General features: G+C 47.4%; 5 protein-coding genes across 7 annotated transcripts; 4 read left to right on the forward strand and 1 right to left on the reverse strand.

The window, feature by feature from the left end:
• Positions 1 to 21,174: 21,174 nt before the first annotated feature.
• Positions 21,175 to 21,594, forward strand: LOC120647773. Its single transcript, XM_039924617.1, has one exon. It carries the CDS (start codon positions 21,175 to 21,177, stop codon positions 21,592 to 21,594), a length of 420 nt encoding a protein of 139 aa, XP_039780551.1.
• Positions 21,595 to 22,337: 743 nt separating this feature from the next.
• On the reverse strand, positions 22,338 to 22,811 carry LOC120647774 (putative polyol transporter 1). The gene has a single exon (XM_039924618.1). It carries the CDS (start codon positions 22,809 to 22,811, stop codon positions 22,338 to 22,340), a length of 474 nt encoding a protein of 157 aa, XP_039780552.1.
• Positions 22,812 to 26,768: 3,957 nt separating this feature from the next.
• On the forward strand, positions 26,769 to 31,260 carry LOC120650499 (probable potassium transporter 16). The gene is made up of 10 exons (XM_039927650.1): positions 26,769 to 27,023; positions 27,236 to 27,458; positions 27,566 to 27,817; positions 27,923 to 27,973; positions 28,291 to 28,551; positions 29,088 to 29,140; positions 29,449 to 29,566; positions 29,657 to 29,911; positions 30,025 to 30,815; positions 30,934 to 31,260. The coding sequence occupies exons 1-10, from the start codon at positions 26,859 to 26,861 to the stop codon at positions 31,186 to 31,188; spliced, it is 2,424 nt and encodes an 807-aa protein (XP_039783584.1). The 5' UTR covers positions 26,769 to 26,858; the 3' UTR covers positions 31,189 to 31,260.
• Positions 31,261 to 49,267: 18,007 nt separating this feature from the next.
• LOC120650501 (potassium transporter 27-like) lies at positions 49,268 to 54,348 on the forward strand. The gene is made up of 9 exons (XM_039927651.1): positions 49,268 to 49,780; positions 49,987 to 50,238; positions 50,351 to 50,401; positions 51,488 to 51,748; positions 51,889 to 51,941; positions 52,081 to 52,195; positions 52,276 to 52,530; positions 52,658 to 53,463; positions 53,575 to 54,348. Exons 1-9 carry the CDS (start codon positions 49,360 to 49,362, stop codon positions 53,827 to 53,829), a joined length of 2,469 nt encoding a protein of 822 aa, XP_039783585.1. The 5' UTR covers positions 49,268 to 49,359; the 3' UTR covers positions 53,830 to 54,348.
• A 502-nt stretch (positions 54,349 to 54,850) lies between these two features.
• On the forward strand, positions 54,851 to 56,389 carry LOC120650502. Of its 3 annotated transcripts, XM_039927653.1 has the most exons (3): positions 54,851 to 55,667; positions 55,740 to 55,840; positions 55,915 to 56,389. In XM_039927653.1, the coding sequence occupies exons 2-3, from the start codon at positions 55,770 to 55,772 to the stop codon at positions 56,183 to 56,185; spliced, it is 342 nt and encodes a 113-aa protein (XP_039783587.1). In that variant the 5' UTR covers positions 54,851 to 55,667; positions 55,740 to 55,769; the 3' UTR covers positions 56,186 to 56,389. The 3 variants fall into 3 exon arrangements, with proteins under 3 accessions (XP_039783587.1, XP_039783586.1, XP_039783589.1); XM_039927652.1 differs by having other exon boundaries at positions 54,851 to 55,840; XM_039927655.1 differs by lacking the exon at positions 55,740 to 55,840 and having other exon boundaries at positions 54,868 to 55,667.
• The last annotated feature ends 14,305 nt before the right edge of the window (positions 56,390 to 70,694 follow it).

A 70,694-nucleotide genomic window follows, 5' to 3' on the forward strand; every position in this document is an offset into this window, starting at 1 on the left:
TTTCCTGATTCGAATCACTCGAGGGGCCCAGAGATATCTCTCTCTTGTAGAGAGGGGCAAATTCCATCTTGACCGACTATGTCTCACAGCATGCTTCTTGACAGACCCGAAAGCCACCTTTATGACTACCCAGTTACGGTGCAGCGTTTGATGGCTCCTAAGTAAGTCGGTTCATATCTTGAGTACATACGATGATCTCAGGTCCTAGGACACAGCGTACATATTGTGTAATGAGAAGTCATCATCTCGTTTGGGTCAGTTCAGTCTCATGTCTCACATGAGCCCACATTATTAGTTTGGCATCCACATGTCCATGACTTGTGAAACGTAGTCAATCAACTAATACATGTGCTAGTCTAATATTCATGTGTGTCCTCACATGAACTCCGACTAGGAACATTTTAGAATATTCATACAAGTATAGAGTTTCACAAATACTTCACATAAGCATTAATCAATACAAGTTGTCATCCATGAATATTCAAGGAACACTTTATTAACCATGAATACAAGGAAATATGATTGCCTCTAGGGCATATTTCCAACAGTCTCCCACTTGCACTAGAGTCAATCCAGAATGTATCTAATACCCATTGCTCTTGTGTGCCTCTCATGCTTGGGCTGTGGAAGGGGTTTTGTCAACGGATCTGAAATGTTCAGGTCCGTGTGTATTTTCCATATCTTGATCTCACCCCGATCGATGAACTCTCGAATGAGATGAAATCGCCGCATAACGTGTTTACTCTTCTGGTGATTCCTTGGCTCCTTGGCTTGCGCAATGGCTCCACTGTTGTCACAGTAGAGATCCAGCGGGCTAGAGGCATTAGGGAACACACCAAGCTCAATAAGGAACTTCCTTATCCAAACACCTTCCTTCGCAGCTTCCTAAGCTGCGATGTACTCGGCCTCTGTCGTAGAATCGGCCACCGTCTCCTCGCTTGGAACTCTTCCAGCTAACAGCACCACTATTTATTGTGAACACGTAACTTGATTGGGACTTTGAATCATCTTTGTCAGTTTGGAAGCTAGCGTCGGTGTAACCCGTTACAACGAGCTCTTCCTCACCTCCATAGACCAAAAACACATTCTTAGTTCTTCTTAAGTACTTAAGAATGTTCTTCATAGCTGTCCAGGGACTCTCACCCGGATCAGACTTGTATCTGCTCGTAACACTTAGAGCATAAGAAACATCTGGGTGTGTACTTATCATTGCATACATGATAGATCCAATTGCTGAGGCATATGGAACTTTGCTCATGCACTCTCGCTCATCAGTCGTCGTAGGACACTGAGTCTTGCTAAGATGTACGCCATGTGACATAGGCAAGAACCCTTTCTTTGCCTCTTCCATGTTGAACCGCTTCAACACTTTGTCAATGTAAGTATCTTGGCTTAATCCTATAAGCCTCCTTGATCTATCTCTATAGATCTTGATGCCCAGTATGTATGCTGCTTCTCCTAAATCCTTCATTGAAAAACTATTTTTCAGTGAAGTCTTTATGAACTCAAGCATAGGAATATTATTTCCAATCAGCAGTATGTCATCTACATACAAGATTAGAAATGCAACAGAGCTCCCACTTTCCTTCTTGTAAACACAAGCTTCTTCTTCGTTTTTAATGAAGCCAAACCCTTGGACTACTTCATCAAAACGAATATTCCAACTCCGAGATGCTTGCTTTAATCCATAAATGGATTTTTGAAGCTTGCATATCTTTCCAGCATTGGTCGGATCGACAAAACCCTCGGGCTGCATCATATACACGTCCTCGGTCAGATTTCCATTGAGGAAAGCTGTTTTGACATCCATCTGCCATATTTCGTAATCGAAATATGTAGCAATAGCTAGAATAATCCGAACAGATTTAAGCATCGCTATGGGCGAGAAAGTCTCGTCGTAGTCAACTCCTTGAACTTGTCGAAAACCTTTTGCGACAAGTCGAGCTTTATAGATGTGAATATTTCCATCCATATCTTTCTTCTTCTTATAGATCCATTTGCACTCTATGGTTCTCACACCATCAGGCGGGTCTATCAAGTTCCAAACTTGATTTTCCTTCATGGATTCTATTTCGGATTTCATGGCATATTGCCATCTCTCGGAGTCAGGGTCTGCCATCGCCTCTGCATATGTCGCAGGCTCATCATTGTCTAACAATAATAATTCCCGTACTGCGCGGAGCCTTGCTGACCTTTGTGGTTGCGGAGGTGCTTCTGTTGCCATAGGCATCTCAACTTGTTCAGCTATATTAGCGTCACTTGTAGAGTCTTGTCCTATTGGCTCATCTCAAACTTCTTCGAGTTGCACCGTTCTTCTACTTTTCTCTCCTTTGAGAAACTCTTTCTCTAGGAAAACTCCGTTCCGAGCGACAAACACTTTGCCCTCAGATCGATTGTAGAAGTAATACCCTAAGGTCTCCTTTGGGTATCCCACGAATATGCACTTATCCGATTTGGGTGCAAGCTTGTCAAACTGGAGTCATTTGACATATGCTTCACAACCCCAAATCTTTAGAAAAGACAAACTGGGAGTCTTGCCAGCCCATATCTCATATGGTGTCTTATCTACGGATTTTGATGGCACCCTATTTAATGTGAAAGCTGTTGTTTCTAGAGCGTAACCCCAAAACGATAACGTTAGGTCCGACTGGCTCATCATTGATCGAACTATGTCCAACAGAGTTCGATTACGTCGCTCAGACACACCGTTTCTCTGAGGTGTTCCAGGCGGCGTAAGTTGTGGAACAATTCCGCAACTCTTTAGATGATTGCTAAACTCGTGGCTCAAATATTCGCCTCCACGATCAGATCGTAAAGCTTTAATTTTCTTGCAACACTGATTTTCAACTTCACTCTGAAATTCTTTGAACTTTTCAAAAGTTTCAGACTTATGCTTCATCAAGTAGACATAGCCATATCTACTCAAGTCATCAGTGAAAGTTATGAAGTATTGGAATCCACCTCTAGCAATCGAGCTCATTGGTCCACATACATCAGTATGTATGAGTTCCAGTAAGTCTGATGCTCTCTCTGGAAAAGTAACCAAGCTACGACATAACACCAGACCGCAACCCACATGGTGTCTAGCTCGGGCTCAGAGTACTGCGTCAGCGAAAACATCCCGAACAGGGCCGGTTCCACAGGCAAGGTTGGGTGTAGAACGATAACCCTACTCGGCGTCGTCTGGTACGAAGTCTGGGTCTTCCTCTGTAAAAAGTAAGAATGGGGTGAGTACAAACGTACACAGCAAGTTCAACCACACCCACGGAGGGGGTTATATCAGAATAATATGCACAGGTAAATCAAGGGTAAGGTTACGGTTTAGTTTGCAGAAAGCTAATTTTTATGCAGGGGTTTATTTAGCAGAAAATGTTTTAGAAACCAGTTTTTGTATTGAGTAACACGAAGTTCAAGTTTTAAACTGCTACCGGACTTCCCGTCCGTCGTAGCACACGGCACAACTGCCGGACACAATTCTAAAACAACTCACACCAGCCCATCCCAATAAAACACTAGTTATGTGACCACACCGTAACTCACCCAGTACTGTGGGCACGACTATTCGAATAGCTTTTAACTCTGCATAGGTGTGCAACTTTACCCACAAGTGGGTACCACAACACGAGCACCGAAGTGTCGGTGTAGATCCCGACATAGCCATTACCCACCTTCGCTAAACCTGACTAGCCATCACGGGATGCACCAAGGGGTCATCGACCGTTCACTTAGGTATAATCGGGCATAAGTCACTCGGGGCTTATCCCTTCTACTTAGTCACCCGTTGCTATCAGCTCTCCTGATGGCTATCAAATTAACTAGTGGGATTTATGCTAAGCCGTTGCCCATTCAACAGTCGAGTGGTTTGCACGATACTGGAGTTAGGTGAGATGACACACCAACTCGGTCCTTAGACACGACAAGATGGATATCTCCCTTCTTTGCCCTGCCACATTGGCACGAGCACACCAAATGGCAAATCCGTAGAAATGCCATCCATCCCGTCCAAACTTTCTTTACAAAAGCACCACATTTATCCCATCCCACATACGCACACATTTTCTTTATAAAATAAATCGTATTATGAGTAAAGTCCTAAGCGTTCTGATATCGATTAACATCCAAGCAAAATCAGACATTAATCTAGGTGGTCAAGGAATGGTCATCACAAATCAAGGGGTGGCTATCCAACCGTGTTTTCATGCAAGCAAAACTTATGCAATTTTATAAAACAGGCCATTGGGTTATGTTTATAAAAACTAGGACAGAAATATGCATCAAAGGATGGGATTGAACTTGCCGTCTTCGTAGCCTTCGGGGAGGTCCTGTCCTTCGGGCTCGGAGTCGTGGAACTGGTCCTCGTTCACCAGCTCGTAGTACTGCTCGTCAACGGGCTCCCCTTCGTTCACACCGTGGTCTATGACACGCATAAACAAACACACAATCAAGAAAAAGAAATAAAGGTTTTATCGTTGAGCTTGATTTGAAAACAATTAAGATATGGGGGTAGGAGGAATATTTTTGGGAGCATGGAATGATAAGTTAAAAAGGTGTTTAGGGGCTAAACAAGGATCTCGGGACCTTGTAAATATATTTTTGAGAGTGATAGGGCTTTGATTAGAATTTTTGGAAGTGTCAAGGCTGTCCTAGAAAATAGGTACAATGGATAGTATATGAGTTTTTAGGAATTTAGGAAAAAGAATAGATAGAATCGGAGTTGATACGGATGAGATATTGCAGTTATGGGATTGGGTAATTAATTAATCTCGAAAATGAAAATGTTTTATACGTGAGGAGCTTACGGCCTTGGGTCCCATGAGTTAAGCTAATGGACCAGAGGTGTTTTGGGCTTACGAGATGCGTACATGGGCTGCAGACTTGCATGAGCATTAACTCAATCAAGAAAATAGATCGTGAAGGCAGAGGAGAGCTCCGGGAGGGTTCTTAAAAGAAAAGGAAGGAAGGGAGGGGGTTTTGGGCAAAACTGCCCTCCTTCTTCTTCCTCACAATGGACAGAACAGAGGAGGCCATGGGAGGAGGCGGCGACCTTGGGCCCGTGGCCCTGGGGGCACGGCGGCGGTCGGGAAGTGGGGGAAAACGGAGAGGAGGCAGAGGGGGTCCGATTCCCCTACTCACCTCGGGCGGAGGTGGTCTGTGGAGGGCGGGCGACGGTGGCGTGTGGAGGTGGCTAGCTATGGCCGTGGCGGTGGCGCTGCAGACTTGGAGAAGGGGCGAGCGGTGGTGGAGAAGGTTGTGGTGGCCGAGAGCTGCGCGGAGGCCCTCTTTATAGGCCGGGAGATGCGGTGGAGAGGGGGGGCGCCAGTGACCGAGCTCGGCGGCCATTAATGGCGGTTTGGCCTCGTCGGGGTGTCGCGGAGCGGCGGCGCGATTCGCGGAGGCGTTAATGGTGTGGGGCGGCACTGCCGGAGTGGTCACGTCGCCGGGGAGGTGCAACGTTGACGCTGTGAGCGTGCCGAGGCGAGCACAGGCAACGCGACGCCTCGGGCAGGCGGTGCTGTGCGAGCGTCATTGGTGGTGGCGTGCTGGCGTGCGGATGGCGAGGCGATGCGACGCTTCGGGCTGGCGGCGACCTTCGCAGGCGGTGCTGTGCCGAGGTCGTCGGTGCTGTGCGTGTGCGGCTTGGCACGGCCGTGCGTGCGGCTCGGCGCGGTGTCGGGTGCAGCGTGCGGTCCTGTCGCGGGACCGGTGTGTCGCGCGTGCGGCGAGGCTGCAGCGGCGGGGTCCGCGGCGAGGCGTGGCATGCGAGTTGCAGGGGTGCGTTGCCTGGCGTGCTTTAGTTGTTTGCTTGCCTGCGTGCTGGGTGCGTGTGCGTGGGTCAAGCATGTGGGTGTTGCACGGTTGGGCTCAACAGGAAGAAGAAGGACTAGCAAGAAGGAAGCTAGTTGGCGTGATCATGGATTAGAGAAGAAAATTATTAGGTGATACTTAGGCCAAGGAAGGATTAGAGGCTCGATCGGAAAAGGGGTTTAGGAATGACTTGAGCTCAACAATAAGAAATTTTTTGAAAGAAATGTTTTGACGCGTGATTTAATTCGGTAAATTTTTGGGATGTTACAAACCTACCCCACTTAAAAATGAATCTCGTCCTCGAGATTCGGCTGGCTCCTAAACAGGTGGGGAAATTCTTTCTTCAGAGCGTCTTCACGTTCCCACGTCGCTTCTTCTATTCCATGTCTGCTCCACTGGACTCTGCAAATCCGTACTTGGGAGTTTCTTGTCCTCCTGGTGACAGTGTCCAGAATCTTGACCGGTATCTCCTGATATCGCAGGTCTGACTGTAGATCTATCGCTTCTATTGGCATGTGTTCTATCTCGGGAACCATCAAATACCTTCTCAACTGCGAGATGTGGAAGACCGGGTGTATATCCGACATTTCTTCTGGTAGCTCTAGGCGGTATGCCACTGCCCCAACTTCCTTCAGAACTCGGTATGGTCTAATGTACCGAGGGGCCAATTTTCCTTGCACCTGAAACCTTCGGGTTCCGCGAATGGGTGACACCTTGAGATACACGAAATCTCCTAGGTTGAAACTTATTTCCCATCTTTTCTTGTCGGCGTAACTCTTCTGTCGGGACTGGGCTGCCTTCAGTTTTTCTCTAATCTCGGCAACTCTTTCTTCTGCTTCCTTTATGAGTGCGGGGCCGACTAGGGCACGTTCTCCAACCTCTGACCACATCAGCGGTGTTCTGCACTTCCTTCCATAGAGGGCTTCGAACGGTGACATCCCTAAACTTGCTTGGTACCCATTGTTGTATGAAAACTCGGCATAGGGTAAACTTTGCTCCCAATCTTTGCCATAGGTGAGGACACACGCTCTTAGCATATCTTCCATAATCTGGTTTATCCTTTCGGTCTGACCATCTGTCTGCGGGTGATAAGCGGAGCTAAAATCTAACTTGGTGCCCATAGCTTTATGCAAGCTTTTCCAGAATCTAGAGGTGAACTGGGTCCCCCTATCTGAAACAATTCGGCTGGGCACACCAAGCAACTTTGCTATGTTTTCCACATAGAGCTTGGCCAACTTCTCTCCGCCATAGTTGGTCCGTACGGGTATGAAGTGAGCTGATTTAGTAAGTCAATCCACTATTACCCATATGGAGTCGTGTCCTTTCTGGGTTCTGGGCAAACCCACTACAAAATCCATCCCTATCTCATCCCATTTCCAAACCGGAATGGGTAAGGGTTGCAACAAACCTGCCGGCTTCTGGTGTTCGGCTTTGATCCTTTGGCAAGTATCACAACGGGCGACAAATCGTGCAATGTCCGCCTTCATTCCATCCCACCAATATTTTCGTCTTAGGTCCATATACATTTTGGTGGATCCTGGGTGGATGGAGTAGGCCGAGTTATGGGCTTCGTCCATGATTATCTGCCTGAAGTCCCCCTTCTGGGGCACACAAATCCTATCTTTATACCATAACGTCCCCTTATTATCCACTCTAAAGTCTGGTGCCTTATTTTCTCCGGTCTGCCTCCGTATTTCCATCAGCCTCTTGTCTAATCTTTGTGCCTTTCTGATTCTGTCCTCTAGTGTGGATTGGATATTCAGCACTTGGTTGGAGCCTCGAGGGACAATGTGCACATTTAATCGTGCCATCTCCTCGCACAGATGGTCATCCTTGGGTCCATAGGATTTTCGGCTTAGGGCATCGGCTACTACGTTTGCTTTTCCCGGGTGGTAATGGATGTCCAAATTATAGTCTTTGACTAATTCCAGCCATCTTCTCTGTCTCAAGTTCAAGTCTGGCTGAGGGAAGATATACTTCAGACTTTTATGGTGGGTATAGATTTCACATTTATTTCCAATCAAATAATGCCTCCAAATTTTAAGAGCGTGCACTACGGCTGCAAGTTCCAAATCGTGGGTCGGATAGTTCTGCTCATGAGACCTGAGCTGGCGGGAAGCATATGCAACGACTTTCCCGTCTTGCATCAGTACACAACCCAATCCCTGTCGGGACGCATCACAATAGATGACAAAATCCCGATGAATATCTGGTAGGGTCAGTACTGGAGCGGTAGTCAATCTTTGCTTCAGTTCCTGGAAACTCCTTTCACATGACTCTATCCAGGTGAATTTCTTCTCCTTCTTGAGCAGTTCTATCATGGGTCGGGCTATCTTAGAAAATCCTTCAATGAATCTCCGATTATATCCAGCTAATCCAAGGAAACTTTTGATCTCACTGACGTTGGTCGGTGGTTGCCAATTGGAGACTGCTTCGACCTTCTCGGGATCCACTGCTACTCCTTCTGCGGTCAGAATATGACCGAGGAAGGCTACTTTCTCTAGCCAAAACTCACACTTGCTGAACTTGGCGTATAGCCTATGCACTCTCAGCTTTTCCAAAACTACCCTCAGGTGCTGCTCGTGCTCCTGAATGCTCTTCGAGTAAATAAGTATGTCGTCGATGAAGACTACGACAAACTTATCTAACTCGTCCATGAACACCTTGTTCATGAGGTTCATGAAATAAGCAGGTGCATTTGTCAGTCCAAAAGACATCACTGTGAACTCAAACTGCCCGTATCGGGTGACAAAGGCTGTCTTCGGGATATCGCTCTCCCTAATCCTGAGCTGAAAATATCCGGACCTCAGATCAATCTTGGAGAAGTACTTGGCCCCTTTTAACTGATCAAAAGGTCATCGATCCTAGGAAGGGGGTACTTGTTCTTGATAGTGACTTCGTTAAGTGCTCGGTAATTAACACACAACCTCATACTTCTGTCCTTCTTCTTGACGAATAGAACCGGGGCTCCCCAAGGAGACGAGCTTGGCCTGATGAAGCCAATTCGTTGTAACTCCTCTAGTTGTTTCTTTAACTCTGCCAACTCGGATGCTGCCATCCTATAAGGTCTCTTGGCTATAGGGGCAGTTCCAGGGACAAGGTCAATAACAAACTCTACATCTCTATCTGGTGGCATACCGGGAAGTTCTTCGGGGAAAACATCTGGGTACTCATTCACTACGGGGACTTCTTCCAAGGTCTTGACTTCCATGCTAAATACCATGGGGTTCGATCCACTTTCCCGGGTATGACAGGTCACTCGTACTCCTTCTGAGTTTGTTAGGTGTGCCACCTTATCAGTACAGCCTATGAGGCCATTGTGTCGGCTTAACCAATCCATTCCAAGGATTACGTCTATCCCTTCTGACTTAAGTACTACTAGGTCCGCTAAAAACTCTACCCCACTTAAGTTGATCCTTACCCGTAGACAACCCAGTTGGCACCTGATGTCACCTCCGGGTGTCCGAGTTAATAGGGGTGTTTTTAGTAGTACTGTAGGTATTTTATGTTTCTCCACAAAACTTGAGGATATGAATGAGTGTGATGCTCCTGAATCAAACAGTACTGTTGCGAGGGTTGAGCTGACTAGGTACTCACCGAGTACTATGCCCTGAGCTCCTTGAGCTTCCTATGCGTCGATGTCGTTGACGCGGGCTCGTCCATACGACTGCTGAGGCTGCCTCGTCTGCTGGCTATTGTTGTTGGTGTTGTTGTTGCCGCGGATGGGTACTCGGTTGGCACCCGTCAGAACTGGCTTTGGTCCGTTCACCGTGTTGGAGAAGGCTGACGTAGCGGGCTTGTTCTTGGCATACGGACAGTCGGCGATGAAATGTCCCGTCTCACAGCAGTTGAAGCAGGCCCTCACATTGCTGTCGCTAGTGGTGACCTGGCTTGCATTACTCTGCGGGGCCCTCATGGTGTTCTGGCTTCTGAGCTGGGTGTTAGGGGCCCATGGTCCTGTCACTTGAGACTGAGTTCTGTACTGCATTGGGGCTTGGGACCTTGGTGCGTTGTAGCTGAAACTTCTGGGCTTCTGGAAACGATCCTGCTGGCGTGACTTGCTCTCCAGGAACTTGCGCTTGTTATCCTTTCTTTCATCAATCTTGGCCTTCTCTGTGAGGATTGCCTTGTTCATCAAGGTGTTGAAATCAGGATAGATCTGAGGGGTGAGCAGTGTTCTGAGTTCTGGGTTTAGTCCCTTCTTGAACATATCCTGCTTCTTTTCGTCGTCGTTCACTTCTTCTGGTGCATAGCAAGCCAGCTCCATAAACTGGTGGGTATACTCTTCCACCGACATACTCCCTTGCTGAAGTGCGCGGAATTCATCCGCCTTGTGCTTCATGGTGGCCGAGGGGATATGGTAGCGGCGGAATTCCCTCACGAATTCATTCCAAGTGATGGTGGAGGCATCTTTGGCAGCAGCGCAGTAATTCTCCCACCAGGCTAAGGCAGACCCGGTGAGTTGATGTGCTGCCAGCAGAACTTTATCCCGATCCTGGCACTCGAATGGCTCAAGCTTCCTCTGGATCACACGCAGCCAGTCATCTGCATCCAAAGGGTTGCTGGATCTAGCATAGGTGGGCGGCTTGGTCCTCAGGAATGCTGTCAGCTTGTCATTCATGGTTTGTCCTCGTGGCTGCCTATTGACAAGAGCATTGGCTAGTGTTTCAAGGATGAGGGTCTGATTGTGGATTATTTGTGCCAGGACCCCGAGGGGTGGTAGTGGTGGTGGCAGTGACATTTCTTGGTTTTCTCCTCGGTTCTGGCTCACTTCTTGTTCATCCTGAGGAGGACTCTGTCCATTCGGCTGCACTCCCACTTCAGCGACTGGAGGGATCCGGTTGCGGGAGGCTCTCGTGACGCTCCGGAAAACCATCTGAAGATCGAGTGGATTGAGACTAAGATTAGGTGATGTTTAAGTTGTTTAATACATATTTTGAAAAGGCAGTATCTACCTACTGCCGATAAGCACACAATCAACAAGCACACACACAAAGCATACAACAAGCACAAACAACTTTATTACTGCAAGGGAGGGTACAACACGGGCAAGGCCAAATGCGTACTACACGTCCGGGTACATAACATCAAAAGAAAGGGGGCACACATCTTCTTCGGACCACACGGCTTCATCCCTCGACGGTCGCTAGCACTTTAGGCAAACTCATCGGCTTGAGTGGGTTCTTCCCTTGGAAGGGAACTCACGGCTTCTAGGGGAATGAGCGGTCCTTGCTCGCCGTCCTCTAGATCTCCGTTTTCCCGGGGTTGCGTAGTGGCTTCTCTTGCGGCAGTGGCTGTAGACCTCCCAGGGTTCTCGGGTAGAGCTTGCGGGTTTCCAAAGAGTGGTCTCCATCCTATGACGGGCGTTCCGAGCAGAACATGGTCTTCTCCTATTGCCGGGACTGGGGTTCCACTTCGAGCCCATTCCTGCATACACCGGTCCCGAGCTTGCCTGAGGCTCTCCTGAGCAACTGCTTCACTGCTGACCGCAGCTGCGGCTCTTGCCTCGGCTTGGACTGCTCGGATCTGTTGCAGTCTTACCGCGAGTTCTGCTTGCTCGGCTCGATGGGTCTGCTCCCTCAGCAAGTTGGCTTGCTCGTCAAAGAGCTGATCCAAGGAGGCTAGGTAGGTAGCCACTTGGTACAGGAGGCCTTCTTCATGGCGGCGCCGTTCCAGGCTTCTCATTCGAGCTTCCCAAACTGGAGTTCTGATGGCCGGTGCAAAGAACCTCATTGGTGTAGGGGCGAGGTGTCTTTCGAAAATCCGGCACAGGTAACGGAGCGCTTTCCTGACGGCTAAGGGATAGGTGTCCTGGTGCCTAAACCCTGTAGCGGTCACTCTCCATGACTGGATGTCTGGGTAGCGGTCACTTCTGGCGATGACTAGGATCACCCTGCAGCGGAGAGTGTCATGATGCTCGTACTCTCTACTGTAGTACCTTGGGCGTTCCGTGACGCCAAGGCTTTCCAGGGCGTTGATCAAGAGGCTGGGGAAACCAGGTGCAGTTTGACAGTCGCCCTGGGTCCATCCTTCCTCAGACATCTGAAAACAAAGATAGGGTGAAATACTTGCACAACTATTTGATGTACACAAAGGAGGTAGATGATATTTATTATTGCAACATGGTGGGGTACAACTTCATGGGTACACGATTATTAGAGCAGAGGTTCTAGCTTAGGGGCTACTCCTATCATGGGGATTCTTCCTCGATCCTAAGGGAGCGCTTCTTCAGTGGGAGGTACCGATCCATCGCGTCATCTTCGGTCTGAGTACCTCTATCCCAGTGGGTTTCTTCGGGTTCTTCTTCTTCTGTCTGAGTACCTACATCCCAATGGGTTTCCATGGGTTCTTCCTCTTCTTCTTCCTCTATCCATCCACCTATTCCTCTGCGGGCCTCGTACTCTCGCATACGGGCTTGGAGGGCGGCTAGGGAATTCTCGGCGCGTGTGACTCTTGCCTGTTGTTCTTCCAGTTCCGCCTCTTTTTCTTGCATTTGGACTTGGAGAGCGGCTAGGGAATATTCGGCGTGTACGGTTCTTGTCCGTTGTTCGTCCAGTTCTTGGGTTGCCTTTTCTGCTCTGTGGACTTGTTGCTTCAGTTGCACCGCTTGTTCACGGTAGAGTTCATCCAGGCCGGTGAGGTAGATGGACAGGTGAGAGACCGTGTCTTCTAGGTCTTCTTCTTCTCTTCCAAGTCCTCTCATTCGGGCAATCCATGTGCGTCCTCTTCCTTCAGTCGGCAGGAAAAATCCCATAGGAGTCCACTGAAGGTGATGCCTGTAGATTGTGCGTAGACGTCGCAGGACTTTGCGGGCGGCCTTTCGATAAGTGTCCGGGAAGCAAAAACCAGTGGTGGAGATGAACCAGGAATCCACATCTGGGTAGCGGGTGCTCCTTGCCACGAAGATCATCAGGTCGCACCGAAGAGTGCCCTTGGAGTCTCACTCCCGATAGAGAAACTCTGGTGGGTCCACAACTCCGATGCGTTCCAGGCTGAGTATCAACAACTTAGGAAGGCCGGGCTCTGCGTGACAGATTCCGCCGATCCATCCATTGTCAGCCATCTGGAACAGGGCAAGAACCAGTGGTGTGTGTTTGTGTGAGAAAAGGTTAAGGAAGGAATAATCCTAGTGTGAAAGGGCTTAAAACAGGGTTTCGCTCCTAGGGTCACGTCCTACGGCCAACCTATGGCTCTGATACCACCTGAAGCGTCCCCTCATAAAAGAGAACTTAAATGTGATACAAACATTAGTCCCAGGAGGCTGATGCCACATTTATTACATCAGATGGTTCATTACCATACAAACCTCCGAGGAGAACACTCGATACAGATGATAATAAAAAGTAACCAAGCTACGACATAACACCAGACCACAACCCACATGGTGTCTAGCTCGGCCTCAGAGTACTGCGTCAGCGAAAACATCCCGAACAGGGCCGGTTCCACAGGCAAGGTTGGGTGTAGAACGATAACCCTACTCGGCGTCGTCTGGTACGAAGTCTGGGTCTTCCTCTGTAAAAAGTAAGAATGGGGTGAGTACAAACGTACTCAGCAAGTTCAACCACACCCACGGAGGGGGTTATATCAGAATAATATGCACAGGTAAATCAAGGGTAAGGTTACGGTTTAGTTTGCAGAAAGCTAATTTTTATGCAGGGGTTTATTTAGCAGAAAATGTTTCAGAAACCAGTTTTTGTATTGAGTAACACGAAGTTCAAGTTTTAAACTGCTACCGGACTTCCTGTCCATCGTAGCACACGGCACAACTGCCGGACACAATTCCAAAACAACTCACACCAGCCCATCCCAATAAAACACTAGTTATGTGACCACACCGTAACTCGCCCAGTACCGTGGGCACGGCTATTCGAATAGCTTTTAACTCTGCAGAGGTGTGCAACTTTACCCACAAGCGGGTACCACAACACGAGCACCGAAGTGTCGGTGTAGATCCCGACATAGCCATTACCCACCTTAGCTAAACCTGACTAGCCATCACGGGATGCACCAAGGGGTCATCGACCGTTCACTTAGGTATAACCGGGCATAAGTCACTCGGGGCTTATCCCTTCTCCTTAGTCATCCGTTGCTATCAGCTCTCCTGATGGCTATCAAATTAACTAGTGGGATTTATGCTAAGCCGTTGCCCATTCAACGGTCGAGTGATTTGCACGATAGTGGAGTTAGGTGAGATGACACACCAACTCGGTCCTTAGACACGACAAGATGGATATCTCCCTTCTTTGCCCTGCCACATTGGCACGAGCACACCAAATGGCAAATCCGTAGAAATGCCATCCATCCCGTCCAAACTTTCTTTACAAAAGCACCACATTTATCCCATCCCACATACGCACACATTTTCTTTATAAAATAAATCGTATTATGAGTAAAGTCCTAAGCGTTCTGATATCGATTAACGTCCAAGCAAAATCAGACATTAATCTAGGTGGTCAAGGAATGGTCATCACAAATCAAGGGGTGGCTATCCAACCGTGTTTTCATGCAAGCAAAACTTATGCAATTTTATAAAACAGGCCATTGGGTTATGTTTATAAAAACTAGGACAGAAATATGCATCAAAGGATGGGATTGAACTTGCCGTCTTCGTAGCCTTCGGGGAGGTCCTGTCCTTCGGGCTCGGAGTCGCGGAACTGGTCCTCGTTCACCGGCTCGCAGTACTGCTCGTCAACGGGCTCCCCTTCGTTTACACCGTGGTCTACGACACGCATAAACAAACACACAATCAAGAAAAAGAAATAAAGGTTTTATCGTTGAGCTTGATTTGAAAACAATTAAGATATGGGGGTAGGAGGAATATTTTTGGGAGCATGGAATGATAAGTTAAAAAGGTGTTTAGGGGCTAAACAAGGATCTCGGGACCTTGTAAATATATTTTTGAGAGTGATAGGGCTTTGATTAGAATTTCTAGAAGTGTCAAGGCTGCCCTAGAAAATAGGTACAATGGATAGTATATGAGTTTTTAGGAATTTAGGAAAAAGAATAGATAGAATCGGAGTTGATACGGATGAGATATTGCAGTTATGGGATTGGGTAATTAATTAATCTCGAAAATGAAAATGTTTTATACGTGAGGAGCTTACGGCCTTGGGTCCCATGAGTTAAGCTAATGGACCAGAGGTGTTTTGGGCTTACGAGATGCGTACATGGGCTGCAGACTTGCTTGAGCATTAACTCAATCAAGAAAATAGATCGTGAAGGCAGAGGAGAGCTCCGGGAGGGTTCTTAAAAGAAAAGGAAGGAAGGGAGGGGGTTTTGGGCAAAACTGCCCTCCTTCTTCTTCCTCACGATGGACAGAACAGAGGAGGCCATGGGAGAGGGCGGCGACCTTGGGCCCGTGGCCCTGGGGCCATGGCGGCGGTCGGGAAGTGGGGGAAAATGGAGAGGAGGCCGAGGGGGTCCGATTCCCCTACTCACCTCGGGCGGAGGTGGTCTGTGGAGGGCGGGCGACGGTGGCATGTGGAGGTGGCCGGCTATGGCCGTGGCGGTGGCGCTGCAGACGTGGAGAAGGGGCGAGCGGTGGTGGAGAAGGTTGTGGTGGCCGAGAGCTGCGCGGAGGCCCTCTTTATAGGCCGGGAGAGGCGGTGGAGAGGGGGGCGCCAGTGACCGAGCTCGGCGGCCATTAATGGCGGTTTGGCCTCGTCGGGGTGTCGCAGAGCGGCGGCACGATTCGCGGTGGCGTTAATGGTGTGGGGCGGCACTGCCGGAGTGGTCACGTCGCCGGGGAGGTGCAACGTTGACGCTGTGAGCGTGCCGAGGCGAGCACAGGCAACGCGACGCCTCGGGCAAGCGGTGCTGTGCGAGCGTCATTGGTGGTGGCGTGCTGGCGTGCGGATGGCGAGGCGATGCGACGCTTCGGGCTGGTGGCGACCTTCGCAGGCGGTGCTGTGCCGAGGTCGTCGGTGTTGTGCGTGTGCGGCTTGGCACGGCCGTGCGTGCGGCTCGGCGCGGTGCCGGGTGCAGCGTGCGGTCCTGTCACGGGACCGGTGTGTCGCGCGTGCGGCGAGGCTGCAGCGGCGGGGTCCGCGGAGAGCGTGGCGTGCGAGTTGCAGGGGTGCGTTGCCTGGCGTGTTTTAGTTGTTTGCTTGCCTGCGTGCTGGGTGCGTGTGCGTGGGTCAAGCATGTGGGTGTTGCACGGTTGGGCTCAACAGGAAGAAGAAGGACTAGCAAGAAGGAAGCTAGTTGGCGTGATCATGGATTAGAGAAGAAAATTATTAGGTGATACTTAGGCCAAGGAAGGATTAGAGGCTCGATCGGAAAAGGGGTTTAGGAATGACTTGAGCTCAACAATAAGAAAATTTTTGAAAGAAATATTTTGACGCGTGATTTAATTCGGTAAATTTTTGGGATGTTACAAACCTATTCCACTTAAAAATGAATCTCGTCCTCGAGATTCGGCTAGCTCCTAAACAGGTGGGGAAATTCTTTCTTCAGAGCATCTTCACGTTCCCACGTCGCTTCTTCTATTCCATGTCTGCTCCACTGGACTCTGCAAATCCGTACTTCGGAGTTTCTTGTCCTCCTGGTGACAGTGTCCAGAATCTTGATCGGTATCTCCTGATATCGCAGGTCTGGCTGCAGATCTATCGCTTCTATTGGCATGTGTTCTGTCTCGAGAACCTTCAAACACCTTCTCAACTGCGAGATGTGGAAGACCGGGTGTATATCCGACATTTCATCTGGTAGCTCTAGGCGGTATGCCACTGCCCCAACTTTCTTCAGAACTCGGTATGGTCCAATGTACCGAGGGGCCAATTTTCCTTGCACCTGAAACCTTTGGGTTCCTCGAATGGGTGACACCTTGAGATACACGAAATCTCCTGGGTTGAAACTTATTTCCCGTCTTTTCTTGTCGGCGTAACTCTTCTGTCGGGACTGGGCTGCCTTCAGTTTTTCTCTAATCTCGGCAACTCTTTCTTCTGCTTCCTTTATGAGTGCGGGGCCGACTAGGGCACGTTCTCCAACCTCTGACCACATCAGCGGTGTTCTGCACTTCCTTCCATAGAGGGCTTCGAACGGTGACATCCCTAAACTTGCTTGGTACCCATTGTTGTATGAAAACTCGGCATAGGGTAAACTTTGCTCCGAATCTTTGCCATAGGTGAGGACACACGCTCTTAGCATATCTTCCATAATCTGGTTTACCCTTTCGGTCTGACCATCTGTCTGCGGGTGATAAGCGGAGCTAAAATCTAACTTGGTGCCCATAGCTTTATGCAAGCATTTCCAGAATCTAGAGGTGAACTGGGACCCCCTATCTGAAACAATTCGGCTGGGCACACCATGCAACTTTACTATGTTTTCCACATAGAGCTAGGCCAACTTCTCTCCGCCATAGTTGGTCCGTACGGGTATGAAGTGAGCTGATTTAGTAAGTCGATCCACTATTACCCATACGGAGTCGTGTCCTTTCTGGGTTCTGGGCAAACCCACTACAAAATCCATCCCTATCTCATCCCATTTCCAAACCGGAATGGGTAAGGGTTGCAACAAACCTGCCGGCTTCTGGTGTTCGGCTTTGATCCTTTGGCAAGTATCACAACGGGCGACAAATCGTGCAATGTCCGCCTTCATTCCATCCCACCAATATTTTCATCTTAGGTCCATATACATTTTGGTGGATCCTGGGTGGATGGAGTAGGCCGAGTTATGGGCTTCGTCCATGATTATCTGCCTGAAGTCCCCCTTCTGGGGCACACAAATCCTATCTTTATACCATAACGTCCCCTTATTATCCACTCTAAAGTCTGGTGCCTTATTTTCTCCGGTCTGCCTCCGTATTTCCATCAGCCTCTTGTCTAATCTTTGTGCCTTTCTGATTCTGTCCTCTAGTGTGGATTGGATATTCAGCACTTGGTTGGAGCCTCGAGGGACAATGTGCACATTTAATCGTGCCATCTCCTCGCACAGATGGTCATCCTTGGGTCCATAGGATTTTTGGCTTAGGGCATCGGCTACTACGTTTGCTTTTCCCGGGTGGTAATGGATGTCCAAATTATAGTCTTTGACTAATTCCAGCCATCTTCTCTGTCTCAAGTTCAAGTCTGGCTGAGGGAAGATATACTTCAGACTTTTATGGTGGGTATAGATTTCACATTTATTTCCAATCAAATAATGCCTCCAAATTTTAAGAGCGTGCACTACGGCTGCAAGTTCCAAATCGTGGGTCGGATAGTTCTGCTCATGAGACCTGAGCTGGCGGGAAGCATATGCAACGACTTTCCCGTCTTGCATCAGTACACAACCCAATCCCTGTCGGGACGCATCACAATAGATGACAAAATCCCGATGAATATCTGGTAGGGTCAGTACTGGAGCGGTAGTCAATCTTTGCTTCAGTTCCTGGAAACTCCTTTCACATGACTCTATCCAGGTGAATTTCTTCTCCTTCTTGAGCAGTTCTATCATGGGTCGGGCTATCTTAGAAAATCCTTCAATGAATCTCCGATTATATCCAGCTAATCCAAGGAAACTTTTGATCTCACTGACGTTGGTCGGTGGTTGCCAATTGGAGACTGCTTCGACCTTCTCGGGATCCACTGCTACTCCTTCTGCGGTCAGAATATGACCGAGGAAGGCTACTTTCTCTAGCAAAAACTCACACTTGCTGAACTTGGCGTATAGCCTATGCACTCTCAGCTTTTCCAAAACTACCCTCAGGTGCTGCTCGTGCTCCTGAATGCTCTTCGAGTAAATAAGTATGTCGTCGATGAAGACTACGACAAACTTATCTAACTCGTCCATGAACACCTTGTTCATGAGGTTCATGAAATAAGCAGGTGCATTTGTCAGTCCAAAAGACATCACTGTGAACTCAAACTGCCCGTATCGGGTGACAAAGGCTGTCTTCGGGATATCGCTCTCCCTAATCCTGAGCTGAAAATATCCGGACCTCAGATCGATCTTGGAGAAGTATTTGGCCCCTTTTAACTGATCAAAAGGTCATCGATCCTAGGAAGGGGGTACTTGTTCTTGATAGTGACTTCGTTAAGTGCTCGGTAATTAACACACAACCTCATACTTCTGTCCTTCTTCTTGACGAATAGAACCGGGGCTCCCCAAGGAGACGAGCTTGGCCTGATGAAGCCAATTCGTTGTAACTCCTCTAGTTGTTTCTTTAACTCTGCCAACTCGGATGCTGCCATCCTATAAGGTCTCTTGGCTATAGGGGCAGTTCCAGGGACAAGGTCAATAACAAACTCTACATCTCTATCTGGTGGCATACCGGGAAGTTCTTCGGGGAAAACATCTGGGTACTTATTCACTACTGGGACTTCTTCCAAGGTCTTGGCTTCCATGCTAAATACCATGGGGTTCGATCCACTTTCCCGGGTATGACAGGTCACTCGTACTCCTTCTGAGTTTGTTAGGTGTACCACCTTATCAGTACAACCTATGAGGCCATTGTGTCGGCTTAACCAATCCATTCCAAGGATTACGTCTATCCCTTCTCACTTAAGTACTACTAGGTCCGCTAAAAACTCTACCCCACTTAAGTTGATCCTTACCCGTAGACAACCCAGTTGGCACCTGATGTCACCTCCGGGTGTCCGGGTTAATAGGGGTGTTTTTAGTAGTACTGTAGGTATTTTATGTTTCTCCACAAAACTTGAGGATATGAATGAGTGTGATGCTCCTGAATCAAGCAGTACTGTTGCGAGGGTTGAGCTGACTAGGTACTCACCGAGTACTATGCCCTGAGCTCCTTGAGCTTCCTATGCGTCGATGTCGTTGACGCGGGCTCGTCCATACGACTGCTGAGGCTGCCTCGTCTGCTGGCTATTGTTGTTGGTGTTGTTGTTGCCGCGGATGGGTACTCGGTTGGCACCCGTCAGAACTGGCTTTGGTCCGTTCACCGTGTTGGAGAAGGCTGACGTAGCGGGCTTGTTCTTGGCATACGGACAGTCGGCGATGAAATGTCCCGTCTCACAGCAGTTGAAGCAGGCCCTCACATTGCTGTTGCTAGTGGTGACCTGGCTTGCATTACTCTGCGGGGCCCTCATGGTGTTCTGGCTTCTGAGCTGGGTGTTAGGGGCCCATGGTCCTGTCACTTGAGACTGAGTTCTGTACTGCATTGGGGCTTGGGACCTTGGTGCGTTGTAGCTGAAACTTCTGGGCTTCTGGAAACGATCCTGCTGGCGTGACTTGCTCTCCAGGAACTTGCGCTTGTTATCCTTTCTTTCATCAATCTTGGCCTTCTCTGTGAGGATTGCCTTGTTCATCAAGGTGTTGAAATCAGGATAGATCTGAGGGGTGAGCAGTGTTCTGAGTTCTGGGTTTAGTCCCTTCTTGAACATATCCTGCTTCTTTTCGTCGTCGTTCACTTCTTCTGGTGCATAGCGAGCCAGCTCCATAAACTGGTGGGTATACTCTTCCACCGACATACTCCCTTGCTGAAGTGCGCGGAATTCATCCGCCTTGCGCTTCATGGTGGCCGAGGGGATATGGTAGCGGCGGAATTCCCTCACGAATTCATTCCAAGTGATGGTGGAGGCATCTTTGGCAGCAGCGCAGTAATTCTCCCACCAGGCTAAGGCAGACCCGGTGAGTTGATGTGCTGCCAGCAGAACTTTATCCCGATCCTGGCACTCGAATGGCTCAAGCTTCCTCTGGATCACACGCAGCCAGTCATCTGCATCCAAAGGGTTGCTGGATCTAGCATAGGTGGGCGGCTTGGTCCTCAGGAATGCTGTCAGCTTGTCATTCATGGTTTGTCCTCGTGGCTGCCTATTGACAAGAGCATTGGCTAGTGTTTCAAGGATGAGGGTCTGATTGTGGATTATTTGTGCCAGGACCCCGAGGGGTGGTAGTGGTGGTGGCAGTGACATTTCTTGGTTTTCTCCTCGGTTCTGGCTCACTTCTTGTTCATCCTGAGGAGGGCTCTGTCCATTCGGCTGCACTCCCACTTCAGCGACTGGAGGGATCCGGTTGCGGGAGGCCCTCGTGACGCTTCAGAAAACCATCTGCAGAGCGGGTGGGTTTGCCATAACGATTTTGGCCTTTCTTGTTGCATTGCGTGATCAGGTCACCGCAGTTGTACCACATGGTATCCGCGAGCCTAGCTAGGGAACACGAACCTGTAGAATACCCTGTCCCGGAACCGCCTGACCACATGTACCCAAGCACATCTGAGGACTAAGCTCCCGCGTCGCTCTCCCAGGCGTCACGGGGGCCTCCACGCGCCGCCGCCCAACCCACGCCATAGGCCGCCTCCGGTGGCCGCCGCCGTCACCGGCGACCATCCGGGCGGCGGCGGCGGCCCACGGCCGAGCTGAAGCCGGCTCGGTTCGTCCCTCCCTCTCCTTTCCTCTCCCTTCCTTCGCTTCTCCTCCCGCCGGCCTTCTTGACATGCCGCCCCACCGCCGGATCCGGCCTCTCCCTCGCCGCATCCGGCGGTCCCTGGGCCGGATCTGCGCGCTGGGCCAGCGCGCCGGGGGTTTGGGGCCCATGGCCACGCCACCGTCTTGGGTTCGGGGCCCCCTGGCCAAGCCGCCGCCGCCGCCGGGGGGTTGCCGCCGCGCTGCGCTCCGGTGGTTGGGGGACCCCTGGCCGCCGTCGCGGGGGTTCGGGCCCCTGGCCGCGCCGCCGCGGGGGCTGTCGCCGCGCCGCGCTCCAGTGGTTGGGGGCCCCTGGCCGCGCCGCCGCTCGCTCGGGGCGGTCCTCCTCTCGCGCCGCCACCTGGTGGTGGCTGGGGGCCGCGGCTGCGCCGCCGCTCGCCTTGGAGGCCGGCCGTCGGCACCCATCCCCATGCGCGGGCTATACGCCTAGTTAATGAAAAAGATCCGAACATAGAGAGAGAGAGCGTGCAGAAATGCGAAACCATATGTACATGTGACCGCATCAGGTTCGAAAGTGAGTTCAATCATTATGCAACATTATCGATGAACCTTTGCTTTGAAACTCTGGAGGCCTTGCTTGCTAGACCAATCTCAATGTGTGTCATATAAGTGTTATTAGTATTAAATTTGCTAACATAACAGAGTTATTGTAAAGACAGAAGAAAAAGTTTCATGAAATGTGAGAGGAGTATCATCACCATGACCCTCTTTCGGCTCGTTATCTAGGTTACAACTATACGATGACACTCCCTATTGAGATTGGGTTTGTTGATAGGGCTTTTGGCAGCCAAAATTGCATATTGGGGAAAAACTAGGGAGAGGAGAGTACACCAAGATGCAACAAAGGAGTAGGAGAACTCACAAACAAATCCGATCAAAGATAAAACCATAACACAAAATGAAAGACTGCCATCGATGGTTGATTAGTGCCACTACCAAAACAGCATATACTTGCCAGTTACATTGCAGCCATTGCACACAGCACCACCCCTCGTAGCTATGCCGACCCGCCGCAGCATGGCATCTGAGAGACCGCCCAACAGAAAGGGGACTAAAGTCGGTCGCGATGGAGACGACGCGAGGGGTCTAACTCGCCTGTTCATTATTCAACGTATAATTCTGTGGCATGAGCCTATAGCTTGTGCCTGCCGGCATTTTCACGTTTGCCTTCTACTAGGCCTTGGTGTCTTGTGTACTATCTGGCGGCAGTGGCGTGTCCACACCATCCGCTCCGGTGCCCGTGTTGGCCATGGTGCCAAACAGCGTGCCCATCTCCTCCAGCGTCCGGCCTCGAGTTTCCGGGAGGTAGGCGAACAAAAACACCCAACCGAGCATTGTGATGCCAGCGTAGAGGAAGAAGCTGCCGCCGGTGGTGATGGCCGTCGACAAGGACAGAAAGGTCATGGTGACCACGCCGCTCGCCAAGCGGTTGCAGGCCACGCCGAGCTCGCAGCCGAGGGCTCGCAGCCGTTGCGGGAAGATCTCGGAGCTGTAAACCCACGCGATGGGGCCGAGGCCCATGGAGAAGAAGCCGACGTACGCCATGTTGGACGCGACACACAGGGCGATGGCCCACGGGATCCTCGTGCCCGGGTGGCGTCCGACGACGGCGAGCCCCGTCGGGAGGCCGAGGAGCGAGAGCACCATGCCTGCCGTGCTGCCGAGCAGCAGCGGCCGCCTACCGACGCGGTCGAGCAAGAACGTGGTGTTGGCGCTTTTTACGGGCCAACACATGATCGCGCTAGGTCGCGCGACGCGAGAAAGAGCTCGTTGCAACACCTCCTGCGTGGAGCGGTCAGACCAGTCAGAGGGACCGGTCAGACCGGTCGTCGTGCACAACGGCGACGATCCGACGAACGCTCGCCCAGAAGGGACCCCGTCGGGGCAAGCGCACGTAGGGTTGCCCTAGGCTCGGCAGGCCAGCTAGGGCGTCCTCAAACGCCATGGAGACGAGAGAAGAATAGCATGTCGAGGTTGGAAAAGTAGGATAACGAGAAAGAAAGGTAAAAACGATAAGGATAAATGTATTTGATTGGTTCGATTGAGTTCTTCTTTCAATCGGCCGTGACCCTTTATATTTATAGGGTGGGGAAGACTTACCCCGCAAGAAATCCTGTTTACAGATCTAAATCTATTAAGAACTCTAATTGTACCCGAACTCCTCCTAGACCGGTCAGACCGGTCGGACCTACCAGTCAGACCGGTTGGTCATGCCAGACCGTCTACAAACGGAGCTGCACGACGGTCGGACGTCCGGCAGCCTATATTCTCGCTGGATGTTTTACTTGCTTCTTGACGAGTAGATTGATTTTGACGGTGATGCCTTCAAATTCTCCCAATGATCGCGACGATGGGCCCCACGGTGGGCACCAACTGTCGGTATTTTTATCGCTCATCTACCTTGAAATGACCTAAGGTAGGAGATTGTTGGGAGCAGATCGCCGAATCTGGAACTTGAAGGTAAACGCAAGGACACAAGACACAAATTTAGACAGGTTCGGGCCGCCGGAATAGCGTAATACCCTATGTCATGTGTGGTGGTTTGATATATTGCGCCCTGCGCTGGTTCATACCGATCTAGGTACCCCGCCCTCCTTTATATAGTCCAGGAGGTAAAATTTTAGTCGGTTTACAAGGTATGAATCCTTGGAGGATTACAAAGTAGACTCCTAGGAGGATTACAGAGGAGTTCTAGTTGGAGTCCGGTTTCTTCCTTTCTTATGGATATCCGGAATCTTCCTCATATCTATGCGGTGTGCACAGTCCCGTGGGCCCGGGTCTGACAGCAGCCGATCGGGTAAAACCTAAGTCACCGTTTCATTTTATAATAACGGTAGCAACATGGTAAGAACACCCAATAGGCCAACAGTCCATTGCAAATCGCGGAAAAAATGGGATTTAAAAGAGACATTCCCTTTCTGAGATTACATTCTGGAAAAGAAAACACTCACATCCCTAGTCGACTACTTGACACTCTTTTCCTTAATTTGGATTACATTCCAAAACAAAGATAAGTACTCGACACAGTACAACTACTCGACATTACAACTCGAGTACTTTTTCCTAACTAAACTTTACAATGACTCGGACCTGCATGCCCATCACCTGGATCTCTTGGAGCTTCTAGTCGACTCCTACTGCAGACTAGATCGGTCTGAGGCCTTGACAAAGTACAAACTTGTTATTTCCACTAAGGAAATAATGATACTCGTACTCTGGGAGGAAAGTTTCAAGAGTTTGGAGGCAGATTACAGTAATCACCTAGCAAGTCCTCAAGTAACATCTGGTGAAGAAATTTCTCGTTCTCCCAGAATACGTTGTGACAAGATTAAGTCTCCCACCAGAGATGCAGTTCTTGGGCACCTAGAAACATGACACCCCCAAAATAGGACACAATGTGATGTCACTCATCCTCTGAAACCCTGTCTCATTGGAATATGCAAGGATGAGAGCACTAGGGATGCAGGATGAGGTAGAAGGGACTTCTCTTGTCATTCGCAAGTTCTCTTCTAGCATCTCTTGCTGGAAAGGACTACACAAAATTCAGGAGGGCGAGAACAAGAACACCAAGGAAAAGTCATGGTTGCTACACTTTGTTGCTTCTGGCAAAAGCCTCTCACCTGCCTTTTATAGCTACAAGGAGACTTGCTAAAGGAGAACCCGTAAATCAACAGTGCACGTTTCACGGACACATTCATGGCAGCATTCACGGACGCAGTCAAAGCTGCAATAATGCAGATTCTCCATGTGAGCACTGAATAAAGAGCCGTGCATCCCGGGTTTTATTCCTGAAATTATTTCGGGTGCAATCAGTGTGGCGGATCCAATTGTATCATTTTTCTGGGATTTTACCCGAAAAAGAGGTCTTTTCGGATTCCGGATCTAATGAATCCTGCAAATAATTTGAAGGATAAAATCTGATGCCACGACTTAAATCCTTAATTCCAAATCTACGCTCGAGGGCTACTCGCAGCAAAAGTGATTTTGATTTAAGGCTCGGGGGCTGCTGGATATAGGCATCAGAGATTTATTTTTCAATTTTTTTGGAAAATGATCTGAAGTGACCCTCAGTCTGATTCTGCGATTCAACCTAAGGCTCGGGGGGCTACTCTATATGGAGCACGAGTACTTCGCGCACCATATATGATCAAGATTTCGGGGCTTGAGCACCTCACAGCCTCGAAGCAAATGGAAGTACTTGAAGGACTACTCGACGTATTTGAAGGAAGGACCAGAAGCAACCAGAAGGATGTTCTGACTACTTGAAGTACTCGAAGATGCCCAGCCAAGTACTCGACGCCTGCAGGACTCGGCTACAAAGAGCTCGGGGGCTTGTCAGACCCGGGACAGCGGGACTGGTTATAGATATAGAATGTTCTAGAGTAAGTGATAGTTCATGGATGTACCTTACCTCTTTTGTAACTACCCGAATAGGCATAGAACTAGCTACAGTACAAAGGAAACTACCCAATTATATTGTAGTAGGACTCCAACTGTACTCGGCTAGGACTTTCCATGTAACCCTGTCCCCCCGGATATATAAGGGCGGGCAGAGACCCCCTCCAAACAATCATCTACACCTAAGGCAATACAAACCACACAGAACGTAGGGTATTACACAAACTCGCGGTCCGAACCTGTCTAAATCTTTGTGTTCCTTGTACCATCGAGTTTTAGAGTAGTCGATCCCTACCTACAAACCCTACTGCTAAGGTTATCTCTGAGCAGGCTTGGCGGTAAACACCGACATATTATTCTCTAAAATTTTGATATAAAATTTGACTTTATCCGAGGTCATATAAAAATTTATGATTTTTTTGCATAGAACTGTTTATAGGGGCGGGTCATGCCATCACCCGTCCCTAAAAATGTAATACATTTTTAGGGACGGGTGAGGCATCATCTGCCCCTAAAAATACATTTTCAGTTGTGGGTCAAAAACAACAGTAAACCTGCTCCATTTGTATCAACGGTTACATTTTTACCGACCCTGAAAAATTGGGATGTTGCTACAAATTATTTTTATAGTAGTATATGGTTAGACTACATTCGCGAGTCCATTGATATTACAATATATAGTTACATTGCACAAGTGACTTTTTGGAGTAGTACATTGAAAATCTTACAGTAGCAACAGGTCATGTGCATACTATGACGTTCGCTGCACAAGTGGAAACACCGGCACATCTGAGCGTCCCCACAGGGAAGGGTCTTCCCAGTCCCCAGCCGCCGCGTTGAGACTATGCAGCCAGCGGAAGAAGTTTCTGAGACGGCTAGAGCGAAGAAGGCTCCGTGGACCGGAGAATATTTTTGCATGTAGTAATTTCATAGCTATATATATTCAGCACTATTTTCATATAAATAGGTCATAGTTCTGAACATTAATTAGACTCCCTTCGAGCAAATTATCTAGTAAAAATGAAACAAAATTTCTTCATAATAAATTGGCGACTTTTCCCAAGTTGCGACCAAGCCGCAAAGATGGGAAAAAAGAAAGCACGAGTTTTGCCCAGGCGCCGTACACGTAGGTTGGCTATAAAAAGGAGCCCTGGTGCCATCCAGGCACAGCGCATCCACTGCACACGCAGCTGCTTCCTGCTTGTAGCAAAGGACGGCGTGACCGTTGTACAAAGGCGGTTCCATACCTGTACGGCACTTGCAAACGAGCAAGACACGCCGGCGGCAACGGCAAAGATGGCACACGCCGGCGCCGGAGGTGGTGGTGGCGGCCTCGAGATTGTGCCGCACAGCGGCGACCTGGAGCTGGACCTGCCGCCGGCCGGGAACTCGCTGCGGCAGGACTCGCTCTACCGCGACGCCACGAGGCCGGCGCATCATCACGCCGGCCACCATGGACAGGTACGCACATACAGACGCCTGGATTACTAGCTTGATCAGTTTGATTATTTGTTGATGATGCATGGATCCATGAGCCTGGCAGATGAGCAGCTATAGCTTAATGTTACCCTAATGAGCTCCGTTGCTGGAATTAATTAATAGCGACTGGATCGGATTTCCTATGATGGATCTTGCTAGCTAGTGATCGATGGTATGTGCGTGGCTGTGTACAGGAGAGCTGGGTTCGGACGCTGCGGCTGGCGTTCCAGTGCGTTGGCATCATGTACGCCGACCTCGGCACCTCGCCGCTGTACGTGTACGCCAACACCTTCAAGAAGGGCGTCGGCCACCCGGACGACGTCCTCGGCGTCCTCTCCATCATCATCTACAGCTTCGTCCTCTTCACCATGGTCAAGATCGTCTTCATCGCGCTCTACGCCAACGACGAGGGTGACGGTGCGTGCGTTCGCCGTCGATCCGTCATCCTCTTCGATCTAGTAGCAGCCAGGAGATCGAGTTGCAAAAGTTTGACACGGACCTGCATGTTTTGGTCTGATCTTCAGGTGGAACGTTTGCTCTCTACTCGTTGATCTCGCGGTACGCCAAGATCTGCCTGATCCCAAACCAACAGGCCGAGGACGAGCTCGTGCTGAGGTACAAGCACCACCCGAAGCCGCCGGCGACGCTGAGGAGAGCTCAGTGGATGAAGAACCTGCTGGAGACGAGCAAGGCGGCAAAGATCTCGCTCTTCTTCCTCACCATCCTCGCGACCGCGCTCGCCATCAGCGACTGCATGCTCAACCCTCCAATCTCCGGTAACAGATTGCTGCATAAAGAGTTGAAGACACGCTTACAAACAAAAGTTTGTTGCATCTTTGGTGACTCACATGCATGATTATTTCAATATGTGTTTGTCTCAGTTCTGGCGGCTGTCAACGGTCTGAAGTTGAGAGCACCTCATCTCACAAAAGGTAATGCTAGCAAGTCAAGTGACCTATTTAGGTTGCTTGCTGCAAAATTGTCATCCTTGTGCGTCCTTGAATTGGTCAAGTAAACTAGTCCACAAGATTGCACTTTATCAAAAAAAAAATTGTTCTTTAAATTGAAGATGGACCCAGTATCGATTTATAGTTCAGAAGACAATCAAAATCAATTGGAGGAAAAAGGGAAAATATATAAATATCCGTTCACCAGCATGCATGAGCTTGCTTGATGATCTAGGGTTGTTGGCAACTACCCTACCACGCTAGAGTACACAATTTCTGATATTATTGTCACTTCTCAACAGATGCCGAGGTGTGGATCACAGTGGGGATTCTGGTGGTTTTCTTCTCGGTTCAGCGCTTTGGAACTGACAAAATCGGTTACACATTTGCACCGGTGGTTACCGTGTGGCTTCTTCTCATCAGCGGTATTGGGATCTACAACGTGATCAAGTATGACATTGGCACCTTGAGAGCTTTCAACCCAAAATACATCGTCGACTATTTCCGAAGGACCAAAAAGAAAGGATGGGTCTCACTAGGCGAGATCCTACTTTGTGTCACAGGTACAAACCTCTGCCGCATGGCGAAAAGAAGCCATAAACTTTGCTTATTAGTTTGCCATTTCACTACAAGGCAGTACAAAACTCGGGGCAAGCCCAAATTGCTCGTCTCATGAATACTTTGCTGCTGAAACATGCGCATGTCCATTTTTGTCACTAGCATATATAACCAGATCAGTCAAAACCTCCTTCTGTAATAAGTTTCAAACTGCACGTCTAATATTCCACATACCAATAATCCACCAGCACGTCTGATGAAACCAACCGCAACCGGCGCTGCATGAGCAAGCAACTTGTGACAGATAAATGTTTGTACATGAACTGCGTGGCCCGCACGCAATTAGCAAATTACCTTTGTTGATTTGTGAAGTGTATCACTTGTCCAACAATGAAATCAAAATATGTTAACATATCATGAAACGATGCGGAAAGAACATAATAAAATGATTGGAACATTAATATTCATGATAAATACAATATTTTTCATTTTTGAAACACGTGCTATTCATTGAGTTGGTAGGATTTTTCTTGTGTGACAGGCACAGAAGCTCTTTTTGCTGATCTAGGATACTTCAGCATCAGATCTATCCAGGTACAGAAAATTTTTATCATTTTTGTGTAAAATAAGATACAATTAGAAGTGTTTGTTATGATGCCAAACAAAAAAAATATTAGTTGTATGAAAACATATTTTCATTTAGTTATTTTCATCTACTTTGACTTGGTAGTTCATTGAGAGGAAAAGAGAGAAACATGGTAAAAATGGTAACATGTTGGGTTACTATCCATCAATGTACAATAGTTTTACATGATAACCAGTTGACCCAATGGATTTATATGCTTATAGTACAAATATCATAATAATAGAAATAGTAATGAATTTATTGTCTTATCTTTCAGCTGAGCTCCACCTTCTGTTTATTACCATCGGTATTGCTCACATATATTGGGCAAGCAGCATACCTAAGGAAACACATGAGCATGGATATCTCCAATGCCTTCTTCAATTCAGTTCCAAGTATGTAAGCCACAAAAGTATCCAACTATATATTTCAATTCTTAAGTTTCATAAAAAAACTAATTAACCTAATATAATGTGCTCTTGTAGGCTCTTTATTTTGGCCAACATTCATTCTTGCACTCATTACAGCAGTAATTGGGAGTCAAGCTATGATCTCGTGTGCCTTTGCAACGATGTCACATTTACAAGCACTTAATTGTTTCCCACGGGTCAAAATACTGCGTACATCAAGGTATTATTCAGGCCAGATGTACATCCCTGAAGTAAACATCTTCCTTTGCATATCTGCTTGTGTTGTGACACTAAGCTTTAGGACGACTGGTTTCATTGCTAGAGCGCATGGTGAGCATTCTAAAATAGTATATCCTAATCCTTCTTTTTCATTACTCCTTAAAGAAATGTATTTTTATAAACATTTGATAGATGTAACTTACAATGTGTCCACTATGATGCAGAAATTTGCGTGGTCCTTGTGATGATAATCACAACATTGTTGATGACAATAGTGATGCTCCTTGTATGGAAGGTAAACATTTGGTGGATAGTCATCTTCTTCATCATCTTCATGTCCACAGAGTCCATCTACACAGCTGCAGTTCTATATAAGTTCATCCATGGACCATACTTATCGTTAGCAATCTCAGCCGTTCTTATGACGATCATGATTGTTTGGCATTATGTGCATGTCAAGCGTTACAAGTATGAGCTTGAGCATACTGTATCACGTGATAAGGTGAAGGATATCCTTGAGCGGCAGGACCTAAAGAGGGTTCCAGGTTTTGGTCTCATCTACACTGAGTTGGTGCAAGGGATACCACCCATATTCCCTCACCTCATTGAGAAAATCCCTACTATTCACTCAGTTATTGTCTTCATCACTGTGAAACATTTGGCAATTCCACATGTTGATGTCTCAGAACGCTTCCTATTCCGACAAGTGGAGCCTAAAGAGCTAATGGTGTTCCGTTGTGTGGCCCGATACGGGTACCGTGACACGCTTGAAATGGCCAATGGATTTGTTAAGATATTAGTAGAGTACCTCCAATATTATATCAGGGACATTAACCTTTATGGGTTAGGTGAACCATTAAGGATTAGTGATTATAGTGCTCATATTGATAGCTTTTCCAAGGAGAAGCCTTCCGGACATGCCATCTATGAGGAAGAAATGCTTACACCAATACAGTCCTTCTCAGAGCTCACGATGCATCCAGTGGGCATGAGTAATATCCTGCTACATTTACAGGTGATTTATTCATACATGAATGGCTTAGTTAATTAAAAGTTACTCTTATTATCAATTATATATTCTAATATATACAGTGGTATGTGGTGTGATGATTTAATACCTATTTTTATAACAGACAGGAAAAATGAATGTAGAGGAGATGTTAAGGATTGAAGAAGACCAAAAGATTATTCAGAGTGAGGTGAACAATGGTGTCATTTATATACTTGGGGAGACCGAAGTGGTCGCCAAGCCTCACTCGAACCTATTAAAGAAGATCGTTGTGAACTATGTGTATAACTTCCTAAGGAAAAACTCAAGGAATGGAGAGAAGATGCTATCAATTCCACGAGGCCAACTACTTAAGGTTGGAATTACCTATGAGATCTAAGTGTTAGTTGAGCTACCACAGTTGGTACAAACTATTATATGATCGAAATCAGTGATTCAGGAGAGGGGTGGTTGTTTTGACCTTCATGCCTCATGTAAAAGAAATAATACTCACATTCTTGTGTATGACTCAAATCTTCATGAAACTGAACCATATATAGCCTCTCTGTGACATGATGAGTCTTTGTCCCAAAGATCTTTTCAAGAAGATCAAAACTTTTTTTATTTTTGTGAAGCTGAGAAAACTCTATGAAAAGTTCAAATTTGAGCTATTTGTATGGAAAATGGATCAAAAGATGATTATGGTATTCTCACACATGTCCTAGGACTCAAATCCAACAAGAGAAATGCCTTCCAAATAAGAGCCAAAATCAGTAGATAAAAATCCACGAAAAAATTTCCAAACATCAACAAATCCAAAAAATGAGGGAGGACTCGAGGAGGACATGCATAATGATTTTGTCAAATCCTGGAGGTACTACATTAAACAAGGAAGATTCATGGTACATGGCTTGGAAACTGCCCCTTCATCTTCCCACTCCTAATGATATTTAGTCTAGAGCTCTAACCTCTAACATATATATCTATTGGATCACTAACCAAGCCTCAGCATTGGGAAAGTGGAAATAATGAGTTGGTGAGCAGCAGCCCAACCTCTTACTTATAAGTGTTTGAACATATCTTATACTACCTACAACTTAATTAACATCACTAAATATCCCCCTAAAGGAAATAACTTGCAGTCATCAGTAAGATTCATTTTTCACCCATGAATCTGATGCCTTCATGACTTAGTTTTAATTTGACGCAAGCCTCGTGATTGTTCCATGCGTCCATCGAATCACAATCCCCAAGTTCTATGTTGAAATCCAGAAACTGTTTTGCATGCTTTCTTGCATTATGACTCCTTGTTGCTCGCTTAGCCTTTAAAAAGGCTCATGCTATTATAGACAAAAGCATCCCAAAATTAAACAACTTATAATTATAGATTACTTATTTTAGTCAATGTTAATATAGAAAATTGTAGCTTAAGATATACACGCATGATGTGTGTCACAATGTAAACCATGTTTGCAGGAGCAATGAGAATATCACTACAAGAAAAATGATTTTTCATCCCTGCACATTAGTACCGGTTATAATATGGTCCGGTTCTAAAGTTGGTGTGGAGCCATTTTAGTACATGGTCCAAATTTGAAAGCCCCCAGAGCCATTTTACTATGGGCCAAAACACCAACCGATACTAAAAGTCACCTTTTAGTACTGGGTGGTGTTATGGCCTGATACTAAAATGGCACGGCCATTTAGTACCGGTCAATAACACCGACCGGTACTAAAGGAAAACATTTAGCACTGGTCGGCGTCTTGTCCCGGTACTAAATAGGTCTTCAGGGGTTACTTCAAAAGGAAAGTATCTTGCACCTAGTCACAGATGGCAAAAGAAGCTACACGCACGAGACCTGAGATTGTGGGTTTTAATCCCCATGACTGTGTGCATTTTTTTTCTTCTCTGGGTGGCGCATATAGTACCGGTTGCTACGGCCGGTGCTAAATGGTCCTCCATTTCATTTAGTACTGGCCAGCTGGTACTTGTTGAAGCAACCGGTACAAATAAGCCGACTGATACTAACCGCCCGTTGTCTTGTTGTGTATTAATTTTCATGTTAAGCACATCATTTAAACTAACGATTCAATTCAACACATATCAAACGCATTCGGAGGTGCTGCGTGAAATAAAAACTAGGTATGTGAATAAAAAGTGTATTGAGAAACATATAGCTGACTAGAGTCTAATACAACTTGTTAAAGAAAAATAAGTATTGTGTATGTGTTAGAATATTTAACAGGAGAGAGAGAGAGAGAGCATGCACGGATGTGCTCTAATTTTTATTATAAGTTTACAATATTTAATTTACGCCTCCCAAAATTACTAACTCGTGCTTGAGAATGAGTTGATGATGAACTTGTACACTTGATTAGTATAAGTAGATACATCAAGTAAATCTGGGACGGTCCACCCATGCTTTTACTTTGACAACTGCGCAAATGTTAAACAAGAAGAGGTATGTACTGATTCTTGCTGCTGAATTATTACTTTTTCCCAAACCTGACCATTCCCACTGCAAGGATGCTCTGACGTACGTGTACTGATTCTTGCTGCTGAATTATTACTTTTTCCCAAACCTAACCATCCTCTACGTACGTGTACAACGAACTCTAGCTCTGACGGCGTGTACATGTCTGCTCAGAATGCTCGTTGTGTTGACTGGTTTACTCATGCATCGACGTCATGTTTCACCGCACCAGTTGCGCATTGCCGCGCTCATTTTGGACCGCTTGGGTTTGAAAATTAAGGCTACAATATAATTCAGCGCTAGATCTGCCTGCCCTTGGCTACGAACTAGGTGACGTTGAAGTATCAGTTTATGATCTCTAGAAGAGACGAGTACATGTGTATTACTGGTAACTAAGACAGCACAAGGACTAGGGCACTATATATTTATATGATACTTTTACTAACTGAACAGATGCTATTTCCTAGTTCGCCTACTCATTACGAAGTCATAATAAGCTTCTGCAGCAAGAAAAGAGACGCAGACATGCATTGCACGAAGTAGGAACTACGTACCTTGAATTGGGCAACCAGTAATGCGGAAATAAAACTCGATCACCCAGTTCGGATAAGTACTAATGGGTGAAAGTGCTGAACTTTAGTACTAGCTCCTCCAAATCTTACTATTACTAATTGGAGGCTCCTTTTGAAGCCTCCAGGTGAAACCACCTAAGATCCTAGGTGGACAGTCTAAAAAAATAGAGAAATTCTACAAATTCTTACAAAAATCAGAAACATCCGGCCATCAATTCGGCAACTATAATCATAATAGTCATTGAATCTGTTATCTTTTGAATAAATTACCCACCTTTGCTATTATGAAAATAGACTAAAATAACCCCATAAACATGTATCTAAATTACCCACCTCTATCATTATAGAAAATAATCTAAAGTAACCCTCTAATCTTTATTTAAATTACCCACTTATGCCATTATAAATAATATCAAATAACCCCCCTAAGTTTTCATATATATTATCCAATGATAACATAATAAAAAGTTAAAATAAACCCCAAATCTGAATCAAAATTATATTATTATAATAAAATCTTAAAGCACATCAATATAAATTCAAATTATTATTCATATCATTATTAATATATTATTTATATTGTTATTTATATAAACATACTAATCATAATGTGTTTGTCACCATATATTCATGTATAAGAGAAGAGATAAGAATACCAATTTTCATGTTGTTCACATAGCTCAAATAAAGTTTTCAATTAAACACATATCAAACATATAAGGAGGTGTGATGCGAAGTGAAAAAATTGTTAGTAACTAAACCTATCACATTTGTTACAATTACATAATAATAAATATGTATCTTTGGAGTACTGGATTAGAATATTTAATTGGTTAAAGAGAGTGTGAGATAGATAATTATTAGATATCTCTAACTAGCCTGTCCGGGAGAACGGGTTGATAGACTAGTAGAAGTGCTAATGGGTGGGCTAAAATTTAGCCAAAACTCAAAAACATTAGCATACGCATGGGTGGGCTAAAGTTTAGCACTCAACTTTAATTAGCTCCTCCAAACATGCCCTAATAACTAACCTCAATTACCAGGTCAACTTACCAATCCCATATGCGATAACCTGTAGATCTAGAAAGTTAAAAGTGCACGCAATTTTCCTTAGCATATATATGCTGTGTTTGGTTGCGCTCCGTAAAATTTTTGAAAAGGCATCTTTCTATATTTAAAGTACTAAATATAGACTATTCACAAAAATAATTACAGAACTTGTCTGTAAATCGCGAGACGAATCTCATGAGTCTAATTAATCCGTCATTAGAGGTTGTTTACTGTAGCAATTTAGCATCTAATTACAGCCTAATTAGATTCATTAGATTCGTCTCTCCATTTACAGACAGCAGTCGCAATGCGTTTTTTATTTCGTCTAGATTTAAATCTCCATGCAGGTGCCAAAAAAAATTGGAATTTTGAATTTGGTAACCAAACACGGCCATAGTAGTAACCCCTCCCTTCCCTGTCAGCTGTCACGATCGACCGCGCAACGTCCTGATGTAACTGCCGACGCCCACGGCCGGCCGGGGAGGTCTCAACCGATCGAGCTCTGCTTGGTTTCTGGCGGCGACTCCTTGCTTGGCGCGTACGCAGCGCGGACAGACGACGTGAACGCGCCTACCGCGACACTGCAAGCTTTGACTGCCACACACAAAAAAACAAACTGTAAACTGTAATACAGCTAGCTACGATGTTCTGAACTTCTGACAACGAATAAGCAATGATAGCAATGCAACGAGTGCTTCCGTGACGTGTAGGAATTAGGAAACGAAACGGTTGGCTGAATCCAAACACCTCGTCAGAGATTCAACGAGCGATAAATGCCGTAGGTCGAATCAGTCGAGCGAGCGGCTTCTGCGACGAGCCGACGACACAGCTGCAGCGATCGATGATGGACTGGCACAGGAACGGTGAGCTGACTGACGATCGAGACAGCCCTGTCGTCGATGAGGTATTCTCTGACGATTCGGAAAATTAAGGTTCTTCGTCACTGGTTCCGATCGACGAGTTGTCAAAGATGCAGCAAGCTCGTGGAGGGGCCGGACGGAGAGCTGTAAGTATGGTGGTATCAGAAGTGGGTTGAATTGAGATTTTTTTAAATTTCTATCTAATTTTTAACCTAGACTAGTATTGTTCAATATATAAATTTGAAACCTAGTCACTAGAGCATGCTAGCAAAAAGGTCTTTAGGTAGGTAAACACCCTATCATGATTATTTTGTCTAAAAGGTTTCATACTAGCAAGATCAAATCTAAGCAAAAAATCACACTACCAAACAAGTTGTCATAATCAATCTACAAGCAATCAAAAGCAAGAATAACAACAAAAGGATTTAATTGCTTGAAATAAAAGTAATGGACACAAGACAACCGAATTTTTTCCCATGGTATCGAGGAGTTGACGCTCCCCCCTAATCCACGTTGGAGCACCCACACAAGGGTATAGCTCCCTTGCTTCACCAAGGAGCAAGTGATCACTAAGAATGCTCATTCTCCATCTCCGGAACGGCGAGCTTCACACCGTGTACAATCTTCTTGTCTTGAGGCTCCCACAAACTCCAAGAGCTCACCGAGAACCTCCCGATCACCAAGACCGGCTAGGTGCCGTCAAACACCAAGAGTAACAAGCTCCTAAGCCTTCACTTGACCTACACTCAGTTGGCCCTAGCTTAAGCACACTTGCTACACTTGCAAAGGATGAATTCTTCAAGGTTGAATCACAAACAATATACTAGATCTTCTCTCTTTTGCTCAAAGAACTTTCTCTTCTTCTCAAGGGTGGCCTCAAGTATTCAAGGTGTCAAAGGCAACTGAAATGAGCAAGGGGGTGCCCTTATATAGAGTGGAGGAGGTCACAAAACCATTGGAAGTTCACTTGCAGAAAAACCGTGACCACCGGAAGAACCGACGGGTGACAAAGTTGAGGCGTCGGTTCAACCGGTCTCTTTGTGTCCAAATTGTAGCCGTTGGGTTTCTGACACAGTATCCAGGCTTGCGTCATTGCACCGGTGCATGCTCCGTAGAGGCATCGGTTCAACCAGTGCTGAAGAGTTTCACAGATCAACTCAAACAAGCTCCCTGGAACATAGTACATTCAATGCACCGGTGCTTTACTTCTGAAGCGTCGGTTCAACCAGTGCTCAAGAGGAGTTGAGGTCCACCAAAACATGCTCTCTGGAACAAAGTACATCTAATGCACCGGTGCTTTTCTTGGGACCATCGGTTCAACCGGTGCTATAGTGATTGCTGATTTGATTTCTGCTTGCATCCAGAGAGATAGACCGACAGGGCGTCGGAACTTCCGGCAAGCATCGGATGCTCCGATGCTAGGGGCATTGGTTAAACCGGTGCTGCTATTTTTCTTTGTTTTCCACTGATTTGACTTGGATTCGAATGTGACTTCGATTGTTTCTTCTTCCAAGCGTTGTGTTAACTTCTATTGACCATCTTAGACTGTTTTTGAGCGAGTGTGCAAGATTTCTAAGGCCAACTTTATTTTGATTAAGCTACTAACTCATGAACCCCTCTTAATAGTACGGTCAAGAACTAAAAACTATAAACCCTAGCTAAATCAAGTGTCCTTCATCTCCTTGTGACACTTGAGACTAGAAAGGTCCTTAATCTTTAAAAATTGAGTCATTGGCACGCATGGTTGTTCCGAATTGAGGGGTCTCTTTTCACATTTCATAGGAGACTAATTTAAACATTAATTTTTCCTTCAAAACACATGTTAGTCGCATACGGTTGTCATTAATCACCGAAACTTACAATTAGCATCTATCGGCCTAGATGCACTTCAATCTCCCTCTTTTTGGTGATTGATGACAACACAAAGTAGAGATACACAAGATATGAAAATGAAAGCGATAAACAAGCATGCATTACTCGAAATTAAGCACATGTAGGGATATGTCAACACAGAGCATACACAATATCCAAATAACATGTCCATACACAAAAACCATGAAGATCCAATCATGCCACAAACCACCAAGCTCCCCCTATCTCTACTCCCCCTATCTATCTCCCCCTTTGGCAACAAAGCACCAAAATAAAAGGCGATCTAATCCTGAGCTGGAGAAGGCGGGGTCTTCAGTCTCGGTCCGGTGGAGAACTGGGCGGCGGAGTCGTCGGCATCGGCGTCTGTCCAGTCGTCGTCGACCGAAGAGGACTTCTGCTCGATCGGAGTCGTCGGAGCAGCAGAAGTAGCTGGAGTAGTGGTAGTAACCGGCTCGGTGACGACCATGGAGTCTGTCGGAGGGGCAAACGTGACGGGAGTCAGGTCTGGCTGAGTGGGGCGCACAACGGACGGACGGAGCACCTCAGGCTGTGAGAGTGACTCGAACGTGAGGGACTGAGCTGACGGGTGCTGGAGCTGGTGTAGGATCTGTTGCTGCCTAAGGAACTCTGCATGCTGCTCGGCAGTCCAAACACTAGGCTGTGGAGTAGGAGCCGGAGCAGAAGTGGAAGTAGCAGCAGGGATGGCAAACATCCCGGTCTGAAGAAGAGGTGACATCGGAAAGGACGCCAGGGATGTCTGCACGAAACCGCCAACAGGTGGAGTAGGAGCTGTGGGGTCGAACTAGAGCTGCTGGGCTGTAGGAAGCTGAGGCTCAGGCAGTCCAGTGTGACGGTACAGCTGACCGAAGCATCCCGAGAAGAAAGTGAACATCTGCTGCTGGATCTGGGACTGCTGCTGAAGCTGTAGCCTCATGGCCTCCTGCTGCTGCTGAATCCCCTCAAGCACTAGAGTCTGGGCTTCCTGCTGGCGAGCCTGCTCGGCTTGCATACTCAGCTGAGCTGCAGCAAATCGGTCCTGCTGGTCGAATAGCCTCTGAAGAATAGTAGCGAGTGCATCGGGCTGAGTAACCTGAGAAGCAGTAACTGGAGGAGCAGGGGTGCGGATGCACCAGAGGATCCTGCCTCATCATCATGAGCACCTCGAGGGATGGTAACAGTAGGTATGAAATCCTCGTCATCCTCCGAGTCCTCTGAGTCTATGACTAGGTAGTGTGGGAGCTGGGCCTCTGCTGTTGTAAGTGAAGCGTCCTCAGCTGCAGTGGGATCATCCACAACTCTGCCCTCAGCCAAGACACGCTCATCCAGAATCCGCTGTGTTCGGCACTGGCCTCTCGAGCCACGACGACCGTCTCGAGTAGCAGGTGAGTAAAAACTGAAGTGCGTCCTCGACTGCTCCAGCTCATCCATATGCTCATTCTGACTGAGCTGAGCAAGTATCCAGCAGATCCAATGAGCAAAAGGATGGCGACGGTGAACTGTCATCCCATCCAGAATCATGTCCTCTAGCTCGCAGATAAAGAAGTCAACGAGGTCAAAGTCTCGTCCTGTCATGATATACAGTAGAAGCCAATGCTGCAGAGCTGTGATCCCCTCGTTGTATCCAATCCGGAACAACAGACTCCTCCTCAAAGCTAGGTGTACGGTATGAGCTACGGAAGTCAGTCTGTCCGGGGTCCTCGGTGTGCCAGGCAGGAAGGGCTGCTGAAAAAGAACGCTGATTTCCTCGTTAGACGGGATGTGAGACTCATGTGGACAACGAGGAGGCACCGTGTTGCCATAAGCTTGATAGTGCACGAAGTGTGGCTCCTCAGCAATTTGAACTCCTAGCAGGGTAGCCAAACGTGCTCGAGTCAATCTATAATGCCTCTGCTAGAACATAAAGTCAATAAACTGCCGGTCCTCCTCAATAAACAGAGTGGCATAGAAGACTCGAACCCACTCTCGAATGTATCTGGACCTCTCATTGAGTAGAGCAGGCAATCCATCATATCTCTTGAAGAGAGGAAGCACTGGAATCCCACCTGCAGCTACACGCAAAGCCACCCAGTGAAGCATCTTGTGCTCACTGATCTTGATATCCAACTGGCAGTAGGCGTGGTAAAAAGACTCCTGGAGCAGAGTGTGAAAACGACGATCAACTCCAATGTCTCTCTGCTCGGGAAACCACTGCTCCGGGGTGACATATCTCAATCTCTTGACCCTAGGTCCTGGAATACCCCTGAGATCCAATAACTCAACCTCGGGCAGCTCCTCACCACTGTCCTGACCTCCTGTCTCAGTGCCACTGACGGTGTGCTGCTGCTGTGCATGACCTGCTCCCCTTTGAGTACCACCACCTCGAGTCCATGGACGTGAGCGGGACTCAGGTGTGGTCTGAGCTGTCTGAGTACGTCCTGAGCGACGTAACTGCTGCTGTGGCTCCCCCTGAGTCTGAGGATCTCTGATCCTGAGTGATCCCTGCCTGTCTGCAGCATCTGCAACTGCCTCAGCTTGCTCTCGCTCGCGGTCCTCACGGGTGCGCTTCTTCTTCTTCTGCACAACCATCTTACCCTTGCCCTTCTTGTCACCAGCCATCTGTCATAGAGAGGCAAAACAAGGATTTGATTTGAGCCTATAACATGAATTCTAGTGTATAACCTCTGAAAGAACATACTAATATAGATTTCATCAAGACAAGTGTAAGTGTGTGAGAGATAAGTGTTATGTGAGGTACAAGGGGCATACTAGTGCATATGTACGAAGGATGTGAAATTGAGAGTGCACCATATGCAAGGGATGGTCAGACAAATACCCTTGTAGATCAGAGACGAAGCCGAGTGAAACAACGACAAAAATCGTTCTTGAGACAATTCGTCGAACACCTTGAGATCACAAGAAGCACAAGGTATAGGAGGCAAGATGTACCCAGGGCTGTACGTGTGGGAGTCAGGAGTGGAGCAGCACTGCTTGGAGGAGGCTTGCGGGCGCTGCAGGCGGCGGCGATTGGCTGCGCAGAGGAGCAGCGGCGGCGTAGCGGCGTACGGGCGGCGCAGGCGCGGAGCGGGCGACGCGCGGTGGCGCAGGAGCAGCGCGGGCGTGAAGCGGCGTGGCTTAGGCGCGGCGTGGGCGTGGCGCGGTGGAGCACGGGCGAGGAGCGGCGCGCGAGCGGCGGCGTGCGAGCGGTGCGTGAGCGGCGGCGGTTCGATTTGGAGAGGATGAAGACGATTGTGACGCTGACGTGTGGGGCCCGCGAGAAAAACAAGAGTAAAAGAGCATGTGGGCACCCAAACCCTAGGCATCGGAAAGACCGATGGTTCTGAGGATAAGAGCATCGGTGTATCCACCAGTGTAACTTTGACCAGATCTGAAAGTGTTGAAAATGTGGTCAACAATGGCACCGGAAGAACCGCTACTGAGGCATCGGAACTTCCGACGAGCGTCGGTGCAACGGCAGGAGTAAGGTCCAGAGACACTGCAAGGGCCAAGACTCCACGCAGTAGCACCGGTTGAACCGATGCAATGGCGTCGGTTCATCCGCCAACCATCGGATGCACCGGTGGCCATCGGTGTAAGGGTCGGAGGTTGTTCCAGAGACGATGCAGAAACCGAGCCACGAAGACTTAAGCACCGGTTGAACCAATGCATGGAAAACCAGGGCGTCGGTTTAACCGGTGGTGAAGAGAATTTTCTGCTGAACTACAAACTCTACTTCTGATCCAAATTTTCAAAACCAAAGCCATAAACACTCAATTTGGACCATTTTCGAGAGACAACCTCACCCCTCAAACACTCATACTTAGTGCTCGTAAGCTTTTACATAAACATAGGCAAATTAAGATCCAAGTGAGGTTTTAAACACAAAAATCAAATGTATGAGCCACTTTGCCTATGAACTTAGAGATTGAAACTTTAAGTTCGATAGGACGTGGCTCAATAGGCATGAAAGCGCAATATTGATCTTATCACTCTTGTGGAGATGATATATCATATTTAGCATGAATATCTTTCTCGAAGTGTGATTTGCTCCCTTGTGATGCTATTAACGTGATGCAATGCCAATGCAAGACTAGAAATTAAACATGGATGCATTCTATATGACAAGCACATGCATTGCAAGAATTTAAATCTATCTTGTCAAGTTTGAACCCTTGGCAAGCTTCTTCATGATGAACCATTCTTCATGCCATGAGCGAAACCAAGACCACCGGCTCATGCAAGACCCACGTTCATCACTATCTTGACAAGGTTAGACAAGCCCCTAGCATTTGTACATATGAAATGCATCTATATGACAATACAATTATATGACGTTAGAAGCATCTAGAACGTTAAGCTCACTTCGCAACCTACAAAAGGTGCTCTCATCTAGAGGTTTGGTGAAGATATCTGCCAATTGATCTTCGGAACGAACACCACAAAGTAGTATATCATTCCTTGCCACATGATCTCTTAGAAAGTGATGGCGAATATCTATGTGCTTGGTGCGAGAGTGTTGAACCGGGTTATTAGCAATTTTAACGGCACTCTCGTTATCACAAAGGAGCGGGATCCTATCTAATACTACACCATAGTCCAAGAGACTTTGCTTCGTGTAGAGGATTTGAGCACAACAAGCCCCGGTGGCAATGTATTCTGCCTCCACGGTTGACAAGGCCACGGAATTTTGTTTCTTTGATGACCAAGAGACTAAGGAACGCCCTAGCAAGTGGCACCCACCCGATGTACTCTTACGATCCACACGGCATCCGGCAAAGTCCGAATCCGAGTATCCCAAGAGGGTAAAACTAGCGCCTTTGGGGTACCACAAGCCTATGCTAGGCATATGCTTGAGATATCTAAGGATCCTCTTAACGGCACTAATGTGTGATTCCTTAGGATTAGCTTGAAAGCGGGCACACATGCATACGCTAAACATGATATCGGGCCTAGATGCGGTTAGGTAAAGAAGCGACCCAATCATGGAACGATAGAGAGTTTGGTCAACTGATTTACCTCCCTCATCCAAGTCAAGATGTCCATTAGTTGGCATTGGAGTCTTGATCGGCTTGCAATCATCCATCTTGAATTTCTTGAGAATATCCTTTGTATACTTTTCTTGATGGATGAAAGTCCATTCCTTCAATTGCTTGATTTGAAACCCAAGGAAGAAATTGAGCTCACCGATCATGGACATCTCGAATTCCCTAGCCATCATTTCTCCAAATTCTTTGCAAAGAGTGGGGTTAGTTGAACTAAAAATGATATCATCAACATAAATTTGACATACGAATAACTCTTCATTGATGATTCTTGTGAATAGAGTTGTATCCACCCTCCCGATCTTGAAGCCCTTGTTGAGAAGGAAGTCACGAAGGCGTTCATACCAATCCCTTGGCGCTTGCTTGAGCCCATAGAGCGCCTTGTGCAACCTATAAATATAATTAGGATATCTAGGGTCCTCAAACCCGGGAGGTTGTTCAACAAACACCAACTCATTAATGAAGCCATTTAAGAACACACTCTTCACATCCATTTGAAAGAGTTTCATGTTATGATGTGAAGCGTACGCTAAAAGGATACGGATAGCTTCAAGTCTTGCAACGGGGGCAAATGTTTCACCAAAGTCCAACCCTTCAACTTGTGCAAAGCCCTTTGCCACAAGTCTTGCCTTGTTGCGAATCACTACACCATGCTCATCTTGTTTGTTGCGGAAGACCCACTTGGTACCAATGATATTCTTGTCTTGAGGACGTTCTTCAAGAACCCAAACTTCATTGCGGGTGAAGTTGTTGAGCTCTTCTTGCATGGCCATCACCCAATCCGGGTCCTCAAGAGCTTCATCTATATTTGTGAGTTACAAGCAAGAAACAAACGAGTAATGTTCACAAAAGGAGGCATATTGACGTCTACGAGTTCTTACTCCACTAGAGGGGTTACCCATGACCAAGTCAATGGGATGATTCCTTGAAGTTCTCGTATGCCTCTCTTGTGCTTAAGAAGTTGATTCTTCTAGTGGTTCGCCATCTTGATCTTGAGCTTGAGCTTGTTCACTTGTGATGTGCGTGTCATCAAATGGAAGTTGTTCTTCAACCACTTGTTCGCCTTAGGCATCATGGAAAGGAGGTGAGGCATCATCTTCTTCATCGGATGACTCATCATGGTGATGTGGTAGTGTAGACTTGTCTTCATCCTTTGAGTCATCCTTGGAAGTGACTTCAACTTGAGTGGATGAGGCTTGTAGCTCTTCTACCTCCTCCTTTGGCTTGACATGCCTAATAGTGATGTTCTTCATAACTTTTCGAAGTGGTTCATCACCTACATCATCACAAGAGAAAACTTCCCCTTGGGAGCCATTAGTCTCATCAAACTCCACATCACAAGTTTCTTCAATCTTGCTAGTAGCACTATTGAATACTCGATATGCTTTGGAGTTTGATGAATAACCAACAAGAAAACCAACATCACATCTACTTTCAAACTTACCTAGGTGCTTCCTTTTCTTGAATATGTAGCATTTGCAACCAAACACCCGGAAGTAGGAGATGTTGGGCTTCCTCCCAATGAGAATCTCATAGGGTGTCTTTCCCAAGAAGCGGTGAAGATAAACTCGGTTGGATGCATGGCATGCGGTGTTGATGGCTTCCGCCCAAAATCTTTGTGAGATGCCATAGTCATCCAACATTGCTCTTGCAAGAGTGATCAATGTCTTGTTCTTCCTCTCCACCACTCCATTTTGTTGGGGTGTGTATGTTGATGAAAACTCATGCTTGATCCCCATGTCGTTGCAAAGCTCTTCTACCTGAGTGTTCCTAAACTCCGTGTCATTGTCACTCCGGACCTTCACAACACTTGACTCAAATTCATTTTGAGCTTGCTTGACAAAAATGTTGAAGATCCCCATAGTCTTGCTCTTGTCCTCTAAAAAGAAAGTCCAAGTATATCTAGAATAATCATCAACAATTACAAGACAATAGAGATTACTGCCAAGACTTTTGTAGGTGGTTGGCCCAAATAGATCCATGTGTAGTAGCTCCAAGCTTCTTGATGTTGACAAATAAACCTTCATGGGATGTGATGATGCAAATTGCTTCCCGGCTTGACAAGCACTACACAATTTATTTTTATCAAATATAACATCTTTGACACCAACCACCATACCTCGTTTGAAGGCCTTCTTGAGTTGGCTCATGCCAATATGAGCAATGCGGAGATGCCAAAGCCAACCCATGGAGTTCTTGGAGAAGAGACATGTCGCCAAGCTTGCATCATTAGATGAGAAATCAATAAGGTAAATGTTACCATGTCGAAATCCTTTGAATATTAAGCTCTTGTCCTCCTTGCTTGTCACTACGACCTCAATATCACTAAAGGAGCATATTTGTCCTAAATCACAAAGTTGAGCAATAGATAACAAATTGAAACTAACCGACTCAACAATCAACACATTAGTGATAGAAAGATCCTTGGTAATTGCTACCTTACCCAAACCTACCACTCTTCCTTTTGAGTTGTCACCAAAGGTGACATGTTCATAATCACCCACATCTTCATCTAGTGAGGTGAACATCTTTACATAGCCGGTCATGTGTTGTGTACATCCGCTATCAAGCACCCAATGCTTGCCACCGGCTTTGTTGTTCACCTACACACAAATGAATCACTTTTGAGGTTTGGGAACCCAAGCAAGTTTGGGTCCTTTGACATGAGTTACTAAAGCTTTAGAAACTCATAGTTGGCGTGGTAGTTTTCCCTTCATGTTAGTGCCAATAAATTTTATCTTAACCTTGCCACTTTTAAGCTTGCTTAACAAGAAATGATGTTCATTGAATTGAGACTTGTAATTAGGAGGCAAGGTAGGAGGTGGACGAGTAGGAATTGGACACTCCCTTGTGTGATGCCCGGTGATTTGACAATGTTGACAATATGAGCCAACTTCCTTAGTGAAGCATACCTTGAGCTCCGGCGACTTGGGACAATTTTCCGGAGGGTTGGGAAATGATCCAAGTCCATTTGTCCCATAGTGCCTTGCATTGTGGAAGAGAATCTTTTTATGCAAGTATTCTCCTCTTGTCACATTGAACATGCATTTGGTCATACTTTCAAGTTCCTCCTCAAGTTGTTTCTCCCTATCATGGTTAGTCTTTGAACAAGGAGAAGCATGATAACAGGTAGTAGGGTGAGGCAACTCCACAAGATCATCACAAGAAGTAGCTATATTGACTTTGATGACTTTCTTTTGAGTTTCTTTTAGTTCTTCATCCAAAGCATCAAAGGCAAGGTTCAAGTTCTTGATACTTCATATTTAAGTTAGCATAATCAAGTTTAAGCTTCTTGTTGCATGAAGTAAGTGACTTGTTAAGCACAACTACTTCCTCATATTTAACATTCAATTCATCATGCTTAACAAGTAGCTTGTCATGCTTCTCTCTAAGTTGCTTGCTAGGAACAATGCTTGTATCATGAGTTTCTACTACCTCATTATGCCTAACAATCAACTCATTATTTGAGGCCTTAAGCTTAGCATATTCAATTTCAAGAACTTTACATTTTGATTTGTACTTCTTGATCACTTGTTGGTACTCATCTAGGATGTTTTGCACTTCATTAGGAGATAAGCAATGTTCACTTTCATCACTAGAGGATTCGTCATCATCACTCACCTTGGAGTTACCTCTTGTCATGAAGCACATGGGTGGTGGAGGTAGAGGTGCCTCATCACCATCATCTTCATCATCATGCATGGCAATCCCCACAATCTTTTTATTGCATTCTTCATCACTTGAGTCATCATTTGAGTATTCACCATCCGTGATCCATTCTCCAAGGAAAGCCTTGACCTTCTCTTTTCTTGTGAAAGACCCTTTCTTCTTGTGGTCCTTCTTCTCATGATTTTTCTTTGATGACTTGTGTTGATTGTCATCATCTTCTTGTTTCTTGTTGAGCTTTGAAGGCTCTGGACAATCATATGAGAGGTGACCATATTTGCCACAATTGTAACAAATTTTCTTGGCATTGTCCTTGCTCTTCCGGGTACGAAACTTGTTTTTCTTGGGGTCATAATTGTACCCTCTCTTGTTCAACCTTGACATCATCTTGGAGATCTTCCTCATGAGAAGTGCTAGCTCAACATCACCATCTTCATCACTTGAATCTTCATTAGCTTCATCTTCGCTTGAGCTTGGTGATGAAACTTTGCACTTGTTCTTTTTCTTGGACTTATGATCACTCTTAGCTTTGAGTGCAAGATCTCTCTTGTCTTGTGGTGGATCAACTTCTCCCAAGAGGAACATCTCATGAGACCGAATCTTCCCAACAACATCACTCACTTCAAGTGTTTCAAGATCCTTCTCATAGAGCAATGAGGTGACGATGTTGTACTTGGGCTTGTGTAGACAATGAAGTATCTTTCAAATGATATCACTAGTAGACAAAGGAGAAATTTCAAGAGCGTTAATGTCCTCAATAAGCACATTCAATCGAGTATACATTTGTTCAACCAATTCATTTGGAAGCATTTTGAATTCATTTAGTTTTTCTTTAAGCACTTGATATTTTTCTTCACAAAGCTTTTTAGAACCAACATAAATAGCTTCAAGTTCTTCCCAAATTTCATGAGAGGTCTTTTTGCTGTGAACACGAGCAAAGATCTCCTCACTAAGAGCATCAAACAAAGCATTCTTTGTTCTAGCACCATATTTGACTTGATCTTCATTCCACGGACCAACAATAGGTTTTTCCGTGACCGCCCAAGCAATGGGATTAATAGCCTCAAGGTAACCCGCCATGCGAGCTTTCCAATAAGCATAGTTTCTCCCATCGAGCTTGGGTGGACCACCACTTCCCCCGGCCATTCTCTAGGATTTTAATCCTAAAAAGAGAGCCCTCACTCCGATACCAATTGTAAGGATCGTGGCCCAAGAAGGGGGGTTGAATTGGGACTTTTTCAAATTTCTATCTAGTCCTTAACTTAGACTAGTATTGCCCAATCTATAAATTTGAAACCTAGTCACTAGAGCATGCTAGCAAAAAGTCCTTAGGTAGGTAAACACACTATCATGATTATTTTGTCTAAAAGGTTTCACACTAGCAAGATCAAACCTAAGCAAAAGATCACACTACCAAGCAAGTTGTCATAATCAATCTACAAGCAATCAAAAGCAAGAATAACAACAAAAGGATTTAATTGCTTGAAATAAAAGTAAGGGACATGAGACAACCGGATTTTTTCCCGTGGTATCGAGGAGTTGACGCTCCCCCCTAATCCACGTTGGAGCACCCACACAAGGGTATAGCTCCCTTACTTCACCAAGGAGCAAGTGATCACTAAGAATGCTCATTCTCCATCTCCGGAATGGCGAGGTTCACACCGTGTACAATCTTCTTGTCTTGGGGCTCCCACAAACTCCAAGAGCTCACCAAGAACCTCCCGATCACCAAGACCGGCTAGGTGCCGTCAAACACCAAGAGTAACAAGCTCCTAAGCCTTCACTTGACCTACACTTAGTTGGCCCTAGCTCAAGCACACTTGCTACACTTGCAAAGGATGAATTCTTCAAAGTTGAATCACAAACAATGTATTAGATCTTCTCTCTTTTGCTCAAAGCACTTTGTCTTCTTCTCAAGGGTGGCCTCAAGTATTCAGGGTGTCAAAGGCAACTGAAATGAGCCAGGGGTGCCCTTATATAGAGTGGAGGAGGTCACAAAGCCATTGGAAGTTCACTTGCAGAAAAACTGTGACCACCGGAAGAACCGACGGTGACAAAGTTGAGGCATCGGTTCAACCGGTCTCTCTGTGTCCAAATTGTAGCCGTTGGGGTTCTGACACAGTATTCAAGCTTGCGTCATTGCACCGGTGCATGCTCCGTAGAGGCATCGGTTCAACCGGTGCTGAAGAGTTTCACAGATCAACTCAAACAAGCTCCCTGGAACATAGTACATTCAATGCACCGGTGCTTTGTTTCTGAAGCGTCGGTTCAACCGGTGCTGAAGAGGAGTTGAGGTCCACCAAAACATGCTCTCTGGAACAAAGTACATCTAATGCACCGGTGTTTTTCTTGGGACCATCGGTTCAACCGGTGCTATAGTGATTGCTGATTTGATTTCTGCTTGCATCCAGAGAGATAGACCGACAGGGCGTCGGAACTTCCGGCAAGCATCGGATTCTCCGATGCTAGGGACATCGTTTAAACCGGTGCTGCTGTTTTTCTTTGTTTTCCACTGATTTGACTTGGATTCGAATGTGACTTCGATTGTTTCTTGTTCCAAGCGTTGTGTTAACTTCTATTGACCATCTTATGCTGTTTTTGAGCGAGTGTGCAAGATTTCTAAGGCCAACTTTATTTTGATCAAGCTACTAACTCATTCATAAACCCCTCTTAATAGTACGGTCAAGAATTAAAAACTATAAACCCTAGCTAAATCAAGTGTTCTTCATCTCCTTATGACACTTGAGACTAGAAAGGTCCTTAATCTTTAAAAATTGAGTCTTTGGCACGCATGGTTGTTCCGAATTGAGGGGTCTCTTTTCACATTTCATAGGAGACTAATTTAAACATTAATTTTTCCTTCAAAACACACGTTAATCGCATACGGTTGTCATTAATCACCGAAACTTACCATTAGCATCTATCGGTCTATATGCACTTCAAGAGCCTAGCTATAAAAGGGAGCCCAGGCTGCAGAGCTCGTTCCAGAGCTCGGACACCAAGTGCTGCAACGACAATTAACCACTACGCTCTAGCTCGCCTCGGACAGCTCCTGCTGCATGCGATTCCATAGCGGAGGTTCAGTGTCAGGTATGGCCCAAGCCGCAGCTGCTGATCATGACAACAAGGAAGAAGAGATCGTCATCGTCGACCTCGAGCAGAGCGAGGTCGACGACGACGCGGCGCCGGAGATGCGGCGGCAGGACTCCCTGTACGCGGCCGCGACCAGAGCCGCCGGCGCGGGCCACAACGGGCAGGATGGCTGGGCGAGGACGCTGCGGCTGGCGTTCCAGTGCGTGGGCATCCTGTACGGCGACATTGGCACGTCGCCGCTGTTCGTCTACTCGAGCACGTTCCGCGACGGCGTCGGCCACCCGGACGACCTGCTCGGCGCGCTCTCCCTCATCATCTACAGCTTCCTCCTCTTCACCGTCATCAAGTACGTCTACATCGCCCTCCGAGCCAACGACGACGGCGATGGTCAGTTAGTACCCTAACTAACCTTATTGTTGCACGCACGCATGTTTTAATTAATATATACTCCTATACAGGAAAAAATCCTTGCTACATACACACACATACAAGAAAAGTAGTAAAAACATGATAAATAATAATTAACAGGAAAAGTAGTAAGATCGAACAGGCAAACAGTAACACCAAGAAAATCGATTCCTTCATTTCTTCAGGAGGGACGTTCGCGCTCTACACTCTGATTTCGCGCCACGCGAAGGTCAGCCTGATCCCAAACCAGCAAGCTGAGGACGAGCTCGTCTCCAACAAGTACAACCGCGGCAAGCCGCCCGCGACGCTGAGGAGAGCACAGTGGATGAAGGAGCTGCTCGAGACCAACAAGGCCGTAAAGATCTCGCTCTTCCTGCTCACCATGCTCGCCACCGCCATGGTTATCAGCGACGCCATTCTAACTCCTGCAATTTCAGGTAAGATCTTCAGTACATTATTGTTTACCATTATCTTGAGTGGATTCAAAGGAACCATTAAGTCTACTTTGCATAGCCTAACATAGTTTCTCTTTTCCTGAAAACGTGTCAGTTCTCTCTGCGGTTGGCGGTCTGAAAGAAAAGGCACCTTATCTTACAACAGGTATGAGGAAAAAAAAAGAACTCAAAAGTCATGCTAGAAGCTAGATTCACTTTATCTAACAAACCCTTGGATCGAAGTCGAAGTAGGGACAGAATATTTGTCACATTAGAAATCTCAAAAGTCTTAATTCATTTCCACACGCTTGTACTGTTTGTGAGTATGACATCTCCATCAACGAATAAACTCAAGAATTGAAGCAGGCTGTCGTTGTTAGCAATTAATGGTCCAGCCAATCTACGCGGTCGTTACACCATTACCATCCATTTTTCTTGTCTTTATTTGAAGAAAAAATAGTTTGGTCGATCGAGACAATTTTGAATGCACAAAAATGTATTCATTAATTGGATACAATCTATCACCAAAGAAAATATCCATATTTGAAGGTAATGGGTGAGTCTACAGAGAGAAATGATACAAACCTACCACATGACTGTCCATGCCTTTGCTATCGATTTTCAAATCCACCGACCATCTAGGCAACTGATCAAAGACTTAGAGTGAACCGTCACCGTTAGCAGTTACATGTGTGGTCCAACCTTAGAAGTTTTTATGTGGTTGTGGCGTAAGTATCGTTGTTGTTGTCTTCTAGCTATAGCCCAATGAGATGAACAAGATTCATTGCCTGTTTGAACTGCACACAACCAGCAATTTGCTGTATCACATAACCGGTGTGAATGTACACACCTCAGTTCTCAGTAGAACAACCTTTGCACACGCTATTCTCTCTAGCACCACTCGTCATAAATCGTATCATGGAAAAAGGTCGGTCGAATCAGTAGAGGCCTAGAGGGGGGGTAACCCTTCCTGTTTCACAAAAAAAGGTCGGTCGACCTCTGTGGATTAATTATTTTCACAGATTTTTTTCTCCAAAACATTTGATAGGGACGATGTTGGACAATGACATTCTGTTTTATCTTGGCACTTTCAGAGGACTTGTGAACCTCTAGAAACAGTCGGTCGACATTTGCCATGTACCATAAATCCTGAAAATGCACTTAGAAGAAAAGATGGCATGAGTGATTTCCCAGGGCCTATGAAGATGATGTGCATTCATGACAGAGTACTGACCTGTGACATTTTCCGCAGATGAGATAGTTTGGATCACTGTGGGAATTTTAGTAGTGTTGTTCGCGATCCAGAGGTTCGGCACTGACAAAGTCGGTTACCTGTTCGCCCCGGTCATCCTGCTTTGGCTTCTCCTCATTGGGGGAGTTGGAGTCTACAACCTGATAAAGTATGACACCAGTGCACTCAGGGCATTCAACCTGAAATACATCATCGATTACTTCAGAAGGAACAAGAAGAAAGGATGGGTCTCCCTTGGTGGCATACTCCTTTGCTTCACAGGTATACCACTATATACTTTGTGTGTCAACAAGTACTGTCCTTCGGAACAATAGTGGTTACTGCGTTCGAACAATAGTGGTTACTACATTTGAATCAAGAGTATGCACACATACTTAGCAAATATTATGCAAATCTCGCAGGCACAGAAGCCCTTTTTTCTGATCTAGGATACTTCAGCATCAGATCAATTCAGGTATGTAAATGCTTTGGCATTAGTAAGAATCAAAGTTCTTATTGACAAGAATATAAATTAAATTAAATATAATAAACTCATCTCCTAGACTCTTACAATAATAGTATATCAGAATAACATTTTCTTTCCTCTACTTCAGCTAAGCTTTGGCTTCGGTTTAGTCCCATCAGTGTTACTTGCTTATATTGGGCAAGCAGCATACTTGAGAGTACATCCAGAGGATGTAGCTAACACTTTCTATAAATCAACTCCAGGTTTGTGTAAAATATACTTGGTACCTCACTCTATACAGCTGAATTCTTTACCAAGGGTCATAATATCTACTTGGATGCAGTCTCATTATTCTGGCCAACATTCATCCTCGCGTTAGCGGCATCGATCATTGGAAGCCAAGCCATGATATCCTGTGCCTTCGCAACCATTTCCCATTCCCAAACACTCAGTTGTTTTCCAAGGGTTAAGATACTTCACACCTCAAGGCAATACTCAGGCCAGTTATACATCCCTGAAGTAAACTACTTACTCTGCTTGGGCGCTTGCCTTGTCACAATCGGCTTCAAGACAACCGTCATCATTGGGGAAGCTCATGGTAAGATCCTAAGAATTTCTCATGGAGTAGTTGCATTTTTCTGTTTGAATAATTAAGATCAATTATGTCCATATATTTAAATATTGCTACAAAAATGTGATGATGTCTCTCCCTTGGGTCCATGCAGGTATATGTGTTGTTCTTGTGATGATCATCACAACACTCTTGTTGACAATAGTGATGCTCCTAATATGGAAGATCAGCATATGGTGGATCGCAGTGTTCTTCATTGTTTTCATGTCATCGGAGTTAATCTACCTATCTGCTATCTTGTATCGATTTGCGCATGGTGCATATGTGCCTGTGGCGATGTCAGCAGTCCTGATGGCAGTGATGATTGTATGGCATTATGTCCATGTGAAGAAATACAATTTTGAGCTCGAGCACTCTGTGCCCCGAGACAAAGTGAAAGAACTCCTTGGGCGCCGTGACATTCAGAGAGTCCCTGGGATAGGCCTCTTCTACAATGAGTTGGTTCAGGGCATACCACCGGTGTTCCCTCACCTAATTGAGAAGATCCCTTCCATCCATTCAGTGCTCATTTTCGTCTCCATGAAGCACTTGCCAATTCCATCAGTTGATATGTCAGAGCGCTTCCTCTTTAGACAGGTAGATAGAGAAGATTACAAGGTATTCCAATGTGTGGCACGATACGGGTATCGAGACCCCTTTGAGGAGGCCAAGGACTTTGTTGATAAACTTGTAGAGTATCTCCAGTACTACATTCGCGATGTCAACCTCTATGGTGTGGGTTCTGAGCCAATGCTGATACAGTCATCCAGCTACCGTAGCTGTCGTGCTGATAGCTTTGGTACCCACGAAAAACCCTTAGTAAAGGCAGTATACGCTGAGGAAATGCTCACACCGGCTGAGTCTTTTTCAGAGCACACAAGGCAACCTAGTGGAAAGAGCAAGCATTTTACACAATTTCAGGTGACTAGTCTATTAGCATGATTCTTATCTAAATATGAATTCATTTTGTGATATCCATTTATTTTGTGATCGAATTATGGTAGCACTCATATAATGCTTAATTTGTGTCAGGGAGAGAAGATGAACGTAGTAGAGATGATGAAGATCCAACATGAGCAACAGTCTATTCTTGAAGAGATGAACAAGGGTATGGTGTACATATTTGGAGAGAGTGAGGTGGTAGCAAGACCCCACTCCTCGCTCCTTAAGAAGATCGTTGTCAACTACATATACTCATTTCTTAGAAAGAACTCGAGAAATGGTGAGAAGATGATGTCGATCCCCCGTCGTCAGGTCCTAAAGGTCGGAATCTCATATGAAATCTAAGAAATGTTGATGAAGAATATATAGGATATGGATTGCTGATAACAGCACACAACTTTATTTGATGCCAAGAAACACACTATCAAATCCACTCCCATCTTCATGGAAATCATTATCTTAATGGGATGGAATATATATTTTGGAGTTGAAGGGATGGTTTAACCTTGAATCAGCAATCTGCAACAATCACAACAGTGAGAAGGAAATTTTTGCATGAGTTTACCTTGGTTATCCACGGAGCAAAGAGAAAAATTATTTTTTAGGCAAATCTTAGAATAGCCAGAAGCTGCCTCTTAGTCTTTTAGTTTTCTTTGTATTTTTCTTCTTTTGTTTTTGTTCTTAGTTGTACATACTTTCTTCCCTTTAAATATATTGTAAATTGGCAGGGACTTGCCCCTCGTGCTCACACATAAAAAAAAGACCTCTTTTATTGGCGCTGTATTATGCGCCTAACAAAGATTGATGTCATGAAAGGTTTGTACTCGTTTATTATGTTGAAATCAATGTGACTGATTTACTCTAGCAACGGATAGATAAATTTGCTCCTTTGATTTCAATGAAAGACAAAAAAAATCGTCCTAAATAAGCTAACAGTATGGCACTGATAGACTTGAGGACACATATTGTACAAGTGTTAGGACCATCTTAAGAAACTTGGCTAAACACCACAAGAGTCTCCATTGGGACTCGAAGAACCCTGGATGGCTGGACACTTCTCTACCTTCTCCATTGTGTCTATAATTTGTGGGCCCAATTGAGGGTAGGCGTTGGGAGGCGTCAATGAAGAGGCCTCAGGAGGCGTTATATGTGTCTATAGTGAGTGGGCTCATATGTGTCATAACGTCACTCAACACCTCCCAATACCTCCAAAGTTAAAGATGATTAGAAATTCATGGTAATTCTATTTTTGTAGTTTTTTGGGTCAAGAGTATCACAATAAATTCACAGTTATAGAAATAATATTGCGAATAGTATAATTCATGGTAACGCCGGTGTGTGCGGCGCGCCGCTTCCGCCGTGCAGGGACCAGGGCACCAGGCGCAACAGTCGAACGCGTCGGGGGCGGTGAACGCGTCAGCGGCGCGGGACTGCCCCCCGGCTGCCGCCATGGTGGCATCCTCGCCCCCGGGGCGGCCTGCGAGCGCGGAGGCGCCAGGCGGCGGCATGGGGAAGATGAGCCGCGCCGCGGTGGTGGCGATTGTGGCTGGGGACTTCGCCATGGTGGGGCTCGTGGCCGCGCTGATGTTCTGCTACTTGTGGCCGCGCCTCTCCGGCCGGCGGAGAGGCAGGCGGCTCCAGCAGGGGGAAAAGATAGTCTACTCCTCGAGCGCTTACGGAGCCGCTGAGGTGGTCGCGGCGGCCGGTGCCGGCGACGCGACGTTCGAGCGGGGAAAGATGGTGTTTCTAGAGGACCTCAGCTGCATGCAGCAGCGGCGGCACGAGGCGGTTCGAGCTGGAGGAGCTGTTGCGCGCGTCCGCAGAGATGCCGGGCAAGGGCGGGTGCGGCACGGCGTACACAGCTCACGAGTCCCAGAGGATCCAATGAATTTGTTCTATTCGATTCATACTCAGGGATAGAAAAGCACGACGCGGAGTAAATATTCTGTCCAGAAAGGAAATCAGAGCATGGGCATCTTTGCCATCTCCTGCTGGCGAAGCGAAGCCAAAAATTTCTGCTCCTGCAGCGGCCTGTGTGTGTAGTGTATAAAAAGACAAGCCTGCAAGACACGAGCAGGCAGGCAGAAGCTGACCTGTGAGAGAGGGCAAAGCTCTCACCCGTGCTTACTGCTTTGCTTATCCTTGGAGCAAGAGACTGAGAAAATCGTCTACTCAAGGAATAGGTATCTTCAAATTGTCAGATATCATTTTTTTCTTTTCTTTTTTGAAACGGAGAAATCATTTTTTTTCTGAAGAAGAAGATTGCCAGAGTTTCTCGACGTTGTATGTGTAATTGCATCTCTAAGTTCGTATCTTTCGATTCCACAAGCTGTTTTTTTTTTCTGTTTCCGTTCAGGTCAGTAACTTAACTTCCGTTCCGGTAGATTTGGTAAAGCAGAGTTTGAGTCTCCTCGCTTGTTCTGGCTGCAGCTCCTCCCTCCAATCCATGGGTTCCAAGGACGACGCGCCGACATGGGCGGACCAGTGGGGCTCCGGCGACGACGACGGGGCCAGCGCCGGCGCCGGCGAGGCGGACGGTGACAAGAAGACGGTCGCCGGCAACGTGAAGGCGGCGGCGTCGGAGGGGCTCGTCAAGGCCAAGGCGGCGGCGCTGGTGGGGGCGCACAAGGTCAAGTCCGGGACGAGCAGCGGCATCAAGTGGGTGAAAGAGCAGTACCAGAAGAGGGCGTCGTCCAAGTGAGCACGGCGCGGCGCGCCATGCGCTAGGATGTTCTTCCGTTTGCGGCACTGAGCTGTGGGATTTTAACTCGTTTTCTCTTGGATTGGATTTGGATTTAGACTTTTGGATTGCAATTGGCTCCTTTGGACGAGAGCTTCTAACTTGTAAGCCGATGGGCTTTCTTATGAATTTGCGTGTGGTTGTAGTCGAGATGATTTTGCACAAGTTCATGCTCTCTCTCAAGCATAGAGATTACAGTAGAAGCCTTGCCCGTGCTGGCTTGCTCCACGCAAAAGAGAAGAGTACAACTGCATGCAGACATGGTTTGGAGCGAATTTTGGATACATGACAAAATTTCGTCTAATGTCAAATTCAAAATCACGCGTTTTTCTTTCCAAATATCAGGCTTCAAATCTAAGAAGAGCGGTATAAGTGGGATGTCAGATAATTTGGATACTACTAGGGGATTTGGTGTGATACCAAAATAGAGGGATATAAGGGTATGTTTGGTTCAGCTTTTTTGGGCCGTGGCTTTCTAAGAAAGCCAAACAGCCAACCATGGGAATGCTGTAGCATAAGTGCTTTCAATAAAAGCAGTTTCCGTCTAGTTCATTTCTCACAGCAGCGAAGGAGGTGCTTTTCCTATGGCTGTGAGATCGGCAACTTCGCAAAAATTACTCACTGCCATCGGTTATGTAGGTACCGCTTATCTCTTTTATTTTCTCTCCTCCAACACGAGCTCCTCCGCCACAAGCTTCACCGCTGTCAGGTCCTAGGCCACATGCCCGCATCCACCCCCGCAGCGCCATGGCCGCCCCGCTGCATCCACCTTCGCTGTAGGTGGGCCGCTGCCGCCGTCGAGGTCCTCTAGTGCCGGCTCCTCCACCATGTCCTCCTCCGCCGGGGCCGCGCGCCGCCGCGAGCCTTCGCTGCCCACGTGCGAGCTCAACTGCGGGCAGGCCGCCGCCGGTGCTTTGCTCCACGGCGTGCGAGCTCAACTGCGGGCGGGCCTCCGCGCGGGCCCGCGTGCCGCCACGAGCCTTCGCTGCCCACGTGCGAGCTCAACTGCGGGCGGGCCGCCGCCAGCGCGTTGCTCCGTGGCGTGCGAGCTCAACTGCGGGCGGGCCTCCGCCGGGGCCGCGCGCCGCTGCGAGCCTTCGCTGGCCACGTGTTATCGCCGTAAATTAACAGGATTAATTTATGCGCCGAAAGCATGATGGGCTTAAAGCAGAAGATTGAAGAAGGCTTGTAAATCGGCTCCTGCGTGAGCACCTAGGCCACATGGGCCATGTATCCTTAGATTTAGATTAGAGATAGAGTCCGATCAGGACAAGATTAGTTTAGATTATTTTCCAAGTCTCCGGACTATAAATATGTACCCTATGTTATTCATGAAAGAAGAACGTCATCACGTCTCGCAAACAACAAACTCGGCGCATCGCCACCCCTAACCCTAGGGTTTCGTCCAAGTAAGTGCCATGCTGCCCTAATCGCTCCTCGCGATCAGGGCAACGTTGTTCTTCCTTTTACCTTGGTATTACTCGTACTGAAGTGTTTTTGATGGCGAGTAGTACTAGTTATCCTGATGTTCGTAGCATGGCTTTTAGTAGATTTTTGTACCTTGTTGTTTATCATCTACGAATATCATGTTGTCTCTGTGCAGTCATGTTTCAATATTATGCTAGTTCTTGTCATATAGGATTAGTTGCACAGAGACGACACCCTGCTTCTTTTATGTTTAGTAGATCTGATCTGTCACGGTTTGCTCTTATTCTTGAGAGTTGGCGTAATATCTGCTAGGTTAGGCCTTGCAAACGGGTTGGATGATCCGGTGGTGTTTTAGATGCTTTATCTTAGCTTTAACAGGGAATTGATCCGGGAATTGGCTCTTGCTAGTTCTTAGGCCTCTGTTTTTTGTTATGGTTTAGTTATCTGTTACGTTCATTAGGCCCAGTTACGTGTAGGACATTCCGATCTAGCAGTGAAGCTTTTACCGTTGTGGGTTAGATCGATTAGATTTAATTGAAGCAGTTTTATAGTTATTTGCTTTATCTGTCAATATCCGGATGCAACAGATCCCATCTGACACCGGGACTCGATCGGCTCTTTAAAGCCGATGCAAGAGTCGTCCCGGGGAGCCGACTACGGCTCGGACTTACGTTTCCACGTGTTTGTGTATGCAGGTCGATCATCGCAAGCACGTCCGCACCTTCCTGATCGGGTATAGGTCAGGTGGCACGCCCTGCGTCTTCACAAGCCGCGGTGCGTTGCTGGAATTGCGGGCCGTCGACGAGGGAGCAGTGCCTGCCAGCGCCCCGGCAACCTCCCGGCTCTTCGTGTTGCCTGTCGCTGCTCGCCGGTGGGTTTCGACCGACAACACATTCTGGCACGCCCAGTGGGACACTCATCAACAGCAACGCCCACCACAGAGATGACGAGAGTTCAAGATCAAGAACCCGCTCCCAAGCCCATCATGTATGAAGAGCTCCCTCCTGAACACAAGAAGAAGTATGACGAGATCAAAGCTCTGCTGGAAGCCGATCTCATCGGCTCCTTTGAGAGTTTGAGAGGACCCGCAACCATGGCATCAAGTGGAAGGGGTTCTCACCAGAAGGCGCTCTCGACAACGTAGATCTGTCTGTGCCATCAGAAGAGCGCACCAGAGCCTTGCGTCTGGAGATGAACTACATGGTGGCCCATACGCTTCATCGGCACTCTCAGAGCCTGATGAATGAGCTCGAGCGTGTGGCTCATCGTGTCATCCAAGAGATAATCAAGAACCAGTACTCCCCATCAGGACCTACCTTGGGGGGTCACGCAGAGGAAGCTGCATTGCATTCTAGGCCGCAATTGCCGTTCTCATTTGCGGCTCCAAAACCACAGAGCGCGCCGATCTACGTCGTCCACAAGATCGGCAGTGATCCTGGAGAAGGCCAGTTCCTCACCGAGCCACCCAAGGAGATCCCGCACGGCTACACGTGCGCCTACATCCCTGATAGCGTCAGTCCAGCACGCTCGGTGCAGATGGTAAACCCAGGAGCTTCTGGAGCAGACGCGGAGAAACAAGCGTGGCTGGCAAAGTACGCTACTGGGCCGAGTGCTGAGCCATCGGCCCCAGGAGTCCTTAGTGTGGAGCAGGTCAGTGCAATACTGAGAGACCAGTTTGGCATCCTGCCCAAGAGGAAAGCGATCGGCTATTCCAAGCCGTATCCAAGTGACTACGATTTGATCCCATTGCCACCCAAGTATCGGCTCCCTGAGTTCACCAAATTCAACGGGTCAGAAGGAGCCAGCTCCATAGAGCACGTGAGCCGATACTGAACGCAGCTTGGGATGATCTCAGTATCGGATCCGCTGAGGGTCCGGTTCTTCGGCCAATCTCTTACAGGCCCGGCTTTTGGATGGTACGCGTCGTTGGCTCCAGATTCGATTCGAACCTGGAGGCAGCTGGAAGATCAATTCCATACCCAGTATCACTCAGAGGCTGCTGAAGCTGGAATTGCCGACCTCGCCCAAGTCAGGCAAAAGCGAGGAGAGACTGTGTCAGAGTATATACAGCGCTTCAGAGAGGTCAAGAACCGATGCTACTCATCGCGCATCACAGAGAATGAGGCAGTCGACTTGGCTGTTCTGGGGCTCGCTAAGCCGATCAAGGATCTGGCTTTCCAGTTGGAGTTCACATCTCTGGCGCACCTGGTGCAGAAGCTTACGGCATATGAGCTTTATCATCCTGAGTTGTACCAGGACAAGTTTAAGCGCCATGTGAACATGGCCCAGGCGGATGAATCTGATGACTCTGGTGAGGAGCAAGAAGTGGCCGTGGCAGAGTGGACTCGGGGGGGGGCAAACCCTGTCTCGTGCAAGTGGATCAAACAGCAGGGGCTTGTGAAGGGCTTCGACTTCGACGTGACCAAAGCAGAGCAGATATTTGATCTGCTCCTCAAAGAAAAATAGCTGAAGCTCCCAGAGAATCACAAGCTACCGACGGCACAAGAGTTGCAGGGGAGACTGTACTGCAAATGGCAACACTCGTTCACTCATGCCACGGGTGAATGTAAGGAGCTGCGTCGTCAGATCCAATCGGCTATCGAGCAAGGCCGATTAATTTTGGCTCAACACACGATGAAGGTCGACACGAAGCCCTTCCCACAAGCCAACGTGGTAGAGTTGTCGGATTTCACTCTTGCGGGCCAGAATTTTTCATTCCAGATCAACATGGCGGGGCCCGTACGCCGTCATGACAAGCAAAGGAGAGAGGCCGTTTCTGGCAAACGGCCCCAAGGTCAAGATGAACCAGGGCGACAGCATATTACTGAAGAGCAAGTGCGTCACATCCGTAACCAGCTTCCTGCTTCCGATCGGCTTCTGGAAAAGTATGAATATCAGCATAAGTTGCATCGCCGATATCAATCGGAAGAAGAAGAGTACGAGTACCGCACAGGGAGGACGCTGGGAAGGCGCCAGGCTGTACGCGTACACTGGCATTGCCCGTTCTTCAGGTACTGTTGGAACTCCGGCATGAGCCGATTGCCTACCATAGATGATTGCTTGGAGTGCAGGCCTCGGACACACCAGCTAGGCGAAACATCAGTATTCCGGCGCTTGGGTTCCAAGGTGCGTCACGATGATCACGTCCGGCGGTCATCCAGGGGTGATTCCAAGCCGGAAGAAGAAGACAGGTACCATCGCCCACGGTGGTGTCCTGACAGGCTTAATCGGTCACAGAAGTGCAGAGTGCAGCGCTTGCGTAATCTGGAAGAGGCAGAAGCAAAGTACCTTGACATCCTGAGGAAGGCGCGTCCGGATCTCGCGGAACAGGTCAAGCGACCGCGAAGGGAGGAGAGGCGCCCTCCAAGAAAAGAGTGGCGCCCCAAGCAGACAAAAGCTGATGAGAAGCCATTGGCTGATGTGAACATGGTGTTCGTGCTCCCGTCAGAATTCCGGGCAGCCCAGCCGGAGGATTCATCTGTTGCACAGTTGGATCTGGGCCCACAGCCGATCATCTTCGAGAAGCCAAAGGAAAAAAGCTACAAACATTTGAAAGGGCTGTATCTCAAGGGCTTCATCAACGGCAGACCCGTCAATAGGATGTTGGTCGACACCGGCGCTGCAGTCAACCTGATGCCATATTCAGTGCTGCGCCGATTAGGACGTTATTCTGCCGACCTAATTAAGACCAATGTGATGCTCAACGAATTCAACAGACAATCCATCAGAGGCAATGGGGGTCCTTAATGTGGAGCTGACAGTGGGTCGCAAGACTGTGCCAACATCGTTCTTCATCGTCAACAGCAAGAGTACATACTCAGTACTGCTTGGGAGGGACTGGATTCATGCCAACTGTTGTATCCCTTCCACAATGCATCAGTATCTGGTTCAATGGGATGGCGATGAAGTAGAAGTGGTCCCTGCAGATGATTCCTGCGAAGTCTCGCTTGCAGATATGAATGCCTGGGACGCAGAAGGACAAGAGCCGATCTCAGGGATCGCCCTAGAAGATTGTGATCGGATCGAAGCGACAAAAAACGGACTGAGGCTGGTCTTATCCACTGGCCTCACAGAGTAAAAACATCCTGGCATGCCACGGGGTGTAATAGCAATAGAGAGGCCGATCCCAGCGATCGGCCCCGAAAAATAGAAAAATCCTATTCGGAGTTGGAATTGTTACATCATGTACATACGATGGCCTGCTCCAGCAGTTGGCCACTCACTGTTTGTTTGGATTTGGATGATAGTGGAAGTATATAAGCGGCCGGCCCATGCGGTTGGCCAAATAATTTTTCTTGTCATCTCCCTGTGTTTGCCGCCGACCTTGTGGATAACGAAGACTCGCCTGCGTTCGCAGCTGGTTTTTCAGATGACGGCAAGCTGGGATACGGGTTCACGTCAGCTGATGATTTGGAAGAGGTTGACATCGGTCCTGGGGATAAGCCATGACCGACATTTATCAGCAAGAAGTTGGATCCGGTCTTGCGAGAGGAGATGATTGCACTACTGAAAGAGTACCAGGATTGTTTCGCATGGGATTACACTGAGATGCCCGGCCTAGACAGAAGCATCGTCGAGCATCGGCTCCCGCTCAAGAAAGGGTTTCGGCCGTTTAAGCAACGAGCACGTCAGATGAAGGCCGAAGTCCTAGAAGAAGTCAAGAAAGAGGTGGAGAAGATGTTGGATGCTGGGTTCATCAGGCCATGCCGGTATGCAGAATGGATCTCTAGCGTGGTACCGGTGCAAAAGAAGGACGGCCGATGGCGTGTCTGCGTCGATTTTAGAGATCTCAACAGAGCGACGCCAAAGGACGAGTACCCAATGCCTGTTGTAGAAACATTGATCAATGCAGCTGCCGGCCACAAGATGATGAGTTTTATGGACGGTAATGCCGGCTACAACCAGATCTTCATGGCCCCAGAAGACGTGAACAAGACTGCGTTCAGAGTACCAGGCGCGGTCGGCTTGTTCGAATATTTGGTGATGACCTTTGGACTGAAAAATGCCGGTGCAACGTACCAACGTGCTATGAATTACATTTTTCATGATCTCATCGGCAAACTGGTAGAGACCTATATTGATGATGTCGTGGTCAAGTCCAAATCAGCTGGGGGGCATTTAGAAGATCTGCGTCAAGTTTTAGAGCGGACTCGAAGGTTTGGGCTTAAAATGAACCCAAAGAAGTGCGCCTTTGGAATATCGGCCGGTCAATTTCTGGGATTCTTGGTGCATGAACGGGGAATCGAGATCGGCCTGAAAAGTCAAGAAGCTGTGAAGACGATGAAGCCACCAACTACGAAGAAAGAGTTGCAGAAGATCATCGGTAAAATTAACTTTGTCAGACGATTTATTTCCAATCTGTCTGGGCGCATTGAACCGTTCATGGGTTTAGTAAAGATCAAATCCGATGGTGAGTTTCGCTAGGGGGCAGAACATCAGCAAGCTTTCGATGAAATTAAAGAATATCTGTCCAAGCCTCCAGTGTTGGTTCCTCCTCAACAAGATAGGCCGTTCTACATGTACCTATCCGTGGGTGACGCTTCCATTGCTTCGGTGTTAGTCCAGAAGCATGACGGCCAGGAGATGGTGGTTTTCTACCTCAGTAGGCGCATGTTAGACGCCGAGACCAGGTACCCTGAAATCGAGAAGCTTTGCCTTTGCTTATTCTTTACATGTACAAAGCTTCGTCATATTTTGCTCTCGGCGGAAACAATTGTCATATGCAAATCGGATATCATAAAGCATATGCTGTCGCCTCCTGTCCTGAAAGGCCGGCTTGGAAAATGGATGTTTGCATTGTCAGAATTCGATATTCGGTATCAACCTGCAAAAGCAGTTAAAGGACAGGCACTGGCGGATCTTGTTGCAGACAGGATCAGCACGGGTATTGCTGCACTATTTGTTCGTGCTTGGGCTATGTTTTTCGACGGATCAGCTTGTGATGATGGATGCGGTGTGGGAATTCTGTTGGTGTCGCCTCGAGGGGCGACTTACTCCTTTTCCATCAGGATGACTGCCCCGTGCACCAATAATTTGGTAGAATATGAATCCGTTCGCAAAGGGATGGAACTGCTCCTTGAAGCTGGTGCAGAAGCGGTGGAAATTTTTGGAGATTCAAAACTGGTGATTTCTCAGCTCACGGAAGAATATAGATGTGAGAGCGAGGCTCTTTTTCCGATATGGATGCAGTGCCGTGAGTTGATGTCACAATTCAGGTACATCAATTTCCACTGGATACGCAGAACTCTGAACAATGAAGCCAATGATTTGGCTCAGATGGCTTCTGGCTACAAAGAAACAGCCGATGAAGTCGACGTGGAGGTTCAGTTTCTGGAACCTGGAGACTAGAGAGCCGATATCTTCAATTAAGATTCGGCTCGGGGGGCACCCAGAAGGATAAGACTCAAGGCCATGAAGTATGTTCTGATAGGGGATAACATGTTCTACAAGACCTTGGAAGGACTACTGCTTAAATGTCTGGGACCTTCAGAGTCAAGTCGGCTCTTGCATGAGATTCATGACGGAACCTGCGGTACTCAACAATCGGCTCATAAGATGAAGTGGCTGATTAGGCGATCGGGTTATTACTGGCCCACTATGCTTGAAAATTGCTTCAAATATTACAAAGGATGTCAGGCATGTCAGAGGTTTGGCAAAATTCAGATAGTGCCAGCATCAGTGATGAATCCTATCATCAAACCGTGGCCATTCAGAGGTTGGGCCATGGACATGATTGGTCAGATCAACCCGTCGTCTAGCAAGGGACACCAATGGGTTTTAGCTGCTACAGATTATTTAACAAAATGGGTAGAAGCAGAGCCCATGAGGTCAGTAGCGTAGAAAGATGTGATCGGCTTTGTCAAAGAGCATATCATTCACAGATTTGGGATTCCTCAAACTATTACGACCGATGGTGGGTCGGTTTTTATATCAGAGGAATTCAGGAAGTTTGCCGATGACATGGGAATTAAGCTGATCAGATCATCTCCATATTATGCTCAAGCTAATGGACAAGCTGAAGCATCCAACCAGAGCCTCATCAAGCTCATAAAGAGAAAGATCGATGAATATCCTAGGCGCTGGCATGAGGTTTTGTCAGAAGCTTTGTGGGCATATCGTATTTCATGTCACGGGTCCACCAAAACATCGCCGTACCATTTAGTCTACGGCCAAGACGCTGTGCTACCTTGGGAAATCATGGCCGGGTCAAGGCGTGTCGAGTTTCAGAATGATCTATCTGCTGAACAGTATGCGGCCCTGATGAACGATAATGTGGAGGATCTGACAGAGCTAAGGCTTTGGTCGCTGGAGAAGATCAAGGAAAATAAGGCTAAAGTTGCTCGCGCATACAACAAGGTCAAGCCAAAGAATTTTCAGGTTGGATACTTGGTTTGGGAGGCAGTATTGCCGTTGGGAACTAAAGATAAAAAATATGGCAAGTGGTCTCCAACTTGGCACGGGCCGTACAAGATCGATTAGGTTTTGCCTGGGAATGCATACATGCTCGAGGAATTGGACTGTGTCAAGTTTCCTGTTGCTGTTAATGGTCAACACCTCAAGAAGTATTTCCCGAGCATGTGGGGAAGCGAGTGACAAGAGCCGATGAGATCCATCTGGCTATACTAAGATAGGCCAACACGTTGAGTTGGCCGCAAAAAAAAAAAAGAAATAGGCCAACACATTGAGTTGGCCGGTAAAAAAAAGATAGGCCAACACATTGAGTTGGCCGGTAAAAAAAAATAAATAGGCCAACACGTTGAGTTGGCCGGTAAAAAAAAGATAGGCCAACACGTTGAGTTGGCCGGTAAAAAAAATAATGAATGAGAGGCCAACACGTTGAGTTGGCTAGTAAAAAATATATATGAGAAGCGAGAACAGCCGATGTGTAACCATCGACTTAAGATGTTTTTAGAACAGTGACAAGTTTCAGGTTAACAGGCAGTAATAATTGTTTCTTGAGCCTATCTACTGGTTCAGGAATTCTTCTATGGCGTGGATGGCTTCTGTGCGGACGGCGTCTGCTCTTGCTATGATTGCTTCGTCATCCTTGTCATCGCCTGTAACTATCTGCCGGCTCAAGGTGTTTATCTCTGCGAACTCTGCTTGTATCTGCTCGGCTATTTCCTGGGTCTCCTGTTCGGAGTTTGTGATGGAAGTTTCCTCGGCCTGGATGAGCTTCTTGGTGGTACGAACCTTTTCTTCGAGTTCTGTCAGTTCTTTCTTCAGGAGGTCGAGTCATTTCTTGTTGGCAGACACGTCAGCTTTGGTATCTAGAGTTGCCTTCTTCTGGTTGAGGGCCTTGCACTTTTGAGCAATGTCAGCTTTTAGAAAAGCTTGAGAGTGACGTGCTTCTATTCTTTGTTGTGCTTTGTTCACTTCTACCCGGAAGAATGGAAGATTGCTAGCTGGCCAAAGCTTGATTTGCAGTGGCTCCGAGAGTTGGGATTCTATTTGCTCGAAGATGTTCTTTATTTCACTGGAATCGCCAACTAGAGCAGTGAGTGTAGCAGATAGCAGATCCTTCATGAAATGAAGCCGATGTGCCAAATTAGCCGATTGCTGCAAATATGGTGTTTTTGCTCCAGGGGCAGTCGGACACATCGATACTGGGTCGAAGGTGTAACACCCGGTTTATAAAAGAACATAAACCGAGCAATCATATACGTGCCAGGATCAAGTCACATGTATATACAACAGAATGAACAGTATATCATAGCACATATCACGTAAAAGACATAATAAAGCGAATACGAATGTTATTTATTACAATAATGACAAAATGTCTGATACAGCGGAAGCGAAGTACAAAATACGATAAAGCTCTCCGAAGCTGAAGCAGGGCGCCACAGGGACGTCGACTGGGAGACGAACACCTAGAAGTCCTCGTAGTCCTGGTAGCGCTGGACGAACTCCCTCGTGTCGGCAGGAACTGAGCAGCAGTAGCGTAGCCAAGAGGAAAAATAAGAGAAGAGGCAAGAGTGAGTACACAACTTGTACTCAACAAGTATAACACAAACTATGAGGCTCTAGGCTGGCTGACTCAACTGCATTAGCTTTTAAGTGTTGGCAAAATTGTATTAAAGTACTACGAGTTGATGAATTATCATTAACCCAGTTACATAGTAATTAATCAAGATTAAACATGTCACTACTGAGAACCAAGCCAAAACCAAGCCACCAAGGTAACCCCGAGAAGCACCTCCCTCGTCGGAAGGAGATAACTCCACTAATCAAAAGGAGGATCTGGGCCGCTCATAACCGTGAGCACGGCTAGTATACCAGTTTTACACTCTGCAGAGGTTGCACATCTTTACCCACAAGTCGTGAGCTACGCTAGAGGTTCATCACACTTCCTTAGGTGAGATGACTAGCGACTCACTACGAGGCCTTTACAAAGAAACTCGTTGGTAGGGAGTAACCGCGAGGGTGGATCAGCGACTATGGAGCAGGTCTAGTGGGCGTCAAGACACGAAGCACAGACGAGGCCACTCAGCACGAGGGCCATAGAAGCTTACCGCCCCTGCCCCGCAGGTAAGTTACTCCAAACCAAAAAGATCTAATTATTACGCCAAGTCTATCCCATTCTAGCCTTGTGGTAGCGCTGTTGTCCCAGGTTGTCGCTCTATGAACCGGTCCTTATGGAGAGTGGCCAACCAAGCACTAAGCACCGTGCTGGCCCCCTAAACCATGTTTCTACAAAATCATATTTTAACAAGACGTGAGCCACTCAAGCACGAAGCACAGAGGGCCACTCTCAGAATTAAGTTCAAGTAAACCATTAATCAAATTAATTAAAAAAAAGACCATTATGTGTTATAGCGTGGCACCTAGCACAACTAACCAAAATGCAACCCAAAGGTATATATAAAGGATATAAAGTGGCTAGGAATGTCCTTATAGGCATACAGTATTAAAATGCAGTATGAAAATGTAATTAAAAGTGATAGGTTGTTCATGTTACACTTGCCTTCCTCGTACTGCTCTGGCTGCTGCTCAAACTGCTCGGAAGACGGCTGCTCCTGGTACTGGTACTGGGGCTCCTCAGATGGATCAACGTCTACTCACGAACACATGGCCAAAACAATGCACGATAATAAGCATACAAGCAAACACTAACAAAAACTAAGAAGACAGTACATCAATACATAACAACATCACACTAAACTACTCTAAAGCTGTTCTACGCGTTACAACGGTCGCGTGGACATAAAGAACGCTAAAAACGGAGCTAAAACGCATAATCTAGGCTAAAAACAAGGTCTAGGGACCTATTTGTAAGAAAACTGAAGTTTCAGGGGCTTTTCTGCTAAAACCGAGGGCCTAAATGTAAATAAACATTAACTCCAGGGTCTAACTCGCAAAAAGGACAGGGCTGGACGGCGGGTTCAAAATCTACAAAGCTCAGGGGCTAAAGTGTTAAAATATGGGCCTAACTGTAATTACTTTTGAAAGGCACAGGACTGCGGGTTGATTACTCAGAACTCGGGGGGCTCTTTAGCAAAAGGGTAAGGCCGAACCGGTATCTACGCTTACGGGCCGTTAGATCGGGATCGGATGGTTTGGATCTAAACGCGAGGCGATCTAATCTCAGCCACAGGGAACGGATCCGACGGCCAGGACGGTTCGGGCGCGTGGGGGCGGCGCGGCTCGCCGGGAACGCAAGCCCCGCGGCGGCACTCGACCGGAGAAGACCGAACTCGGCCTTCTCGGGACGGATTCGAGCGGGGCTGGGGTCTGGAAGTACCTACACGGCACGCGTGAAGCACCTGGGCATTCATCTGGGCTCGGGAAGGCCTGTGGAGGTGCAATCGATGGACGGGCGGAAGTTGCACGGCGGACACCGTCGGCGTGCGGCCTTCGTGCTGTGCTGGGTCCAGATTTGGGCGCCAAAGGGTGCTAGTGCGCATGCAAAGCTGACCTAAGTCTGGGCAAGGCCAGCGCGAGTTCGTGCAGCGGTGCGGGGCATCCGCCACGGCGGAGCCATGGCGTGCGCGGCGGCGGAGCGCCGGAGCACGTCGTGCCAGCAGCTAGGGTGGCACACGGCCTAATTAACTTAGCGCAAAAGATAGCGGGCAACGGGGCGGTGCTCACCGGGGGGTCGTGGTGGCCGGAGGCGCGACGCAGCGGGGTCGGCGGCGAAGTCCGACGGCGATGGCGTGGCGGAGCTCGTGGACCGGTCGCTGGGGTGGTCCTCCGGGCTCCGGATCTCCACGGGTCGCCGCGGGATGGTGCTGCGGAGGCATCACGGGGGTAAGGGGGGCTCTGGGTCGCCGGCGGCGAGGAATTAGGGCGGCGGAGGTTACCTGCAGCGGCGCCGAGATCCCCCTGGCGCGGCGGAGCAGAGCAAGGGCGGCGGCTAGGGTTTGCGGTGGCTGCGGATGGGAGGATGAGGGAGGCGCAGGGCTGCGGGGCCAATTAAAGGGGGCCCCGGGCATCTTGGGGAGGCGCGCCCAGGGAGAGGCCGGCGGGAATCGCGGCCGTGATCGCGGGCGGGCGTTGCGGGAGGAGGGGGACGAGTCTGGCCAGTGGGGTCGGCCTGTCAGTCGCAGGCGAGCGCGACGTGGCTGGTGAGGCGGGGAGAGGAATGGGCTGCAGCTGGGCTTCGGCGCTGGCGCGAGCGAGCGCGTTGGGCCGAGGTGAGGGCCGGGGTTGTTGGGCCCGCGGGGAGAGAAGGGAAAAGGCTGGGCCGCAGGGGAAAGAGCGGGCTGGGCTGGGAAGTTGGGTTTGGGCTGGGTTGCTGGGCTGACAGGGTTTGGGTTTCTTTTTATTTCTATTTCTAGTTCTCTTTTCTATTCCTAATTCAAACAAAGTTTGAATTCAAAAACAAATTTGAATTCAAACCTCACTCAAGCAATTAAAACTTATGCACCAGCATGAATGCAACACCAAAATTTAAACCTATGATAAAATTTTAATTACTTGTGAAACAAAATTAAATTAAATGCAGGGCTAAACACAATAAACCTTGGAAATTTAAATAAAGCCAATTAAATTTATTGATAAATGCTGGAATTTAAAATTAGGGTGTTACATACCCTACCCCCTTAAAGAAATCTCGTCCCGAGATTTAGCTGGGCTGGCTAGCAAAGAGGTCTGGATATGTCTCCTTCAACTCATCTTCTCGCTCCCAGGTAGCCTCAGCTTCACTGTGGTGACTCCACTGAACTCTGCACATCTTGATGCGCTTGTTCCGGGTAACCCTCTCTGATGTCTCCAGAATCTTTACCGGATGCTCAGTATAAGTCAGATCTTCCTGCACATCGACTCCATCCAGGGGTGCCTGCTCCTCGGGTACTCGCAGACATCTCTTCAGCTGAGATATATGGAAGACATCATGAACTCCTGAGAGGCTGAGAGGTAACTCCAGGCGATAAGCAACTTCGCCTTTCCGCTCTAGCACCTTGAATGGCCCCACATATCGAGGTGCTAACTTCCCTTTGACATTGAATCTGCGGATTCCTCTCATCGGAGACACCTTCAGATACACATAATCACCGACACTGAAGGTCAGATCTCTCCGTTTGCCATCTGCATAGCTCTTCTGTCTGCTCTGTGCAATCCTCAGATTTTCTCGCACAGCCTGAACCATCTGCTCTGCATCATCTATGATCTCAGGGCCAAAGAGCTGCTTCTCACCGATCTGATCCCAATAGAGAGGAGTCCTGCATTTTCTGCCATACAATGCCTCGAAGGGGGACTTCTTCAGACTGGCCTGATAACTGTTGTTATATGAAAACTCAGCATATGACAGGCACTTATCCCAACTAGTACCGTACTGAATGGCACAAGCTCTCAGCATATCCTCCAACACTTGGTTGGTTCTCTCTGTCTGCCCATCTGTCTGAGGGTGATAAGCCGTACTGAAACGCAGCTTCGTATCCAACGAATCATGAAGCTGCTCCCAGAACCGAGAAGTGAACTGAGACCCTCTGTCAGATATGATCTTCTTAGGCACACCATGTAAGCAGACAATCCGAGAGATGTACAACTCTGCAAGTCTAGCTCCGGAGTAAGTAGTGTTCACCGGAATGAAGTGAGCAAC

This window comes from Panicum virgatum, chromosome 9K (genome assembly GCF_016808335.1).
Source record: "Panicum virgatum strain AP13 chromosome 9K, P.virgatum_v5, whole genome shotgun sequence".
Lineage (NCBI taxonomy): Eukaryota > Viridiplantae > Streptophyta > Magnoliopsida > Poales > Poaceae > Panicum > Panicum virgatum.

Bases quoted from the DNA above. Each gene is read 5' to 3' on its own strand.
- LOC120647773 (XM_039924617.1), top strand. From the start codon at position 21,175: ATGCCGCCCCACCGCCGGATCCGGCCTCTCCCTCGCCGCATCCGGCGG.
- LOC120647774 (XM_039924618.1), bottom strand. From the start codon at position 22,811: ATGGTGCTCTCGCTCCTCGGCCTCCCGACGGGGCTCGCCGTCGTCGGA.
- LOC120650499 (XM_039927650.1), top strand. From the start codon at position 26,859: ATGGCACACGCCGGCGCCGGAGGTGGTGGTGGCGGCCTCGAGATTGTG. The intron at 27,818-27,922 runs GTAACAGATTGC...TGTTTGTCTCAG, and splicing joins GCTCAACCCTCCAATCTCCG to TTCTGGCGGCTGTCAACGGT. The intron at 29,567-29,656 runs GTATGTAAGCCA...GTGCTCTTGTAG, and splicing joins CTTCTTCAATTCAGTTCCAA to GCTCTTTATTTTGGCCAACA.
- LOC120650501 (XM_039927651.1), top strand. From the start codon at position 49,360: ATGCGATTCCATAGCGGAGGTTCAGTGTCAGGTATGGCCCAAGCCGCA. The intron at 51,749-51,888 runs GTATACCACTAT...CAAATCTCGCAG, and splicing joins CATACTCCTTTGCTTCACAG to GCACAGAAGCCCTTTTTTCT. The intron at 52,196-52,275 runs GTTTGTGTAAAA...ACTTGGATGCAG, and splicing joins TTTCTATAAATCAACTCCAG to TCTCATTATTCTGGCCAACA.
- LOC120650502 (XM_039927652.1), top strand. From the start codon at position 55,770: ATGTGTAATTGCATCTCTAAGTTCGTATCTTTCGATTCCACAAGCTGT. The intron at 55,841-55,914 runs GTCAGTAACTTA...TTCTGGCTGCAG, and splicing joins TTTTTTCTGTTTCCGTTCAG to CTCCTCCCTCCAATCCATGG.